The sequence below is a fragment of the Nothobranchius furzeri genome, chromosome 16 (genome assembly GCF_043380555.1).
Source record: "Nothobranchius furzeri strain GRZ-AD chromosome 16, NfurGRZ-RIMD1, whole genome shotgun sequence".
Taxonomy (NCBI): Eukaryota; Metazoa; Chordata; class Actinopteri; order Cyprinodontiformes; family Nothobranchiidae; genus Nothobranchius; species Nothobranchius furzeri.
In genome coordinates this window covers 50,632,845-50,704,933 of record NC_091756.1, presented here as the reverse complement: position 1 = coordinate 50,704,933, position 72,089 = coordinate 50,632,845, and the positions used below count along the sequence as shown (strand labels likewise).

The 72,089-nt window shown below is 41.2% G+C and overlaps 2 protein-coding genes across 3 annotated transcripts in view; both read right to left on the bottom strand.

Annotated features, from left to right (window-relative positions):
- tcerg1l (transcription elongation regulator 1 like) overlaps positions 1 to 33,762 on the bottom strand; it is a 39,080-nt gene extending 5,318 nt beyond the window's left edge. The window contains exons 1-8 of one of the 2 annotated variants that reach the window (XM_015962469.3): positions 33,628 to 33,762; positions 28,333 to 28,544; positions 24,388 to 24,480; positions 24,132 to 24,276; positions 2,913 to 3,031; positions 1,310 to 1,378; positions 1,162 to 1,240; positions 181 to 260 (exon numbers count right to left, since the gene is read on the bottom strand). In XM_015962469.3, the coding sequence (XP_015817955.3) occupies positions 181 to 260; positions 1,162 to 1,240; positions 1,310 to 1,378; positions 2,913 to 3,031; positions 24,132 to 24,276; positions 24,388 to 24,480; positions 28,333 to 28,530 (783 nt within the window). In that variant the 5' untranslated portion in view covers positions 28,531 to 28,544; positions 33,628 to 33,762. Of the gene's footprint in view, positions 1 to 180; positions 261 to 1,161; positions 1,241 to 1,309; positions 1,379 to 2,912; positions 3,032 to 12,239; positions 12,377 to 24,131; positions 24,277 to 24,387; positions 24,481 to 28,332; positions 28,545 to 33,627 lie in introns of those variants that run through there. The other variant, XM_015962470.3, reaches the window with a different exon arrangement.
- Positions 33,763 to 47,643: 13,881 nt separating this feature from the next.
- Positions 47,644 to 71,202, bottom strand: LOC107387480 (zinc metalloproteinase-disintegrin-like protein H4 subunit A). Its single transcript, XM_015962468.3, has 21 exons — positions 71,097 to 71,202; positions 68,389 to 68,495; positions 67,365 to 67,438; positions 67,208 to 67,283; positions 63,712 to 63,788; positions 63,121 to 63,328; positions 62,158 to 62,223; positions 62,016 to 62,078; positions 61,761 to 61,930; positions 61,610 to 61,691; positions 61,376 to 61,518; positions 58,932 to 59,118; positions 58,661 to 58,750; positions 54,367 to 54,565; positions 53,679 to 53,781; positions 53,408 to 53,573; positions 53,171 to 53,251; positions 52,216 to 52,300; positions 49,854 to 49,974; positions 49,518 to 49,782; positions 47,644 to 47,862 (listed from the first exon to the last, which is right to left on the bottom strand). The coding sequence occupies exons 1-21, from the start codon at positions 71,179 to 71,181 to the stop codon at positions 47,728 to 47,730; spliced, it is 2,583 nt and encodes an 860-aa protein (XP_015817954.3). The 5' UTR covers positions 71,182 to 71,202; the 3' UTR covers positions 47,644 to 47,727.
- Positions 71,203 to 72,089: the final 887 nt, after the last annotated feature.

Genomic DNA, 72,089 nt, shown 5'->3' with positions numbered 1-72,089 from the left:
GGAACACCAAGCAGGTAAACTAAAAACTCCTTTTCCTGAGGGGAAGGAAACAGACAAACCAGCAGGTTTAACAACACAGAAACAGGAAAAACTGGGGTAAAACTTCCAAACTCAACAACGACAAACAGATCATGATAGTGATAGAATTGATGTATGTAACAACATGATGTAATAACTCACCTGTCTGTTGTCGGATGTTTCCTCAGCTGTCCTCAGCACTAACGTTCCTCTGCATGAAACTTTTCCTCTCCCTGGCCTTTCTGACAGACACAATGAAAACAACTTTAACTCATGATTTATTTAGTCTGCATGGAGGTCAGGCAGTCATATGAACGCTGACGTTTTTTGTAAACATATTACTGCCTGGTCTGGACGGGTCAGAACCACCAGACAAAGTCTGTGATCAGGTCATCTTGGCCTGGGGTTTATTCTGGTCAGGAGATCACAGACTAGTTTAGTTTCATCACTGATCATAGTTCGATCCTGATTTCTGTGTTCAATAACAACTGTCAGTTTCAGTTCGACCGTGAGAGTAAAGACATGGAGCTGCTGAAAGAGAAAACTGATCAAAAATGACAAATGAACACATTTCCTCCAGCTCAGTTCGATCAGCAGAAGAAAGAACTCATGTTGACACAGGAGGGAATGTAGTCATGTGATTGTGATGTCACAAACCATCAGTCATGAAGAAAAACCTGTGCTCTCTAACAACTAAGAATTCTTTAGCTAACATGTTTCTAGCATTTACATAAAATTATCGATATTTACCCATTTTTCATTTTACCCAATTACTTTTACATTTACCCAACCCTACACAATAAGGACCTAATATATAGTTTACCCTGCATTTACTTAATATCAAACATTTTCTTTACATTAACTTCATAATATCCAAAAACTGTGATAAATTCACTCAAAATTTACTTAACCTTTACCGGTCCCCAGTATCTGAACCACAAGTCCACAGTCTGTGGATGGTGTCATTGAAATCATACGCATGTTGTGTACCTAACTTTTACAAATGTTATAGCTTTGACAAAATGCTAATTACAACCCAAAATTTAGCAGTCAGAGACAACTCAAGACTAACTTAAATGAAGCTGAGGAACAGCTTGTGTTGATATCTGAGAAACTGAGAGACAGAGGAAGAAGAGGTCTCACTGTGTCTGATGCCAGTCAGCAGGCTGAATTTAGTAGAACATCGTGAAGACAGAAAAGAGGGACAGACTTCTTTTATCATCTGGAAAAAGTAAACACAGATTTAAGTAGTTCAATTTTTTAAAAAGGTTATAGAAAGTGAAAGACGTACCTGAAGAGGAAAGATGGACCATTGGTCAATGCAGAGCTGAGAGCGACTGATGGGTCCAAATACACACTTCTGTAACAGAATTGTTCATTTACTTTAAAACACTTTACAAACGTAAATATTAATGTATCTTCCCCTGTCCTCCATCATCCTCTCATAGACAAAGAGGTATTGAATAACAGTTGGACAGATAGACAGATAAGCCTGTCCCCGTTTTAACTGATGAGACTCTGTTCTGGATTATTTATTTCACTGTGACTAAAACTTTTGTCCATTACAGACACACTGAATATGTTGTCAGATATTTGACTAAATCAACTTAAAACGACGGTGTGTATTTCCCCTGGCGATAGGGGGCAGTACATACCTAAAACATTGACGGAAAGCCATTAGTGTCATGGTCTGTGTCGGCGTCTCATCTCATGTGTCTCCTTTTGTCCATTTGTTCTCTAGGTGCTCCTTTTGTGTCCTCTAGCGCCCTCATGTGTCATGTCTGCGTCTCTATATGGTGTTTTCTGTTTGTAGACCTTTTTATCATCCCCTCAGGTCCAGTGTTCATTTAGTTATCCTCTGTGCCACAAGTTGCAGCTCCAGCCTCTTTGTCCCCAACTGTGTGTGGGTGTGTGTCCATTCCCCAGTTCATTGTGTGTGTGTGTGTCCATTCCCCAGTTCAATGTGTGTGTGTGCTTGTCCATTCCCCATTCCTGTTTAGATTAGTGCATTTGTTTCTGTGTGAGGGTGTGATGGTGTGTGTGTGTGTGTTAATTCTTCCCGCAGCCTTTAGGTTTAGTTTGCCCTCCTCTGTTTCTGTTTGCCCATTTTGATTATTAGGTTCACCTGTCTTCCCTCCAGCTCTCACTCCACACACCTGCCGCCATTTTCCCTAATCACTTCTCCCTGTGTATTTAAGCTCTGTCTTGTCTGTGTCTGGTGTCGGTTCATTGTTGTATGTTGTCAGCGTTGCTCGTGCTCTGTTGTGAGCTTTTGCCTTCAGGTCTTCGTGCTCTTGGTTGAGCTTTGTCTCCAGGTTTTTGTGCTCTAAAAAAAAAAAGATTTGGGTGGTCCTGTTCCCCAGGACTTATTGGACTTTGGCTCACTGCCTAGGATTACTTTTTGTTCTTTATCCTCCAAATAAAAGGATTTTTACTTTGAATCTACTTCTGCCTCTTGTCATCTGGGTATCTGCATATTTGGGTCCTAAACATCCTCAGAACGTGACAATTAGGGTCAAAAAACCCTGGGAGTTCAACCTCTAGCAAAATAGCAGGCAGACTCACTTTCATCACTGGCAATGAGTGAAGAGGTAAATGTGTAAAACAGTGTTCATGAATGGTGAAAGTTTTGTAACCCTTTGTTACAAATCAGTAAATGCATTTTGTCCTCATGGGCTCCTGTAGCAGGAAACAAGGCATCTAACATGGCGTTGCCCAGAAACTTAGATCCACTCCCATGTGTTTTAGACCTGATTTTTATGGTTGTATGTAACAAAACCGCCAATATTTTTCAACAACTGGGCATCATTTAATTTATTTTCAACAACACCCAGAGATTAATGGTAAAAACAACCGTTGTCTCTTTAAATAAAAAAAAACTGACTTATCTGTACCTGCATGGGTGCAGCTGGCCTCCTCTTATGGCTGATTATTGGCTGACAAGGTTGGACAGAAGAACAAACCTTGTCATGTTTTGACCTGGGAACCATCTCCGCATCCCATAATGTTGCGCCTGCAAAAAAATAATTGAATAAAAACACAATTTCACAAACTGACTATTCAATCAAAGTTAAAATATCAGACATACACTCAACAAAAATATAAACGCAACACCTTTGTTTCTGCTCCGATTTTTTAAGAGATGGACTTAAAGACCTAAAATTCATTCCATATACACAATATTACCATTTCTCTCAAACATTATTCACAAATCAGTCTAAATCTGTGATAGTGAGCACTTCTGCTTTGCTGAGATAATCCATCCCACCTCACAGGTGTGCCACATCAAGATGCTGATCTGACATCATGAGTAGTACACAGGTGTACCTTAAACTGCCCACAATAAAGGCCAACCTGGAATGTGCAGTTTTTTGCTTTATTGGGGGTTTGGGGACTCAGAATCGGTCAGTATCTGGTGTGACCACCATTTGCCTCATGCAGTGCAACACATCTTCACATAGAGTTTATCAGATTGTCAATTGTGGCCTGTGGAATATTGGTCCACTCCTCTTCAATGGCTGTGCGAAGTTGTTGGACATTAGTGAGAACTGGTACATGCTGTTGTATACGCCGGTCAAGCACATCCCAAATATGCTCAACGGGTGACATGTCCGGTGAGTATGCTGGCCATGCAAGAACTGGGACATTTTCAGCTTCCAAGAATTGTGTACAGATCCTTGCAACATGGGGCCGTGCATTATCTTGCTGAAACATGAGGTGATGTTCATGGATGTACGGCACAACAATGGGCCTCAGGATCTCATCACAGTATCTCTGTGCATTCAAAATGCCATCAGTAAAATGCACCTGTGTTCTTCGTCCATAACAGATGCGTGCCCATACCATAACCCTACCACCACCATGGGCCACTCGATCCACAACATTGACATCAGCAAAGCGCTCACCCACACAACGCCACACACGCTGTCTGCCATCTGCCCTGAACAATGTAAACCGAGATTCATCCGTGAAGGGAACACCTCTCCAACGTGCCAGACGCCATCGAATGTGAGCATTTGCCCACTCAAGTCTGTTACGGCGACAAGCTGGAGTCAAGTCAAGACCCCGATGAGGACGAAGAGCATGCAGTTGATCTTCCCTGAGATGGTTTCTGACAGTTTGTGCAGAAATTGTTTGGTTATGCAAACCAATTGTTTCAGCAGCTGTCTGAGTGGCTGGTCTCAGACGATCGTGGAGGTGAACCTGATGGATGTGGAGGTCCTGGGCTGGTGTGGTTACACATCGTCTGCGGTTGTGAGGCCAGTTGGATGTACTGCCATATTCTCTGAAATGCCTTTGGAGACAGCTTATGGTGGAGAAATGAACATTCAATGCATGGGCAACAGATCTGGTTGACATTCATGCTGTCAGCATGCCAATTGCACACTCCCTCAATGCTTGTGGCACCTGTGACATTTTGCTGTGAGACAAAACTGCACATTCCAGGGTGGCCTTTTATTGTGGGCAGTATAAGGTACACCTGTGCACTACTCATGATGTCGGATCAGCATCATGATGTGGCACACCTGTGAGGTGGGATGGATTATCTCAGCAAAGCAGAAGTGCTCACTATCACACATTTAGACTGATTTGTGAACAATGTTTAAGAAAAATGGTAATATTGTGTATCTGGAAGGAATTTTAGATCTTTAAGTCCATCTCATGAAAAATCGGAGCAGAAACAAAGGTGTTGCATTTACAATTTTGTTGAGTGTATTTGTTTTACAATAAACTTTCAAAGAAACATAGAATTGTGATTTTGGTGTCTGAAAAAATCTGTTGTTTTACATATATATCTATCTATCTATCATCTGTCTATCTATCTATCTATCTATCTATCTATCTATCTATCTATCTATCTATCTATCTATCTATCTATCTATCTATCTATCTATCTATCTATCTATCTATCTATCTATCTATCTATCATCTGTCTATCTATCTATCTATCTATCTATCTATCTATCTATCTATCTATCTATCTATCTATCTATCTATCTATCTATCTATCTATCTATCTATCTATCTATCTATCTATCTATCTATCTATCATCTATCTATCTATCTATCTATCTATCCATCCATCCATTTTCAGCAACTTATCGGGGGTCAGGGTCACGGGGGCAGCAGCCTAAGCAGAGAGGCTTAGACTTCCCTCTCCCCAGTTACTTGGGCCAGTTCCTCCAAGGAATCCTAAGGCGTTCCCTGGCTAGCCGTGAGACATAGTCTCTCCAGCGTGTCCTAGGTCTCCCTTTAGTTCTCCTCCCAGTTGGACGTGCCCGAGCCACCTCATCTGGCTGCTCTCGATGTGGAGGAGCAACGGTTCTACTCTGAGCCTTCACACCCTATCTCTAAGGGAGAGCCTAGTCACTCTGCAGAGAAAACTCATTTCAGTCACTCGTATCCGTGATCTAATTCTTTCAGTCACTAACCAAAGCTCGTGACCATAGGTGAGGGTAGGAACACAGATTGACCAGTAAATAGAGCACTTTGCCTTCTGGTTTAGCTCTCTCTTTACCACGACAGATCGGTACAATGCCCGCTTCACTGCAAACACAGCACCAATCCACCTATTAATCTTGTGCTCCATCTTTTCCTCACTCATGAACAAGACCCCGAGATACTTAACCTCTTCCACTTGAGACAAGACCTCATCCCTGACCTAGAGAAGACATTCTAACCTTTTCAAACTCAAGACCATGGTCTCTGATTTAGAGGAGCTGATTCTCATCCCAGCTGCTTCACACTCGGATGTGAACTACTCCAGCGAAAGCTGGAGATCACGTTATGATGAAGCCAACAATACCACATCATCTGCAAAAACAGAGACCCAATCCTTAGGCCACCAAAACAGATCCCCTCAACACCTTGGCTGTGCCTAGAAATCCTGTCCATAAAAATTATGAACCAAATTGGTGACAAAGGGAAACCTTGGCGAAGTCCAACTCTCATCGGAATCTAGCCCAACTTACAGCCGGTAATGCGGACCAAGGTCTGACACAGTCATACAGGGACCTAATGGGCCATTCCCATCTGTACCGGGTCGGCCCGGGCCGGGTAGCGTAGGTTGTTTACATATCTGGGTGGCCTGGAATTTTCCCGGGCCAACCAAGGCTCATTCTCGGCCCTCTTCCCGAGGGGTACTGCTTCAGGCCGACCAGGGCCAACACGCCCACTGCTGACAGTAAATTCACACCTTCCATTAGAGCAAGCCTCTGATTGGTGGGTAGAATCAGCCCATTCACACCTTCCATTAGAGCAAGCCTCTGATTGGTGGGTAGAATCAGCCCACATGGGCTTAAGGCAAGGATGTGTGGAATCACCCGGGCCAGGCTGGGGCCGACTGGGGCTACCCGGCCCGGGCCGACCCGGTACAGGTGGGAATGGGGCTTAACAGCCCGGATCAGAGGGCCTGGTACCCCATACTCCACAGCCAGGACAAAAACCAAATTGCTCCTCCTGAAACCTGAGATTTCATCAGCTTGCTTTAATACTGTACTATTTTTATGTTTTTCACTTCCAGATGTGGTTAACAGTAAACAAATACACATCATTTACCAGTCAATACCACCATATTTGTTTTCACCATTATTTGATATCTATAATTTTGGGTTTGAATCACTTCTCTCCATGATGTCCTGGTGTTTTATTCTCAGTAACTCAGTCTCAACTGATGTCAGCGCATCTGTTTGTCATTTGGTAATCTCTCCTCTCTGTATAAATAGCCCCCACTCCATTCATCCCACAGTCAGGCCCTCCATTCATGCTCCTCTTGGATTCAATTGTATTTTTGATTATTTTTCCCAGTTTTAATGCCACCTGCTCCGTGTGTGACCCAGTTTTGTAAAATGTTGTTGTTAGATTTTGCTGCTCTTTTATGGCCATGCAGAACTTTCTATTCATTGGTCCTTTCATGAGTTCATAAACATATGCAGGATTTAACCATTGGTATCTGGCCCTGATCCTCTGGAGCCAATACCCTGCATATTTTTGTTGTTTGGCCATTCATCGTTAGAATTTTCTCTTTAGCAAGATGTCAAGCTCAAGCAGACGTGCCAGGGGAGAGAAACGTCTAAAAATATGCAGGGTAGGGGCCCTCAAGGACATGACCGAACAGACCGCAAATCAGCTTCTTGCTGAACCCATCACATTAACCTTTAATTTGAGTTTGTCTGTTTAGTCTAGATTTTCCCTCTTCAAAACGTGAATTCTGCTGAAATGTAATTGTTCACTACTTTATCTCTTGAACACCTGCTACTTAGGTGTGAATCCTTTATTCAAGAGTCAAGAGAGTCAAGAGTCAAGAGTCATTTATTGTCATATTTGTCATTAGTGACCAACTGAAAGTTTTGAGGGTAGGCGAGGTTTAAAAAAGGAGGTGGTTGTTATGCGAGTCTTCATTTCATGGTGAATGATGGATCATTTTCTCCTCCTTTTTCTCTGTTGACATATTTAATCAGTGTTACATTTAAATGCAACACACACAGCAGGCACCATTTGTGGCTCTGCAGCATCTGCAGTTATGACTGAAGCTCTTTAACCGTTTAGTGTCCTTCCTTGTTTGTGATTGTTTCTGAAGCTGGTTTAAGGTTGATATGGTTTTCTCTCTTGAAGTTAACCGTGGCAGACGTCTGCCTAGGTTAACTTCTGCAAACATCCATCCAGGAAGCAGGCTTTAGGGTTGACGGTATTTTTCTGCACATGGTTTTTGCTTTTGTACAGAAGCTTCTGAAATATGTTTGCTTTTAGTTCAACTTTTCATTGTGTGATTTAATGATAAAAAGAACGGACCTGCATTTGTATAGCACTTCAGTCAGAGGACTCCAAAGCACTTTACGCTACAGTGTAGGGATGTGTATTGGTGAAATTCTTGCAATACGATACGCATCACAATATTTACGATACATTCAGTCAGACCTTAGTGATTTTTTTTCTCAGTTCATTGTAGAAATATTCAATAAACTGTTCAAACTTATAAGTAACATGTTTAACATGAGGAATCTGAACCATAATAGAGGGATTAACATTTCACTCATTGCACACTGCTGCCAACTAGCGGCTGGTGTTTGAATTGCACCAAAATAAAAGAAAATACACAAACGTTTGCATGTAAATTCTCCCAAAAATTGGATACACGGCTTTTGAATATCGATGTAATATTGCAGGGCAAAATATCATGATATATTGCCATATAAATATTTTCTTACATACCTACCACAGTGTGTTATTCATCAGTTAACACACACATTCACACAATGGTAGGGAGTTTAGCTGCCCTGAAGCATGATGACAGAGGCAAGGCTGCTGTGCACAGGTGCCACCGGTCCCTCTGACTACCACCAGCAGGCCAGCCAAGGAGAGTGAAGTGTCTTGCCCAAGGACACAACAGACTTAGCAGGGTGTGAACCTGCAACCCTCTGATTACAGTGCAGGAACTTAACTTCTCTGCCACCATCTGTTCTTCAAACCAATGTGATGAGATGTAAATTTACTTTCTTTCTAACAATTCAGCCTTTACAGGCAAAAATTAAAGTTGGTAAATCTTGCTGATTTATTTAGTTTCTTTTGTTTGCAACTAAATCAGGACATTTCAAATAAATCTGTGGTGAAAATGCTTCTCAGCTTATGAGCTAAAAAGTAAAAATGGAACAAGATAACATGAATACATGACTGGAAAGGCACATCACAGGTATAAACTCTGTGCAACAGAGTGTGAGTGGTAGCAGGTGAAGTGGGCATGGCTTCAGCTGACTAGAAACACCAAAAACTATATAAAACCTGAGTTTCCTTCTCACTGGTTCTGAATCAGACCTGCAACAGTTCCTTTTATTTTGGTCTTCTTTCCAAACATCTGAGTATTACAGGAAGTTCTGTCAACTCTGACAGAAGTATGGTGTTGCAGGACTGAGCTCCTTCATTTACTCATCTTCATTTCTTCCAGGATGGGGATGGGGTGCTGCTGTTTGGATCGCTGGCTGTAATGCACATAACACACAAGCTTGCAATATGAAGAAGGACAACACCTGTCCCCCTCCAGCTCGGCTGTGTGACTGCACTAACCTCTCCTGTGGGACCCTCACCATGTGACCCTCATGTCCATGCTGTCTCTGGAGGAGCAGACAGGAAACAAGATCTCCTGTAACCTAAAATGAACCAAAGCTTCCTCCCAGTTTCTCTTTAAGCTGAATTTAACATCAGTTTATCATCATGAAACGAAAGAATAAAGTGGAACAAGAACTTCTATCTTCTATTTCTCTCTCCTTTTAACTTCTCTGTGTCCCTACATAAAAGAGACAGATGATCACGCTGCAGCCGCCATCACTGACCCCGCTCCCTCCCCAAGACCGGACCTCCCGACATCTCAGCACTCGGTCTGACTGAGCTCTTCCAGGAGAAACAATAATTAAATTATGAAAATAATAACGCGTGTTTGGAGGAGCGTCCTCCTCTCTCTCTCTCTCTCTCTCTCTCTCTCTCTCTCTCTCTCTGTCTCGGTCGCTGATCGAGCGGGCAGAGCGCGCAGCGTGACAACCCGCTCAGTTAACATAATTTACGGCCCAAATCCAACAGAACTGGTCCTGCTGATTCGATTCGGGTTCGGTCTCAGGTTACAACTCCAGCGCTCAGCCCTGCAGTACCACATAAAGGCAGATCAAAGTTTCCTACCCGGTAAATGTGGAGAACACCGCTCTGACAGATTTGGATGCTGCGCTGGTGCTGCCGTTAAAATAACAAAACCCCATTCCACTGTAACTGATTACTCTTCTATGATGCAGAATTGTTTACGCCCACATCTGATGCATTAATTATTTGATTATTTTCCTCAGCTCTATCCTACACGTCCCGGTCGGCCGTCGGGGGTGGGGGTGGGGGATGCGCGCAGGGTTTGGGGGCCACAAAGAGAGGGCTCGCGGGCCACGTCCAGCCTGCGAGCCGCCATTTGCGGACCACTGATTTAGAGTCACCAACCTGACATGCATGCTTTTGGTCTGCAGGAGGAAACCTAAGTACCGTTAGAACATGCATACTCCACACAGGAAGGCTACAACAGGGTGTTGAACCTCTGAAGAAACAGTGCTGCCAACCGACCTGTAACTTTATTGACTGAACATGTCTGAGAAGCAACTCGGTCAGCAGAGAATAAGTGCACAGAAATAACATACACATTAGCATTAGATGCTGCAGGTTCTGTAATGTTTTAATCCACCAGAAAGAATGTTTCAGTCAACACACACACACATGCACACACGCACACACACATCATTATGATGAGTCGGAATCACAATAAATTCAATTTATTTTCATCCAGACGTGCAAAACTGCTCAGCTGCAGCACTTGATAAGAAATAGTAGGTTCTATTAACTAAGTGTGTGTGTGTGTGTGTGTGTGTGTGTGTGTGCGTGCGTGCGTGCGTGCGCGTGCGCGCGTGTGTGTGTGTGTGTGCAGGCTGTCATACTGTTCATCTGAGTATCTTTGTGGTAACCCAGGAGTCTGCAAGTCCTGTCCTCGAGGATCACTGGCCTACATCTGTTGGACGTTTTCTCCTGCACCGCGCCTGATTCAGGTAATTTGACCACTTGAATCAGGTGTGTTGAAGCAGTCATATATGTACACTTTGCAGGAAAATTATCACTGAGGCTCATGCACTGGCCACTGATAGCTTTTACCTGCATGACAGTTCTCTGGGGAGTTCCCGTACCGCTGATAGCTCAGACACATACTGTGGTCTACCAGTCAGATCATTCACAGTCCAGGGCAGAAAGGGGGTCTCCACCTGCATCATAATTAGTTTTCTCATTCAGAGCCAGCCTGATGGTGAAGAATCTGCTGAAGAGGTCAAAAGCAAGATTTTCACCATCCAGATGATCTGAGAAAAGAAACATAATAGTCTCCTCCACTCCAATTTAGGGATGGCAATCAAAGTGGAGCTGGGCCAGATGTGGCGGGACTCCAGTTAGTCTCTGGTCCCGGATGATTCACTTTGTAGTCTTTGTGATGTATGAAGAAAATTCATCTATCTCTCTTTTCCTTCCCTCTCTCATCCATTTTCAGTTGGGATATAAAAGGGTGATTCATCAGCTTTTGAATGGAGATTAACTGTGTGTGTGTGCACATCAATGTGTTTAAACACACACACACACACACACACACACGCACACACACACACACACACACACACGCACACACACACACACACACACATATTCCGCAGCTGTTATCTGTTTCATTTAAGGTGTTTCAGCCCAATGTTCAGACATTTAGTTTTATCCATCTTTGTTCCCTGATCCCATTCACTTTCATTATTTTTCACTTTTTTCCATCCCTCCACCCTCTTTGTTTAAGCTGCCTCCTCCAGTTTTCCACAACATTTTTGATGCAATATTTCAGACTAGAAGGATAAACATAGCAGGTCCAGAGGTTACCATGGAAACACAGCTGTCACCGTTAACAGGAACCAATGGTCACCATGTTACAGCTGTAAACTGAAAATGCCTGCTACAGTGCACCCTCTCTGATTTTGGGCACCTCAGGGGATGTTCCTGTTACCATTCCTCCTCGCCCTGAACACCTTGGATTCACATCACCTGGAGAAATACTCCAGTGATTGTGCAGAGGTGTGTAGAAGGAGTATCATGGATGGGTGGACTTTGTGGACTGATCAGCAGGAACCATCTCCTCCTTATTGTAAAATGTAAAAAGGCTAAGGAGATTGTGATCAACTGTAGGAAGAGGAAACACACACACTGACTCATAAAGGTCCCGAGTGAGGAGGTGGTGGGCAGTGTCGCGTTGAGTGGCTACACGTGTAACAAATGATCAATAAGATGTGATAATTCCATATAAATATGAAATATCAATCTGATTGATCTTTAAATGTTTAATCAGAAGATTATAGTAACTTTACTTATTCAGGGACCATAAACACACTTCATATGAATTCAGTTAGAGTCAAGTTTAGTTGATAAACATTAATTTATTTCTATTTCCCTAAACTAATGATTATACAAGACAAGTGCTGGAATGGAATGTATGTAGTAAAATGGGATAGACATGCAGTGATTCAATGTGATGCGTGGAATGATGGACTGGAAGCTAAATGTTTTAGCAAAACCTTTCTTACATGTCTGAGAGAGTTTGTGGAGTGGGTTGTAAAATCGATTTGGCTATATGTTTGTATAAGCTAAACAAAACACCATCCGATGCCAGTGTGCAGAGGTACCTTTGTATGTGTTGCTCCCGGCGGCCCGGAGGAAGGGCAGCCCGAATGGTGTCATCGGAACACGAGACCACAAGAACCCAAAGAGTCGTAGCTCCCCTTGAATTCAGCTTTCACCGGCCATGAGATGCAACCAGGACCTGCAGGTTAGATGTCTATCTGAGGTGTTGAGTGGCTCTTCAAAGAGCCGTTGTGTCTGTAATCCCTCGCAGCGTTGCAGAGAGGCTTTGACTTGATGGTTTCAAAATGCTTTTTCCACTGATTTGGCCAAATCGGAAGTCAGCTAGAAACTGAATTATTCAGGAAGTAATTCCAGTTTTATCATATCACGTTGTTGATTAATTTGGCAAAGTTGAATTTGACAAGTTTGAGGGCATTACCAAAAATACCTCAGAAGTCACTCCTTCCTTCAGATACAAAGATGGTTAACTCTTTGTGTGAAGGAGAGTGTTTAAGCACTTATGTGAAATGGATGTTAAACATTAATAATAACCGTATTATAATATGTATGAGTATACATATTAACTTGTTAAATCAACACATTTGATTATTTCAACCTATAATTTGTAAAGTCACTTAGGAACTTTGAGGTGGGTGCACTTCATTCGGCGTGAGGATGCAGTGATTTCGGCTGCAAGAGGCCTTGACTGAGAATGTTATTTCTCAGGACTGGAGCAGAGTTCTTTGTTGTGGGCCAGACAGATGGTGTTTTTGTGTCTGCAAAAGAAACTTAATTTCTGGTCAATTTGTTGGTGAAAATTTAACCACTGATACATTACAACAGCTATAAATACCTCAGTGTGCACTTGGACAACAGACTGTAAATCAATAAATCTGATCTGATTCACCGGACTGGAGGATCATCAGATGTAAGAGACGAAAAATGAGCTGCTGCTGGTTTCAAACATTGATGTTGACCTGTGCATGCTTCCAGGCATCAATCTGCTGACTGATCTTCTACCAGTCTGGTCGCGAGTGCCATCCTGAATGCTGCGACTTGTTGGAGAAGCAGCACAACCATCAGAGACCAGACACTCAGGCAGGATCAAAAGATGGAATCACAAAGCCAGAAAAGTGATGAGATAAAATCTGGTAACACTGGAAACAGAACAAGACAGGGACAGGTGGTCTCTGATCAAGCTGGTCTCCTTCCTGGGTTTCATGGTCTGCCTGTCTGTCTGTGGGTATTTCTGTCTAATTTAGCTTTTTCTTCTCAAATGGTAACTACAGTTAACTGGAGTCTGTGATTGTGTGTGCGTGCGTGCGTGCGTGTGTGTGTGTGTGTGTGTGGGTGGGTGTGGGTGTGGGTGTGTGTGTGTGTGTGTGTGTGTGTGTGTGTGTGTGTGTGTGTGTGTGTGTGTGTGTGTGTGTGTGTGTGTGTGTGTGTGTGTGTGTGTGTGTGTGTGTGTGTGTCAGAATGTAACGGTTAGAAATGGATGGTGATTGCTGATTTTATTTCAAGGTAAGGTCTGAGCACAAAGTGGCCAGGGCAACACCAACCAATCAGGCTTATTTTAAAAAATACATGCATGAGCCGTATTAGCTTCTACTAGCCGAGACATGCTCTGCTTTCTCCTGGATGCTAAATCAACAACAGCCTTTCCAGTCATGAAACAAAATGGGTGAGTCCATGATTACACATAGATCTGTCTTTTCTAATCCTAGCGTTTCTGTCTGTTTTTAACTGCTAATGCAGGAAATAGGGGTAGAAGACTATTTTCACGTTCAGCCTGTATGTTAAACTCAGGGAGTGATCATAAACCAAAAAGAACATTTAAAAACGTTTTATCAGTGTACTTCCTCTTTAACCGCTGCTGCATCAGTTCTCCCCTTGAACGGTATGTGACTGATGCTATTGCTACTTAACAGCAGGAACAGCAGAAGAGTTTACAGGTGATTGTCATGGTTTGTGCTGAGCTAAACTGGTTTTGTTTTCCTCTGAGTGCTGTCTGCAGGTGGGCATGTCCCGGAGAGCATAGCTGTTGCTGTTCAGCCCATCAGTGGTCAGGGGATTTAAGGAGCGGCGTAACAACTCACCAGTGCAGGATGATATTCAGTCTTGGGTAGTTCTAGCCGCTACCAGTCCTAGCTCTTGTCGTCTCAGAATATATTTTTGTCTTTTTGCATCCTGACTCCACGCTTATCTGATCTGTTCTCCTGACCCATCCAGATTTCCCTCACCTGCAAAGAACATCACACTTCAATAACATTGGATTCACTCAAGCCTTCAGCCATGTCATTCACCTCTGACCACCAGCTCTCCACTGCCCACCTGCTTACCTGGACACACCTGCAGCCAATTCCCTGTGCCCTGTCTTTCGATCTCCCGCTCAGCCAGATCTGACCTGCCTCCCTCCTTGGCTTCTCAACTTCCGGAAGACCGTAAGCCTCCTCTGCCCTTTTGATTATCCTCTGCATCATTATCCAAAGACTAAAATCCATTCTCTCTCCAGAACACCCCGAAACTCCTCAACCCTCTGGATCTCCGTTTTTTTCTCTCCTCCTGTTAAGTTTTATGCTCTGATGAAATGTTGATTTGTATATATGAATTCTTTTATTTGGAAAGGCAGAAAAGACAGGAAATGACATCTAAATGAATGAGCCAATCAGCATGTGATGTAGCAAACTTTGACCTGAGTGTTTTATAATGAAAAATGGCAGCCGCGCCGACCCACAGCGTTCGTCAGTTAGCAGCATTTGTCCGAGTTGTGTGGTCGTGCGTTGATGAGCGAGCCAACGAACCAGCAACCAGTTGTTGTCTATCAAGTTCTTTTACTTTACCAGAGAGAACCAGGATTAAGTGATTGCTTTTAGCCCCAACCTGAGAGCGTCGTTTACCAGCTCCACCAGCTCTGCTCAACAGGTTATGGGCCCAGAGCACGCCCAGGGTGTCCCAGACCGCAGCCAGAGCGTGCCAGGGCGTGTCACTGTGCCACAAGGAGACAGAGTGAACGACGTTTGTATGGGAGATGCAACACAGAGGATCGGCCTAATCAAGGCACCTGAGGACTTTGAGTGAGAAGTAAATGGAACCGACCAACAGCAAGTCTGGTGAGTCCAGCAAAGCTGTGACGTGTGTTGGACAACATGAGTCGGGGGACAGCGGACGCGAGTACCCGCTGGTCGAGACTACTTTTCGACAGAAACGAGGAAAAGTATGAACTTTGGGAGACTAAGTTTCTCGGACATTTGAGATTACAAGGATTAAAAGACGTTATATTGAAACCTAAGGACGATGGGGAAGAGGATGAAGAAGATGAGTCGAAGAACGCGGAAGCGTATGCAGAACTCATTCAGTTCCTTGATGATAAAAGTTTGTCGCTAGTAATGCGAGAGGCAGCTGATGACGGACGTAAAGCGCTGGGTATCCTAAGAGAACATTACGCTAGCAGGAGAAACCCCAGAATTATCAGCCTGTACACTGAACTCACATCTCCACAACAATGAAGAGGTGGGAGCGTGATGGACTATGTGTTGCGAGCGGAGGCAGCCATTACAGCATTGAGAAACGCTTGAGAAACATTGAGTGATGGTTTGCTTTTTGCAATGGTCCTAAAAGGCTTGCCTGACTCTTTTAAACCTTTTATCATTCATACCACGCAGAGTGATGAAGACATGACTTTTACAATGTTTAAATGTAAGCTATGGAGCTATGATAAGACCGAGAAACTGAGAGTAACAACAACTGAGGACAACGTGATGAGGACCCGCATGCAACCCAGAGAGTGTTGTACACGAACGGACATGCGTGAATAAAGCACCGCAGGTGGTAATATGAACTGTTTTAAGTGTGGTCGAGCTGGCCACAGAGCCAGGACCTGCAGACAAAACAAATGGTGTAGCTTCTGCAGAACTTCTACCCACCAAACCGACGTGTGCAGAAAGAAGAACAAACCAGATGGCGTAAGGCAAGCTGAGAAGAAGGACGAGGAAAAGGAATACAGATTCCGAGCACGAGCATCAGATGGAACGACACGTGGAGCCAGAACTGGGAGCCTGATGGTGGAAACACCGGAGCGACTTCACACATCGTCACCGATCTGAGGAGATTCCAGAAATTCGATGAGGACTTCAGAGCTGCGTCACACCACATCGAGTTGGCTGACGGAACACAATGCAAAAGGGTGGCCGAACGAAGAGGAGAAGCTGTGGTGACCTTGGTCGACAGGAACGGAAAACACCACAAGGCTGTGCTCAGGAGAGCCTTATATGTACCTTCGTACCCCCAGGACATCTTCTCAGTGAGAGCAGCAACCACCTGTGGAGCGACTGTTATCTTCAGACGAGGTGGAAATGAACTACGACATCCAGACGGCACAAGATTGCCCATCAAAGAACACAACAGACAGTTTTATCTTCAAACCGTGAGTAACTATGCCAATGACATTTGCAGCAGTTCGTATGATATAAATACGTGGCATAAAATAATGGGACATTGTCATTTTAAGGACATAAAGAACTTACAGAACATAGTAGAAGGGATAAAAATAAGTGATGAACCAGAAAAAGTCTGAAGTGTGCATAAAAGGTAAATTTGTACAAACCAGAAACAGAGAGCCAGATACAAAAGCAGAATCAGTGTTTGAGTTTGTACACACAGATCTAGCTGGACCGATAGGCCCAGAAAGTAGAGAGGGATAAAAGTATGCATTATCATTTACGGACGACTATACAGGTGCAGTTTTTATGTATTTCCTAAAGAGGAAAAAAAACACACTACAAGCAACAGAAAAGTTCCTAGCTGACACAGCATCTTATGGACAAATAAATTGTGAGCATTCAGACAACGGAACAGAGTTTACAGGACAAGAATATGAAAGATTACTCAAAGAAAGAGGTATAAGACATGAAACATCAGCACCTTATTTTCCGCACCAGAATGGAACAGCAGAACGCAATTGGCGTACATTATTCGACATGGCGAGATGTATGTTGATAGAGAGTAACCTACCTAAGACCCTGTGGACTTACGCTGTACAAGAAGCAGCCATTAATAGAAACAGATGTTTCAACAAGCGCTTTAAAGCCACACCTTACCAAATGTGGAGAGGCAGAAGACCTAATCTATCACAAATGCATAAAATTGGCACACCATGTTATGTGTACAAACAGGGTGGAAGTAAGCTTGATACCAGAGGAGAGGAAGGAGTTTTCATAAGACATGATAAAAAATAGTCCTGCATTCCTAATCTATTTTCCTCAAACAGGCAAAGTAGGAAGACATGGATTAATAAAGTTTGGAAAAAGAGAAATAAAACCAGAGCCACAACCGACTGAGGTTTCTGATGAAGAAAGAGATTACCCTCAGAGGAGAAGAGAGAGAAAGGAAAGGGAGAGTGAACAGTCACCAACCCAGCCGGAAGAGGGTAGTAGTCAGTCAGTACAACCAGAAGAAGAAACACCAGAGATGCCCAGATACCCACAAAGAGAAAGAAGAAAACCAAAATATTTGAATGATTACGAAACAAACTACAAAACAGAGAATGATGATGATGATCAAATACTGTGTAACCCAGGTTATTGTTGTAGCCTGATGACTGATATACCTCTGAAACTACCAGATGATAAAAAGACAGTGGGGGGGCAAGTGGAAAGTGTTAAGAAACCATTGCTCCAATGTTACTGATCATCTGGTTTGATGTGCAGTTCTTCAGCCTCACAAACTGTGGTCTGCTTGTCAGGTAGCCTTTAATCCAGGCAATAGTTGAGGCCCCCACCTGTGTCTTCTGGAGTTTCTGGCAAAGTAAATCAGGCTGGACTGTGTTAAATGCACTGGAGAAATCAAAGAACATGACCCTGACAGTGCTGCCTGCTTTGTCCAGATGACAGTGGATTGGTTGAAGCAGCTGGATGATGGCATCTTCAACTCCAACTCTATTGCGATAAGCAAACTGCAGTGTGTCCTGATATGTTCTAGTTTGCTTATTCAGGTGGACCAACAGGAGTCTCTCCAGGACCTTCATGATGTGGGATGTCAGGGCAACCGGTCTGTAGTCGTCACTGACTGATGGGCGAGTTTCCTTTGGAACTGGAACAAGGCAGGATGTCTTCCACAGGACTAGAACATTCTCCTGGGCCAGGCTGAGGTTGAAGAGGTGCTGCAGAATCCCACAGAGCTGCTCTGCACAGGCCTTCAGTACCCTGGGGCTGACACCATCTGGACCTGCAGCCTTGTTCCTGTTCAGTCTCTCAGCTGCCTCTTCACCTGACTTCTAGAGACAGATAGGTGGATGGGGGGAGGTAAATGGGAAAGCAGCATCTCCTGACTTGGTTGAAGACAGATTTATAGAACCAGAAGAGTCCATGACTGGCTTAGAGGACAAAAGAGCTGGTGTGTGACAGGAAAATGTTGGATCAGAGGAGGATGAGATGTCTGGTTGGCTGGGGACAGGCAAGGAGGATTACTGGGTTTGTTCCTGAACTGAACCTATTGAATAACTTGTTCAGTTCATTGGCTGTGTCCAGGCTGCCATCTGTGCAATCCTTCCTCTGCTTGAAGCCTGTGATCTTCTTCATCCCTGACCAGACATCTCTGATATTGTTCCTCTGTAATTTATTCTCCAGCTTCTTCTTGTATGCCTCCTTGCTGTCTCTGATCTTGATCTTCAGTTGCTTCTGTATACTTCTCAATAATTCCCTGTCTCCCTCCTTGAAGGCTCTTTTTTCTCATTTAGCAGATTCTTCAGTTCACTGGTGATCCAGGGTTTGTCATTAGCAAAGCATCTCACTGTTCTGGTGGGTATGATATTGTCCACACAGAAGTTTATATAGTCAATGACACATCCAGTCATGGCATTGATGTCCTCTTCATATCCTTGACAGAGAGTCATCCAATATGTGGTCTCAAAATAACCCTGCAGGGCTTCTTCAGCATCCTGTGACCATTTTCTTACAGTTCTTCTTGTCACAGGTTGCCTCTGAGCAAGTGGTTTGTATTCTGAGCAGAGAAAAACAAGATTGTGATCTGATTGTCCCAGAGGAGGTCTTGTTTTGGACATGTATGCATTATTTACATTTGCATAACACAAATCCAATGTCTTGTTTTCTCTGGTGGAGCAGCTGACAAACTGTTGAAATGTTGGAAGTGTAGCAGAGAGCGAGGCATGATTAAAATCACCAGATATAGCCACAAATGCATTGGGGTGCTGGGTTTGTAGCTTAGCGACAACAGAACTGATGGCATCACATGCATTTTCAGCAATGGCTGAAGGTGGAATATAAACGGTTGCCAAGACAACACTGGTGAACTCTCTTGGCAAATAATACGGGCAACAATTTACTGCCAAGAGTTCAATATCTGGGCTGCAGAGACGACATCTCACTGAAACATGACATGGATGGCACCATCTGTTGTTGACAATCACTGCCACTCCACCTCCTTTTCTTTTCCTGCTCCTCTTCAGATCTCTGTCTGCTCGTACAGTCAGTAATCCTGGCAGAGAGACGCTGGAATCGGGGATATGGTCCTGCAGCCACGTCTCAGTGAAACACACAACACTACACTGCCGATACCCTGGCAGCTTCAGGCCACTGGTGTTCCACAGAGTTAGCTCCGGTTGTAGCTAGGTAGCTACCTCCATTAGCTTAGCTCCCACTTCCGCGTTAGCTTTGGATTAGCTTCAGGTTAGCTTGTAGCTAGTTTGACCGGGTGTCGTCATTTGATCCCAGCCTTACAGCCCCACCCTCAGCTCCACCTCTCTTCCCTTTTGTGGAATTGTCTGGGCTAGACGGAACCTGTGACACGGTCAAAATGGTGGTGGTAGCCACCTCCCATTTCTCTTCAAAAACGTGTTATTGGAGTCTATGGAAACCCATTGTCCACATATGTATATGTCAATGGTTTTAGCTCATTTGGGATTTGTGGCTTCAGTTGAGGTATTATTTCAACCTTCCCAATGGTAATCAGCTGCTCCTGATTGTAAACCAGCTTGTTGCCATGGTTACGCATAATAACAAATGCTCAAAAAGTGAAAAAAAGTGAAAAATTGCAGTAAAAATCCTCCAAGCTTCACAGCACCAGAAACAGAAAAGTAAAATGTCCGAAAAAATACAGTTTTTTTTGAGAAACTAGAAGAAAAAATGTCCAAGAAAAGGCAAAACTTACATATAGACAGAGCTACTCCAACATGCAGCCACCCAGAGCAGCACAGTTCCGGAATCATGTGAGTTCCGGAATCATGTGATTTTGTTGAATCGTTGTTTTTACATCATGAGCACTGATGGTTGTTTGTGATGGTGCAAGTGTGTTCCATTGCTATCGGTTCAGAATGCTGAAAATACTCATGCCTCTGTGGCCAGTTGTCTCCAAACTCTTTGATTAATCACACAGATTGCAATAAAGAAGAAGAAAATGAAAGTTTTTTATATAGGACCTCTCTAGATTAAAAAAAACACAATAATCCAAGGCAGCATGTGGCACAATCTTTGTGTCCATTCATGATACTTTTGATTATGTTTAGAATCATTTTGATAGTTCTGTTCTCAAAGTGTTTCTATAAAATAACAACAACCCCTTTGTCCACCATGTTGGAGGACACACATGCTGATATAGTTGTTTGCTGGGTCAGACAACCATGTCAATATCAAGAGGAAAAGTAGAATGTATTCACTCTGAGAGTTCAGCCTTGTATCATGTAACACAGAACAAGGACCCAAATGTGCAGAATGACATTAATAATAATCTAAGAGTCAGACCATGATGAAAACAAGAAGGCAGGATTGCCCAAAACATCTTATTATAAACACACAGGCACACTAGGAGATCAGGTGACAACAGGAAGTGACCAACAAGCAAGTGAACTGAGACTTATTTATACCGGGATGGGCAGCTAGTGCATGAGAAGCACCTGAAAGGATGAACTGAAACATGGTTGTGATGGTCTGAGAGACCCAGCTGAGCTACGGCAAAAGGAGGAAAAACTGAGGGCATTTTTTAATACGGGATGTTAGGTCCCTGCATGGCCGGTGTCAGAGCTTGGTCTGCATTGCCGGCAGTAGGTCTTCTGTTCATAACTTTTATGGACAGGATTTCTAGGCACAGCCAAGGTGTTGAGGTGTTCCAATCCATTTTGGTGGCCTGTGGATCAGGGCTCTGCTTTTTGCAGATGATATGGTCCTGCTGACTTCACCTAACCGTGATCTCCAGCTTTTGCTGGAGCGGTTCACAGCTGAGTTTGAAGCAGCTGGGATGAGAATCAGCTCCTCTAAATCCGAGACCATGATGGTCTTGAGTCAGAAAAGGGTAGAATGCCTTCTCCAGGTCAAGGATGAGGTCCTGCCTCAAGTGGAGGAGTTTAAGTAACTCAGGGTCTTGTTCACAATTGAGGGAAAGATGGAGCATGAGATTGATAGGAGGATTGGTGCTGCGTCTGCAGTGATGCCCCCAAAACAGATCCCCTCAACACCTTGGCTGTGCATAGAAATCCGGTCCAATAAAGTTATGAACAGAATCGTTGATAAAGGGCAGCCTTGGCAGAGTCCAATTCTCACCGTAAACAAGTTCAACTTACTGCCGGCAATGTGGACCAAGCTCCGACACGGTCATACAGGGACCTAACAGCTCGTATCGGGGGCCCTTTGTGGGGTACTCCATGCTCCCGGAGTACCCCACAAAGGGCCCCCTGAGGGACGCAGTCATACACCTTCTCCAAATCTACAAATCACATGTAGATTGGTTGGGTGAACTCCCACGCACCCTCCAGGATACCCATAAGGGTATAGAGTTGGTCCAGTGTTCCACGGCCAGGACGAAAACCACATTGCTCCTCCTGAATCTGAGGCTCAAAAATCTTTAGGACCCTCCTCTCCAGAACCCCGGAATAGACCGTACCAGGGAGGCTCAGGAGTGTGATCCCCCTGTAGCTGGAACACACCCTGTGGTCCCCCTTTTTACTTCTGCGTTGTTGTGTTAGGCAAACAAAAGTTAAACACATAGCCTCATCGTCTGCATGGTCCCTGATGTCTTTAAGGACATTTACTAAACACCTATGGCTGATGACTGAACAAAGCTCTGTTGATGCTTTTTACAGCAATTATCAGAATAAGATCATGTTCTGCTCTGCTCCACAATTTCAGACACACATCATACCACTCTGTGTTCAGCAGATCTGTGTGCATGCATTTGTGTGTGTGTCCACCTCCACATGTTTGTGCTCATTTCAGGCAACACTGACCTATATGTGTTGGCAGCAGCAACAATAACAGCTGTCTACAGATGCTTCATGAAGAGCGATGCTCTGCTCACGTCTGTTCATCTGAGATCAATCCTACTTTGATATTCTGCTCTTCATGTTCAGTCAGCAGCAGCTGAGGTTATAACACCTTCAGGTTTTTATGGCACGAGCCGCATGTGAAAACAAATTACGAGCGTGGATTCTCTGTCAAATTGTTTGATTTCCAGTTCAATTTTAGCTGAACCGAATTCCACACCAAGATGGTTTCAATTTGTAAGTTTTGTAGTGAAACGCTGAAACAAATCAATCATGACAAACTATAAACTGAGAAACTGTTTCTGCCAGAAAACATCAACAGGACAAACACACATCCCTGTTCACCAAAATGAAACCTAATTTAATCAGTGTTTGTGGGCTCCCTGAAGCCTCCGGCTGCTGCTGAGCATCCTGAAACAAATTAGCACAGAGGCTTTGGAGGGAAAAAGATGATTCAGAAACATCAGTGAGAAATAAGAAGCAGAGAGAATAAAGACAGAGTCGTGTTTAACTGAAGGAAGTTTGAGTGTCAGACCAGCAGAAATATTTCACACTTTGTCATTAATCTTTACAGCAAACTGATTTTTCACCTTTCTTAACCATAACTGATTTTTGGTTATCCATCCATCCATCCATTTTCAGTCACTTATCGGGTCGCGGGGGCAGTGGCATAAGCAGGGAGGCCCAGACTTCCCTCTCCCCAGTCATTTGGGCCAGCTCCTTCAGGGGAATCCCAAGGCATTCCCTTGCCAGCCGTGAGACATAGTCCCTCCAAACTGTCCTGGGTCTCTCTCTAGGTCTCCTTCTCCTTTAGGAGATTTTTGGTTATATCTTTATTAAAGGATTTCCTTTAAAAGCTATTTTTATTGGATTTTACAATAAAACTAAAGTTAGTCAAACTTCCTGGTAAATCCTGCCTCTGGAGTGCTCTGTTTCGGGTCTAGTGCTACTTTGGAGCACTTGGCTATCTCACTGATTCAGATCAAACTTAGTCAGGTGACTGGAAAATAGGTGCTGAACCCCAAAAAGCAAGAAGCAAATGTCTCTCTCCTCCTCTCGACTTAACTCCTTTATTTCATGTAGCACTTTAAAGGCATGTCACCGCCCTCACAGCCATCGGAACCTATCAGCACTTTTACAAACACTTTTATGACCTGCTACCTGCTACAAGGCATAGTTCACCACTACGCTGTATACTGTAGAAAAATATAGACAATTTACCAACAGATTGCTAGAAAATGAAAGGTCACCACAAGAAAGCAATAACGAGTAAGAACTGGAAGCAGTTTTTAGGTTAGAATGCAGAGACAGGTTGACATAAATAGATGTTACAAGAAGAGGAAGAAAGGGTTTTCTGTCAAGATAAAAATCACAAGGTGCTTCAAAAGCACTATGAAAAAGTAATATTTGTGCAATATATATATACAGTATATATATATATATATATATATATATATATATATATATATATATATATATATATATATATATATATATATATATATGTATGTATATATCACTTCAGTTCATCATCATTTTGATGGTGTAATGTCAAACGTGTTTCCGTTCAGAAGAATTTGGTTTTCGCTAAGACATCTGAACTGCCGAGCTGCTGAGTGACATCATCTCCTTAACATCCTAGATCCATTTCAACTCCAATTTATTCAGGATCGCTTTCATGTCTTACCTGAAAACTGAGAAGGTGGCAGCAACAGGTGTCTCAAGGGGGTGTGTCCAGCTGGCTTTACGATGCTTTGACTGGTTAAGAACAAAGCTTTGTCTCTTCTCGGGTGGACACCCACGTCCTCTGGTGAGACCCAGCATTTAGCTACCTGCAGACAGGTTAGCATCATGTTAGTGTGTGTGTGTGTGTGTGTGTGTGTGTGTGTGTGTGTGTGTGTGTGTGTGTGTGTGTGTGTGTGTGTGTGTGTGTGTGTGTGTACCTTAGAGAGAGAGAGAGGATGATGAGAGTGGATAGGAGAAATCTGATAGAATGGTAGAAGAGTAGGAACGATTTCAACTGCTGGACGTTCCCACTGAAACAACAAATGTAAACATTTTAGAGATATTCTCATCCTCTTTGTGAAAGCAGCAGCTCAGGAGTTTGAGCGAGTTGTCCAGTAATCGGAAGGTTGCAGGTTTGATGCCGGCTCTGACCAGAGAACGCTGCTGTTGTGTCCTTGAGCAAGACACTTAACCCCCTTGCCTGCTGGTGGTGGTCGGAGTGTTCAGCAGCCTCGCCTCCGTCAGTGCGCCCCAGAACAGCTGCGGCTACATCATAGCTCATCATCACCAGGGTGTGAATGGATGAATGGCACACTGTAAAGCACTTTGGAGTCCTCTGACTTTGAAAGATGCTATAAAAGTGCAGGTCATTTATGACTTGTTATCACTCTCTGGAGTCATCAGCAAACATTGTCCTCAAATGATTAAAGTCAATGGATCAAAAAATTTGTACAAACATTCTTTTGTTTTGGAGAAAAACATTTTATTTTGGCTTCCTTTATTTAATTTGGGAATCTGGGAGGTGATGTTCAATCTTCTTACTTAGAATTGCTCTTTGACCTGTACAACAGAGCAGGATTAGGAAAGCTGGTTCACTTTTTTCCTGCACCTGTTACCATGGTAACTTATACTAGACACAAAATCTGCTATGGATGAACTGATGTCCTTAAAAATAAAAGATGTCTAACAGCTGGCACAGAATCACGTTAGACTTTCACTGAGCAGCGTCTTCATGAGATACCTGATGTTTATGGAGCCTAAAGTGGAAACTGATCACTCTAGCTGAAGATGATTGCTCTAAAAATTATTTTACTTTTCTATTTAATTAGTTTTATCATACAAAATGAGGACATCTGAGCCTCATATTCACCAAAATGTCATTTCCACAGAGAGCAAAAAAATTTGACAGACTGATTAAAATCACAAGCTAATGAACAGATTTAATTATAGAGGCTGGATGACAGAAAATTAACATGTTTATTACGGTCCTGCTCACTGAACAAAACGTTTCCTCATTTGGTGCAGAAGGCTTTAAAACTACTGGAATTTTTTTTTGATAGAATAAAGTAAAAACCAGCAACAAGGCTTCATAAAAACGGTAGCTGCAGAACAATAATTTAATTTGGTCATGATGATGATGATGATGATGATGATGATGATGAAAATCTTGATCACGATAATGTGATGATGATGATGATGATGATGATGATGACGACGATGATGATCATAATGATGTGACGACGATGATGATGATGATGATGATGATGATGATGATGATGATAATGATGTGACGATGATGATGATGATGATGATCATAATGATGTGATGATGATGATGATGATCATGATGATGATGATGATGATGTGATGATGATCATTGTTACGTGCAAAGCGCTTTTGCTGGCAGTTTCTATAGCTGTTTTCTTTTCCAGGTTCAAGTTGCCTGCTACACTGAGGTGAACCTTCCCTTTTTGTCAGTGATTGGCTGCTGTGTACCTGGTTGCCCAATCAGCTGTGGAGCCTGCCTTTAAATAGCCTACACCTAGTGGACACGGCTGCCATTTTGTTCTGATCCTGCCTTTGAGCCCAGAGCTTTTTTGTCCCTGCTCTTTAGTTGTGAAGTTGAAGCAGAAGTCCTTTTAAAGCTGGTTGCCAGGTCTGTGGTGGGAAGGTTGTGGACCAGGTAAAATGGGGTACCCTTTACATCTGCACACGTAGTATCTGGATGTCTAAAAACACTAGGTAAGCGTGGGTAGTACCTCCCTTGTACTGGTTTTAGAACGCCATTTTTGTAGATAAGTAAGTTAGGAGTTTCTTTCTCTTTTTTAAATCATGAAAACCATGATCAAGAAGATAATGATGATGATGATGATCACAATGATGTGATGATGATGATGATGATGATGACGATGATGATGACGATGATGATGATGATAATCACGATGATGATGATGATGATGATGATGATGATGATGATAATGATGATGACGATGATGATGATCACGATGTGATGATGATGATAATAATCACGATGATGATGATGATGACGATGACGATCACGATGTGATGATGATGATGATGATAATCACGATGATGATGATGACGATGATCACGATGATGTGATGATGATGATGATGATGATGATGTTCGCAATGATGATGATGATGGTGGTGATGATGATCGCAATGATGATGATGATGATGATGATGGTGATGATGATCGCAATGATGATGATGATGATGATGATGATGTTGATGGTGATGATGATGACGATGATGATGACGATGATGAAAATCATGATGGTGATGATGATGATCACAATGACTTTATGGTGAAGATGATGATGTTGATGCTCGCGATGATGATGATCATGATGATGATGATGATGATGACGTTGATGATGATCATGATGATGATGATGATGATGATGATGACCAATGAAAAAATGAAAAACTGAACCCAGTTCATATTTATATAGATGGTATTGTGTAGTTATACTGAATTTCTACAATTTTACTGCCAAGTCTGGCCAATCCCTTTAAGAAGCAGTAATAAGTCAGTGGAACATTTTCCTTCACGCTTGTCAGGTCATCCTCCACTTTCAGAAACGTTCTCATTAAAACGAGATTCATATCACCTTGTAATGACAGTTTAATGTTTTAACGAGAACGTTTCCTGTTAAAATGAGATTTATATTATGTTAAAATCAGAAACTTTCTTTTTATTGCAAGATACTGATCCTTTATTCTTTCCCACTGACAGCAATACACTGCCATATTTTTAGCCTCATTGTGAAATAAAGCCTTTGGTGTTTTCAAATGATTTTATAGTACAAAAAATATTATTTTAAAATAAATGTAACCATTGATGATAGAAAATGTTTGCTTTCTGGTATTTCTTTATAAGATTTTCTGATATTTTTGACATATTTAAGCCAAGAAATCATCATTCTCAGAGCCAATTTCTACCTCTTCACGTTTTTTGTCTGTCAGCTCAAGAAATGTATGTCTGAATTTGTTTCAGTTGACCCAAAATAGAAATGAAAGTCAGAACTAAATCCTGCTCTTCTGAAAATTTGCATCATGTATCCAAAAAACAACATGATAAATGGGTTTTCTGAGATGAATTCAGTGTAGAAATGCTGATGGGAAGTTCAGATATCTGAGCAGGATTATGCTTTTTTAAAGCAACAGGATGAGAGTTTAATCTTTCATTTTGGGAATTCTGTGGACTGTATTTGGTCAACAAAAACACATTATACAGAGAAAACATGTAAGACAGCTATCTGATATGATAAAATCTGATACTGCGGTTTACACAGAAAAAATGAAAGAAGAGCTGCATGAGATAATTAACAGACAATTATTCACTTTGCCTCGGGTATCATTAAAGTTTTATTTTATCTAGAGTCTGCATAACTCTTAAAGACACTTTGGATCAGAATGAGGAAGTGACACAAGGACAAAAGCACTGAAATGAACCAGCACAAAGAGTGTCTTTTGTTCTCTCTGTGTCTCTCCAGTAGACTGGACACCTGTCCAGGTGTGACCCTGCCTCTCACCTGATGGCCTTCTGGTGATTGTCACCAGCTCTTCACGACACAAGAACATGAGAATAAAGAAAATTAGAATGATTTTCTTTTTTTGCATTTTAAGTATTTTTGTTTCCAACCACTAACTAATTAGATCTAAATTCATTGAGGGGCGGGGCTTAAGCTTGTAATGAAACCAACCAATAGGGTTGTTTAGTTTTTAAGCAGCTTTAATTTGACGTGCTGCCAAAGTTGTGGTGCTCAACTCGAATCTCAGCACATTGTGTATAAAATGTGCTATATGAATAAAGCTCATTGCCTATTTCCAGGTGTGTATCTATAAGGTGTGTTACCTGTAACAGGTGAGTGTGATCAGGTATCCAAACAGCTGGGAGGTAGAACCTTGGCAGACATGCAGCCTGGAATGTTGAGGCTGACCAACTGGCCAACCAAAACCACGGGGGGGCAGGGTCACTGCTGATGGACAGCCAGGGTGTGGTGGGAACCATGCTTACTGGCTGACCTTTGAACCTGGATATTGGCAGCATCATGATGACATCATAACCTGAGAAAGATGGACACCAAATGGTATTGATCTTGTGCTCACTGGAAGATTCAGACAGATCAGAACTCTGAGATACACATTTCTGCATGAGGTCAAAGCACCAGGCGAAATACCTGGAAGCTACCGGATCACAGCTGATCAGCTTGGATGTTGGGTCAAACATTCTGGTGGTTTTTTTGTTTGTCTAATTTGGAAAGTTGCGTTTTGTGTCATTGTTTGTGATTTCTTTTAATCATTGTAGTTTTTTTTTATTAATTACTGTTTACCCAGTGACCTTTGGAAAATTCATCAGTACCATCAGGATCTGGGTGGTAGAAGATTCGCACCACAGAATTTAAAGGTGCAATATATAAAAAGGATAAGAATGACATCCTGTGGTCAAATTTGGTTACTGCAGTCTATTTTTCTAAGCAAAAGATTACTTTCTCACTGCCATTTCACAAGTTACCGGGCTGTTGCCAGTTACGAATCAGTGCCAGAAGATTCTAGATGGCAAGCAAAGATGAGTCATGCACTGTAAGTCGATAAGTAGATAAATACATTGGGTGTGTCCGAATCCACAGGAAGGATGCTTATGAGTATGGGTCCTCGCCGGTCTAGCAAGGCCGGGTCCTTGAAGACCGCAAAAACCGGAAGTCAGCGACTCTGAATTCGGACAGTCTAGCCTTCACCTCTACGGTGGCCCGTAGGTCCCGTCACAGCCGTGGCAGCAGCTACACGCAAAGGAAAAATGCTAAAGCTAGCGGTAATTGAGCAGGAACATTAAGGAGCTACAGCAGCTTCATGTCCATCAGCAGCGTTTGTTCACAAAAGTTTTCAGGTAAATTCATTTTGTTTATTCTAGAAGCTTTCAGGACTTACATGTTAACGTTAGATGGTTTCATGTATGTTTTAAGCTACAGAATGAACTGGTTAAACGTACACATTTCTACAGAGTATTATCATGTAGGTAATTAATATAAACCAAATGCATTATAAATGCATTTGGTTTATATATAAATTCAGTAGGATGTTTTCTAATGTAAATTGGTCCTTAGAACTTATTTTGCATCAAATGGGGGTAAAAAGTTTTTTAAAAAACAGGCTTTTAAATAAAATAGCATTGAAGTGTTTTCAATGTGCATTTGTTTATTCAACTTAAGCCTAATAATGATTAGATCTGTCTTAAAAATGTAAATTCTCTGTAGTTTTTATTTAACTATTCCCTGCTGCTTTTCTTTAAACTGATCAGAACCAGTGTACTGCAGGTTATATGTTTGTTTTACATTTTTCTATAAAAGAAAACTCTTTTTTAATCTACTACAGGTCAGCATGCACTGTGCTGCACATCTGCCTCTGTGCTGGTGAAGTTGTGGGTCTGGAGGATGAGTCTGAGGAAGATAAGTGTGGAGAAGGTCAGTAGTGCTCTGTCCTGGAGGAGGTACCAGCAAACCACCACTATTGTTAACAGGCAAGTCATTCACAGTAATGTAACAGCCATCGTCTGAGCCAGCCCAGCAGTCCCTGTAGATGGACGATGGAGTGGACAGTGAGAGGAAGCGTCCCAAAGCTCTCTGCAGACCGTCTTGTACGATGTTCCTCTGTCCAGAAACGTCCAGCCACGGGTCTGCTCCAGCCCTCCATCCACATCTGGATCCTCCTGCAGCAGATCCAGCTGCACTATTAGACTTCCTGCTCACTCACTTTAAATAAATGATCCAGGAAGAGTCACTCAGGTTAATCCTGCTTTAACTGTACATAACTGGTCCATACTGGTTTTGATCTGTAAATAAGTGTAACCTATTATAAATAATCTTGTCTCCTTACCATCTTTTCATTTTCTGTTCATGTAACATGTTCAAAAAACATCTGTAATAATAAAATTGGTGACAAAATCAATGACCAGAAAGAGTTATTAGTATTTGTTTTAATAAATGTGTTCAAATATCAAACAGCTAAATAACATTAACATGATGACAATAGAAGGCCTCTCTCCCAGGAGGACCACCAGGTAAAGCCTCTCCTGACCCTGGACACCTCCCGTCCTACAGAGAAAATCAGAGACCACAGGTGACAAAAAGGCAATAAACACATTTTTACATTTATCCACATGAGAAGATAAAAATTATATTCTTCACACAAACTTTTTACTTCATTAAAACGTGTCAGCTGTGTAAATCCCTGAATGTAAAACTACTTTTCACAGAAGAACTTATGTGGCTGTGTGTGTAAACAGCTTCACTCTTCACCTCTAAGCTTAATAAAAACGCTTCTTTGCTCCGTTGTCCTTAAAACAAATGAAAAGTTTAATTCACCACACACACACACACACACACACACACACACACACACACACACACACACACACACACACACACTCACACACACGGAATTAACTGGGACCCACGAAACAAACACGTTCTGGCTGATTTCTGCCTAAACTGTAATTTAAAAAACAAATATACAAATGAAAAATGTCTATAAACTGAACCGCTTTAAGCTTTTTAGGTTTGTACGGCTAGTTTTTAACAAACTTACGTTTAAAACTTCGTAGCTCTCCCCATTTTCTCTTCCTGTTGAAAATCCACAGCCGGCGCGCAAAGCATGCTGGGATAGCCTTGTTCTGTGAGGATACAACAGACCCATCCTCGAAATGTGGGCAGAGTGAGGACGCGTTTGAGGACGCGAGAATGAGTATTCTTGGAATTCGGACAGTACTCGTCGCTGCGCTGTGACGTCAACGCACTCTAACAAGCATCCTTCCCGTGGATTCGGACACACCCATTGTCCTATCCGGTGTTAGCACTTTGGGGTATTTTACGATAAGCAGCACTTACTACACTTATTATGGTAAAATTTGTCCGACATTATATGAAGTGTGTTTGTTTGCCATCTTGCTGTTAGCTTGCTGTTATAGTTCAAAACGACTAATTAAATGAAGTAGAACCCTACAATGGCTCATTATTCACTTCACACATGTATTTCACTGTAATATTAAGTTGTTGGTGGGTAAAAAAGTAGCCTGAGATATTTTTAGAGCCAACTTTTTGTTTCTAATTCACCATTAGCATTGTTAGCTCAATGTTAGCCTCTAGCCTTCTGCACCTGATATTAAAGTAAAACAAAAGGATGTGGCTTCTTAGGGGTGCAAGAAATGACTTCTGGGTTGCTCCTCACAAACTTCACAAACCTACAGATTGTATAAACGTCCCTGTAGGAAAAAGAAGGAGAAAAACTGACAAGAAAAACTGACAGAAGAAAGCTTGACAATCTCCAAGCCAGCTGTGAACAAAATCTGTTTTATTGTAACATTCCTTCCAACATGACTGAGAAATTAGACTGCTTAGTGATTATTTCACTGTAGAATTCTTACACATTGCTCCTTTAAACTCAGCATGGAGTTTTAATATTCTGCTGATTTTTTGCTTTGGAAATTAAATTAACTGGAAGGAACAAAGATCAGGGTTCACGCCAAAGTCGTGTCTGGCAAACGCAGATAAACAGTCTATTTCAGCATCATCATCTGAAGTCTGGACATTATAAGGGGTGTTTGGCCTGTTAAAGAGAACATTATGAAAGTGCACCAGAGAATATGTCTGATGGGTTTTTTCCTCTGGCGACAGCCCTCGCTGAGGTCTATAGCTGTAAAGACACTGATAGAAAGCTATAAATCATGCAACAAAGACAAAGGGATTGTTCTCCAAACCATCAGAAGTCAAAGCTCCGTTCCAATCATCATCTTTTATTCCCTCACACCAGGAGCTGAACCCAAGTTTCTCTCTTTTCACTGAGCATCCACATGAATGTTGGAGCTGAACTCGGCAGAAACAGATCTGTTTCCAAAGTGAAATGATTGCTGCTGAATGTTAACAACATCCAAGAAAACAGCAACAGTAATTCAGCAAAACACGAACAGAGCCACAATTTTTGTGCCATCCAGAATATATTCTTTAAAATGTAGCCACTCATGTGGGATGTGTTGTTGGAGGATTACGTTCCTCAAAAACACGCTGGGTCAAATCCGCCTTTTCAAGTAATAAAGCTCTTTAGATGAGGATTGAAACGTTGTCGGAAAGAATAAAGGCGTCTATGTGTCTTTATAATCCTCCTGGGATTACTGAGCGCTGGATGAGCAAAATTATATATGAGAGGTCAAGGGTTAGGTGTGCTTTTCCTATACGGTGGAATCTTGTCAAGAATATGACTGGACATGTTGTTTTGAGAATGTTTGACTTCTTATTTAAAAGTGAAAATGGCATTTCAGCAAACAGAGAATAATGGGTTTGACGTGCATAATAGCTCACATTAAACAAATCTGGCTACAGCTGAAGAGCTTTGTAATCAGACTTTATTCAGACTGAAAGCTCCTCAGATGAGAAGTGATGAGAAATCTTAAAATAATAAAGGAGTTCATTTGTCTTTGTTCCTGAATGACAGCACCTTCAACAGCACACCAGTCTCTTGTCTAGAAGAAACAGATCTGGTCATGTTTCTCTTAGTTCAGCCAACCACCAAACAAATCCTAAAAAATACTTCCAAATTATTCTGCAAATCATCAGCTGTGGTGCTAAATGAGTCCGTTTACCTTAGTTTGGCTCACACGGGTGTAAATGTAGAATCTAAACTGGAAGTTATTCAAACTTTTCAGCTTTTTATATTTTGGCCTAAATTGGTTTATAACCAACTTTATTACGGAATAAACTTTTTTCAATAACACCCACAGAGTGAAAATGTCATTACTGCAGCAATAAAACAAGCCAGGAAACCAAAAACGGAACCAAATCTCATTTATGAGATAAGATCAGGGAAAGTCAGGGAACTCGAGTGTTAACCCATTAGGCACTTTAACATCTACACACTCCTAAAGTATCAGGAATGTCCAACACGCACGAGCACGCGCACGTTCCCTGTCACATCGATGGTCACATCACACGAGACGGAATGTCTCACATTCATCAAAAATACCAGAGTTCTGTCTCAATCAGTCACTCCACGGCTAGTTCTTGTCGACAGAACTGGACCGGACCGGACCCGACACGCTGAGGCAGAGCCTCGGTTCACCGGAATGATCCGTCTGATCAAAGAATGGATCCGATCACAGTACCTGCACCGACCTGCTGCTCCCGAGCCCGGCGGGATCCGCGCTCAGTCACGTCCGGACCGTCTGCTTGGTCCTCCGGTTGCAGCTCAGGTGGTCACGGGGGTCCGTGAACCAGAGGTGACGCTCACATCCCGAGTCCCGACAGGCAGCCAGTATCACGTGAGAGGATGATGATGATGATGATGATGATGATGATGATCGAAGAAAAAAGTGGGGCTCCACTGTTCGTCTCTCCCTCCGGTAAAAACCGATTAAATCGGTGGTAAACGGAGCCGTGTGTGTGTGTGTGTGTGTGTGTGTGTGTGTGTGTGTGTGTGCGTGCGTGCGCGCGCGCGTGCGTGTGAGTGTGCGTGAATGGCATTCAAACTGCAGAGGCAACAAACACCTGAAAAATAAGTGAGTGACAACAGAGTTTGAACCCAGTTAGAACAACTAACTCATTCATTCATTCATTCATTCATTCATGCATTCATTTTCACATGCATTTATTAACAACTTAACCCAGACTTGAAAGCCACAGAACCTGTGGCTTTGATCTGTGGCTTTGAACCAAAACGAGCCTGATTTTAGTCTTGACTACTGATCTCCCTCAGTTGGAAGACAGGCTCAGCCTGAGGAGCTCCATCATCCAGGGACAGGCCAGTGCAGAGCTGCTCCCCCTGTGAGTAAAACTGGTGATTCAGGAAGCTGACCGTGCTGGAGATAGTGGTGATCCTGATCTTTAACACTACAACTCCCAGGATTTTCTGACCCCCTCAGCACTACCAGAGCCAAGTCAAGAGGCTGCTTGGTTTTAAAATAATAACTCGGTCAGTTTTGAGAATCAGGTTTAGTGTTTTATTAATTCAGAAAACCTGTTATGGCCACATTTACAAAACAAAGACCAGCAGCAAGTGTTTAAGGATCCTAAATAAAACAACCAAGTCAAGTGGCTGTTCTCTGGGTGTTAAATCTGACCTGTAAAATGTTACATGTGAAAACATTGATTTTCTACTTTTTCCAGAAGAAAAATGTTATTTAAAATATCATGAAAAATCCTCTTTCAGGTCATTTATCATGTGTTAGAATAAAACTAATGTGTAAAGCACTTATTTATCACAGCAAGTTTAGCCAGAAAATGGACCCCAGTTCATAAAATTATGTCTTTAACCAACATTAAAATCTGTCTGAAGCTCAGTGAGAGCCATGACTTTAAAAATGAACTGAATCAGTTAGATAACTCCAGAGTTATCCACTTTCTCAGCTTCAGCATCCAAACTAAACAAGGGATGAAGTGAACCAGACCATATTATTTACAGGTAGATGAAGAAATCTTCCGCTGTTTCTTAAACTAACAGAGACAGAAGAAAATTCTTCTTCATAGTTTCTGCTTCAGCCCAACAGAGAGGCTTGTGGAGGTTTAATCATCTGGATCGCTCTGTGAGGTTCCTCCTTGTCCTTTCCTGCAGCCTGATGATCTTCCCTGATCTTACCTGGGACGTCCTGGAGAGGATAGATGTCACACCTGGAATGACCCGAGGCCTTCCAGGTGAGCTGGAGACACCTGAGAGCGGGTGGCAGGCTGTTACATAAGGGTCAGGAGAAAGACAGATGAATGGATAATTTTTTTGCCCGTTTTCAACCAGGATGTTATCCTAGATTAAAATTCTAAAGATTAAAACCTTCAGATTATTTGAGTGTTCTCCATTTTTTACAGGCTCTTTAAACATGATGTGCTTCAGGCTGTGTGACTCCTTTACAGTTCACATGATCATTTGATTGTTTTATTAAAGACTTCCTGCACAGAAAATATTTTTGCTTTAATCAGTGACTGACAGGCGCCTCTCAACATGTGAACACTTCTGCAGGATCTTTTCTAAATGGTTCATAAAGAAACCAGGAGTGTGAAACTGATATAAATCATTGTTTTTCTCATTTCTGCTCTCTTTGGCAGTTTGTCATGGTGTTAAACGACTGCTGTGGTCTCGTGCCCTATAACACACACACACACACACACACACACACAGTGTTAGTGAGGGGTGAAATTGAGTTGTTTCAGTCTGCAGACTGAGAGTAAAGAATAATAAAAGGGGGAGGATGGGAGCGAGTGAGCTTTCACAGGGAAATATTTCAAACCTTCTATTTTCCTCTATTATCTGCCATCTCTCCTTCTGTTGTCATGTTGTGATGATGAAAGCTGTTTAATGAGCTGCAGTCAGGGTGAAAACACCACAACATTCCCATTACCCCCACTCCTGGCTGTCAGCCAGCTGATTGGTTAAAGTGGTTTAGAAAACAATTGTTTCCTTTCCTCCTGTCTTCCTCTTCTCTCCCTCTCTTTCTTTTATATTCATCCTCATTTGGACACGTCCAACACTGTTGTCGTCACCTTGAAGTAAATAGTTTCTCTCATCCGCCACCAGGACTGATGATCTCACCTGAGCTCTTTAGATCCTTGTTCAAAAGAAGCGTGTTGCCACCATCTGCTGTCTCCTACCTGCTTCCTCGTGCTTTCACGTGTTCCTGAGTCTTCCTGTTGAGTTAGATTTTGAGATTCCTTATCATCCTTTTTTGGTTTTATTAAGGTATTTTGTTATTTAGGTTTTTTGAGTTCTCCTTCCATCGTTTATGTTGAGAAAATCCATCTGCAGCAAACATGAGTCCTGATTTTTTACACATGCTCAACAGTCTGTTCCTTTTTTGTCGATTCTGCAGCACTACTTTAACAAAGGCATGATCTTAAATTTATCTGCTGTGTTTTTTGTCTGTATCATCTCTACAGCACAACCGTAGCAGGAACAATCTGTTTTGCAGCAGCTGAACAGTGTCTTGGCTTTAGCTACAAGCAAAGACTAAGTATGAGGCTTTAGATGATGTTATAGAGGCTTTCTGTTTTGAGTTGATCTGATTTAAGCAAATTTCCTCCTAAAGCCTCGTACAACATGCATGTTTTTTCCTTAGATGGAGCTGCAGATGTGCATGCTTCAGCTCACGGTTCCTTGCAGAAGAAAAACAGAAAACCCTGGATGTGGGACGACTGGTGGGCATAAACACCATTCCCTTTTTGATTGCTCAAATTTTTGCTTTCTATGACACTTGTTCATCTGTGCTTCTGCTGTCCAAAGCTGCCGACAGCTGTTGACTGAGATGTGACTGTGACATGAGTCCAGTTGGGTCAATCTAATTAAATACACAAATTATTTAAGAATCGGATAAAAGGCAATGTTAAAGACTGTCACGTTTCGGTGTTGGTAGGACCCAAAATGCAGGAACCCAAGATGACACGAGGCAGGAGATGATATAAAGTAAAATCCTTTTATTAGGATGAATGAAACAAAATATATCCAAATGGGCTGGAGCCAAAAACCAATATACCGTATCCAAAAGAGCTGAGCAGGAGATCAAAACACTCGAGACTAAGAGACATTGGAAGCCAGGAGAACACAACAACACGAGAAGACTGACAGAATCACCACAATGGACCGACACCAAACAGAGACAAGACAGGGCTTAAATACACAGGGAGAACAATTAAGGAAACAGGAAGCAGGTGTGTGGAGTGAGGGCTGGAGGGAAGGCAGGTGACACAAATGATCTAAATGGGGGAAACAGAACCAATAGAGGGCAGATAAACCTGAACATAAAACTAAACCTAAGACTGAGGGAAGGACTCACACAAACACATACACACATACAATGAACTGGGGCAGGACATGCACACACACACACTGACACAAATAAACTCACACACACTAACACACACATACACTAAGCTGGGGAACAAGAGGCTGGAGCTACAACTGGAGGGGCAGAGGATAACTAAATGAACACCGGACCTGAGGGAATGATAAAAAGGCCTACAAACAGAAGACACAATATTGAGACGCACACAAAGGACACATGAGGGCGCTATGAGACACAGAAGGAAATCTAGAGAGGGATGGAGAACACCAGGAGGCAAATGAAGGAGGGGGCAGACGCAGACCATGACAAAGACTGAGCAGTTACAGTGAAGACTGTGCAGCATAAAAAAAAGTCATTCAAAGGCTGATGAATACATGAAGGCTTTAAATTTTGGTTTAAAAGTTACCAGAGTTGGGACACATCTGAGGTGATGAGGAAGCTGATTCCATCTGTGAGCAGTATAGTAGCTAAAAGCAGCTTCACCCTGTTTGGTTCTGACCCGAGGTTCTACCAGCATAAGGATCTCAGAGCCCTGCTGGGCATTTATACAGGAAGGAGATCCAACATGTATTCTCGTCCCATGCCATAGATTGATTTATAAACTAGTAGAAGCACTTTGAAATAGATTCAGTAGTTTACTGGTGACCAGTGTAGAGATTTAAGAACAGGAGTGGTGTGCTCGGTTCTCTTGGTTCTTGTTAAGACTCCAGCAGCAGCATTCTGAATGAGCTGCAGTTGCTTCACAGCTTTTTTGACCAGTCAAAAGACCACTGCAATAGCCCAGCCTGCTGTAGATGAACGCATGAATGAGTTTCTCTAGGTCCTCTCTGGATATGAGACCTGTCTGAATAGAATCAGTGCTATTTTTTAACAGACTTATATTTGGCATTAAAGTTACATTTATCCTCTGAATGTCCTTTTGACAACCCGTGCTTTAGAGATGAAGATTTGCAGCAGCAGTTAAAGTCAGATAATTTTTAATCAACTTCTCAGATAATAAACAGAATCAGGCAATATGAGATGGATTCCACAGAAGCACTGTTAGAACAAACAAATCATCATCCCAACATGTTTTCTATGTTTTGTAACCGGTTGCAAACTGAGCCGGTCTGAGGCTGAAAATGACTCCCTCGCCAGCCCAGTGTGTGGCTGTATGAAGCATAAACAGCCTGTGTGCAGCTAATCTCTGGACCGTTCCTTCTCTGTGGGGGAAGGATTTCTGCAGAATATGGTGCAAAAGTCCATTAATGTCAGTAATTCCACTTAAAAGGTGACACTAATGTATGAGATAGACTCATTCCATGCAAAGTCAGTAATTTCAAGCTTTTATTTCTTATAACTGTGATGATAATGGCTTACAACTTGTGATCATTAATGATGCTTTAAGAAGCCTTTAGCCCTTCATTAACCAAACCACTACTGAACAGAAAGCATTCAACTGAATAGAAACTATTAGCGGAGTCTTTTCCTTGTTTAGTTTTAAAATAAGATCTTAATGAGTAACTTAGCCCTGAAGAATGATTTTATCAAGGCAGAAAGAAATCAGCCAGTGAGGTGAAATAACGTTCCTCACGGCACTTTGTTTCAGAACACAGATTAAAGGTGGATAGTGGTTTGTTTTACCATAAAAAGATGTTTGTGTTTAGACTTATCTTGAGGCTTTTGTTTACGCCCGACAGGATTTACAATTTAATTTTAATTACCTTATCTACAGGAAATTAAAACCAAAGATGGTATTTGGATTAGCTGAGGCTAATTGCAGTGGAGGGTTTTTAAACCAAACACTTTTCAGATGCACAAAAAACACCTTTCTGTAGATTATCTAAACAAAGAAAACCTCTAATAACTTTAGTGGTATCAGATGAGAGGATAAATGATGCTAAAAAGTGACTGAATATCATTACTATAATCAGGGTGAAGGGAAATCAGTTGACTGAAAAAGGTTTGTGAAGAGAGCAGAATCTCACGGGTCATCTTGGTTCAGCAGAAATTTGCATATAAACCATCAAAAGTTTGCAGAAATAAGAATAAACATTAGCAGGCGCTTTGCAGAGACATCGCCTGACTTTTATGTGAGCTGAAAGGCCTCCAGAAGCAGCATCAGGTCAGGTTGTAAAAAGCAGCGTACATGACCCTCTTCTGCAAAATAAAACAAATAACCTAACGGCATCATGACCCTTCAGTCTCTACAGCAGGAATAAAATGTTTTCATTCATTCTGGGCTGTAAGAATATAATTCCATTTAAATTATTTAAAATGAATAATATTCATATTAATGTTGAAGTTATGCAAGGCAATAATGCTTACTTTGTTTAGTAGTTGTGTGATCGTTTTGTCTTTTTGCTTTTCAATTAAGTTGGACTACCAAATTGCTGAAGTGAGACTCAAGAACAGGTCAAAGGTTAGAGGTCATGAGCCTCACAGCCTGAGGGGGAAAGCTTGGAGGCTGCTCAGTCTTCTGTCTGAAGGACAGAGGGAGAGACCGTGCGTGCTTGTTTGTCAGTTCCTCAGATAGGTTTTGGTCGACCACACTACTGCTGATGTGTGTAACTGTTAATAAGATGTTAAAGATGAGATGCTGAGCAGCTGCCAACAGCTCTGTGCTAATTACCAGACATACATTATCAGACCGTTGGGAATAAATTCTATTATTTTGTGTTTTCAGGCAGTAAACTGGCTCGGATATCCAGTGGATACAATTTTGTCAGACCACACACACACACACATGCACTCACGCACGCACACACACACACACACACACACACACACACACACACACACACACACACACACCGATGCATGATCAAGGTTCAAATTAAGATTTAATTCAGTTCAGTTGCAGGAACAGAAGAACATTATTGAGATGTTTTAGTTTTAAATGTTGTTGGAAGAGTTTTGATTTGGGATGTCAGCTATAATACATTGCCAGGGATGTGCTGCCATGGCAACTCAGTTGCTATGGTTACTCCACATCTAGCAGAAAAGAAAGCAAAACTTAAACCTGTGTGTGTGTGTTTTCTTCTTCCCTATGATGCTGGAGTAAAATCTATGCTTTTCTAATCAGGTTTGGACAGTTTTAACACTTCCATAACAAATTTGATCCAGACGTCTGAGGCTGTTTTATGTTGCTGAGCAGCTCCCCCAACCCCACTCCCCCAGAGCAGCAGTGTCCTGTGATGGTCCTCCAAGACCATGAAGGTGCAAATTTTTGAGGTTTCTCTGCTCCAACACGACTGGTTTGAACAGTTATTCAACCATTGAATCAGGAGTGTTTGAGCAGGGAACCAATTACAACATGCTGGATAAGGGCCCTTGAGGACCAGGGTTAGACAAGGACACCCCTGCTTCAGAATATTTATTCCTGAGAAAACAAATATATCATGATTATTTTTAGACACACAGTCCAGTGTATTTATAACTATCTCTTTGAGAATTTTTGTATTTAATCAAATTAGAGCCATTACTCTGCAGCTTGATGTTGCTGTTTCAGCTAGGACCCCAAAACACTCATGATGTTGCCATGAAGATTAAAATAAATGACCTCCAATGATGAGCCAAATCAGATATTTTTTTCAAAGTTAAACCCAGAAAAAATACAATATTAACACATATTCTGTTATAATCTTCCTTTAATTTAAAAATAAAACTTGAGTTTTTACAGATCAGTTTCAGTGAGAGTAGAAGTACCTTCTCTTGTCATTCTCTGTTTCAAACCGATCTGATCATTTATGTCAGATTGAAAGTAAGAAATACACATCTGCTGCTAAATTTCAAAATTAAGTCTTTTAATAAATGGCTATTCAAAAAAGACTATTTTTAAAATATAATATAGCCTATGGGAACTTTCTTCTTGACTGCTGTGACATTAAAATGTGAACAGTTTTTTTATATTTGTGTTTTTTCTAAAAGAATGCGACCAAAGTTTAAAAATAAAAACTATCATTTAATGTACCTCAGTGGGGAAGCAGATAATCTACTGGGTTTTTCCCCCCTCCATTTCCGACCAATTCCGACGTAAATACGAACCGGAAATTGACTTTTACTTTGAAAGCGTCTCGGAAGCCATGCGACTGCCTACGCACAACAATACCACTAGGGGGCGGGCTTGACCTCAGGATGATCCTGATAGAGTCAGAGAAGAGCTTACTGGGAGTTTTTAGTCTTTCTTTTCCCGTTTATTGGGATCACACCGCTAGAATTGACTTCTTTCATGGACTCCTGGAGGAGGATCTTAGTAATAGTTCTTGTTTTTGCTGTTAGGATATAAAAGCCTCAAAGGAACCACAAGTAAACTTGCCTTCTGAAAGCAAATTTCTCTATTGGAAAAATCTAGAACAAAAAGATCCTAACTTTTAAAAATTGAGCTTTTGTCTTAGAGCTTTATGGGTGTGAAGTAAAAATTTTAAGTTAGATTCTTGATCTTAGAGAAAGTTAATGAAATGATGAAAAAAAAAGATCTATCTCATCTGGTTCAGGATAGTATACAATGCCACAGTTGCCACCTCCAAAATATTAGTGTTTTCTTTTCCTTAAAAGAAAAAAACGTACATTTCGCATGTTTTCACCTGTAATACCGTCCTTTATTCAGATCCAGGTCATGGGGTAGGCCTAGCAGCCTCCACCAGCTCCACAGGTGAGGCCCCTACCAGTTCCAGCCTGAAGATATAATCCCTCTAGCAAGAAATGAAGGTCAAGGTTTTGTAGCTAAGAGGACCCAATCATCTTCAAAAAGCACAGAGATCCTTCGGTCAGCAAAACACGTTTTATGCGTTAATGTAACACATAAAGTTCATGTGGTTTTTGTTCCAAAACACACGGAAAAACTACAAGTATTTATCGTTACCATGTCACGTTTTCACTTGACTTTCACATGTGAGTTTTATGTTTATGTACTTTTTCTGCAAACTTTGATATGTTTCAAAATAACTGGAACAAAATCATTTCTGTATTATATATATATATATATATATATATATATATATATATATATATATATATATATATATATATATATATATATATATATATACATATATATCCCATCCACTTCATATATAGGCCAGAGAAAGAAATGACACCCAGAATGGTTACAAGTTAGACGTTAAGGGCCAATTCCAAATTATCTGAGCAAATTAAAAGTAATAGAGTACTCAGTTTTCCCACTATTTCTGATAAACTTGCAAATTATAAACCTGGAAGTGAAACCTTCCCCACAAAAGCTCTGTTAAAACTAGCACAATGTAGGGCTTTCTGATTGTGTTTGGACTTGGAGAAGTTTTTATTTTTGATTGCTGTTTGGAATGGTGCATTCATGGACCAAAGAAAAAAAGAAAAATGTCTTTTAGTTTTCGATTGGCAGATCACTGAGTAAACCAGTCACAGTGAGACCTGACTAAAGTCGATCTTTGTTCTGTGTGAAAATCTTCCATAAATGGGGCAAACTGGGACAGCAGTAGCTCAGGACGTATAGCGGGTTGTCCAGTAATCGGAAGGTTGCAGGTTCATCCCAGCTCCTGACAGGGAATTCTGCTGTTGTGTCCACTTAACCCACCTGGCCTGCTGGTGGTGGTCAGAGGAATCAATGGCGCCTGTGCTCGGCAGCCATGCCTCTGTCAATGCACCCCAGGACAGCTGTGGGCACATCATAGCTCATCATCACCAGGGTGTGAATGTGTGTGTGAATGGATGAATGACACACTGTACTGTAAAGTGCTTTGGACTCCCCTGACTCTGAAAGGCGCTATACAAGCATGAGTCATTTATCATTTAAAATTCCCTTTGGGAATTTTCCTGTTGATCCCACTTGGTCTTTCTGAGCCTGTCTCCTGTCGTGTTTTCTTCTACTAATTTCAGAAGCTTTAAATTGTGAAAGAAGCAGATTGCATCAATATCTTTCAAAGACATTTTTGAGGACATGTTAGATGAAGCTTGTAGCGTCATGAATGGCCTCTAATTTGTGACAAAGGTCACATTTTCCCAGCTGGGTCAAGCTGTAACTTTGCCCCACAGATTAACCTGCCAGGAGCCATGATGTCTGCTGAAACACCATCTTTATCTGCTGCTGTTCCGTCCCAAGATGAAGGACACTTCAAGATTTTACAATAATAATTTTAAATGATGGTTTTAATAAACTCTCGACTTTATTACTGTTTATTACAACCACCATAAATAATCTCTTGGTTCAGTATAAATGTATTTAATTACTGAAATGACTTATTATGCTTTGGGGAATAATATAATTATTTATGATGATCCGTAATGTGTGTTCAGTAAACCAGAAGGTCATTTGCACGTTTAACCACCTCACGCAGAGAGTATCCAGGGTAAAGTTAAAACCACCTCACATGTCTTTATTTCATGACCTAGCTTTCTGACGCTGAGAGGGTGTGTTCTGAGGGTTTTGTTAAAACTAAATCCCGCAGCTGTAAGTCCAGTTCTTGAACCAAACCGAGACGAGGGATGGCCACCCAAATCTCTACTAAGCATTCTGTCACGCCGATAGACTTGCTTCGAACAGACACACCTGTAACCAGCTGACGTAAAACTCCTTCAGAGTTATTGATTTTGAGACGCAACCAGTTTCATCAGTCGTGTGACCCACGGAGACATCTCAGGACCGATTTGGTCGCACTAAGGTCTTTCTACCAACCTCGTGCCCGGAGGACATCATCTCCACCTGACATCTCAGATCCAGACGAGGGTCTCCTGATCTGGGTGAGGTAGACACTTTTGACAGATTGCGTCTGTATGCTGTTCTAAGAAACGACTCCATTAGCTGCAAAACCAACTTTTCACCCAGAACGCTTCTCTCTCTGAAAGAAACCTTCTGAGATTCATTCACGCATCCAAAAACCTCGCATTTCATTTAGTTTCCATTCAGTCACAGGTTTGCTTTTTAAAATAAGTTTTAATATCAAATTGTCAGTTAAAAATAGTCTTTTCTACATTGTCATTTTTTAAACGTGTTAGTAATAAATTCTTAACTTTAAAAACCTGACTCTTCTTTGAAATGAAACACAGAATGGTGTATATATATTTGGTTATTGAATAAGCAAAGATTCCTAACTTCTGATTCAATAAATGAACTTTTGCTATTAAATTTTATTATCTTAAATTAAACATTAATCTTTGGATTAAAATATAGATGAGACAGTTAGTGTATGAACTTGTATCAATTGCATGAATATCCTAGATATTGGTGCATAATATAAGTTTATATGCTAAACGTCCGATCTTTTCTTCAGAATCTAACAAAGCTGACAGCAAACAGCGTGAATTCTAGTATGTAGTTAAACACGCTACAAGCTTCTGCCATGTTTTTGTTCCTACTTATCTAAGCAGACTCAGTCTCACTTAAAGAGGAAGGAAAAATCCTGTGAATGCCTAGATGAGTTCCTGTTTTGTTTGTTTTTACTTCATGATGAGTGTAAGTGGTTTTTAGAGTTTGTCCTGGGAATAAAAATGTGGAAACGATTGAGATGTGACTCAACAAGCAGCTGGGCCTCAGATCTGAGGGTCTCGTTTGCTTTTCACCCTGTTCGAGACACATCTGTAGGGTTTCCTGGCTCGGTGCAGGGTCCAGCCAGGCGCTGTTTCAGGAAATGATCCGTCAGGAGGAACGCCACGCCAGAACATTTCTGTTTTACCCTGGAAAGTCACAGATACTATCTCAATCTTTGTGCATTTGCACACATTGAAATATTTTCAAGTAATGGTCTGTCATCAGAGGCATTCCTAATGTTGCACTTGTGAGTTTTCTGTTTCACTAGAAAGTCTTAAAACTGTCTGTAAAACTGGAGTTTAACATAAATAAATCACATTAATTCTGTTTTTTCTTCTGTTGAGGAATGCCGTCCTCGTGTGTTCACTAGCAGGCTGAGACAAGTCGTTACACTAAAACAAGCTCTGTGCTGTTTTATGGTTATCTGGTCGGTCTGAGTCCATGGAGGTGTTGAGAAACCAGGTTCATCTCCCAACAGAGCTGGAAATCTGACTTTCACCTTTACAGATTTAATCATCAGAGGTCGGGTCTATGGGATTCAGGAGATTTAAGGCACTCTAAACAGATTTCTTTGATCCCGTGTGTGTTTAACGGCTCTAACAAGAGAGCTGCGGTTATGAATCGGGTTGTAAATCAAATACATAGAGATGGGTCTTCATTTAAAAGGGACTGCATCTGATGGATCTGCTGTTTTCAAGTAAATTTTAAATAACAAGAACAGGACCCGGGTCTCTCTTCAGGTCTTGTCAGGTATGAAATGTGAATCTGAAAAATTCTAATCTGAGTTTAATGATTGATTTATTTCCCAGAATATGATATGAAAATAATTTCTAAAATTATTCAAAAACAAACTTACAAAGGTTGTCGTGTTTTTTTTTTTTGTTACACCAAACATTGGTTCCTAACCCTAAAAAACTTCATCCTTTACACTGAAGTGTTAAACCAAACAGGAGGAGAATTACCTGAATCGGACGCAGCTGGCTGAGACACCTGAGGAACATAAAGCTCAGAAAAAAACCTGAGATTTTTCTTCATCATAAATTATATAGCAATGATCAAATGTGGTCACACGGTTAAAGTGCACTTTATTTGTTGCAATACACCAACTTATTACATTCTCAGTCACAAATAACATTTAAAGCTGGTTTCCAAATAGGTTTGCATTTTAGGAGCAAGAAAATATAATTACATGAGTCACTTAAAGGACAAAAATATCCCATTAAAGCTGTTGAACACTGAAACACAATTTTTAATGATTATTTCTAATTATAATCACTTTGAGCGTTTCATGCAGGCTCCTACATCTGTCTCCTGCATTAGCTTCTGATAGAAAATAGACGGTGAAACTCTAGGATTAGAAAACCCTTACAGATCTACGTCACACTGTCACTTAACATTCATGGACTCACCCATCTTGACTCACGACGGGGAAGGCTGTTCTTGGTTTAGCGTCCAGGAAACAGCGGACGTCTCGGCTAGTAGAAGCTAACTCCACCACACAGCAGAACTCCTCTAGGCTTGAGTTATTTGTGGAGATAAAACATCAGTGTTGCAGAGTAAACGGAGTCAGTGGTAGGGTTGCGTTGCTGTTAGCCAATCAGAGGTGAGACGTCCAAATATCAAGAAATAAGGCTCCAAATCCTGCCGTCCGAAGCTACTTTGTCTTCCAGCTGAAATCTTCGTGCTAAAACAGGTGCTTCTGCCCCCCACCCCAACTTACAATAGGGACCACTGCAAATGTATTAATTAATTTCCCTCTGGGATTAATAAAGTATTTTTTAATCAAAGAAGTGTTCAACACCTTTAAATGTCTAGAAACACCAGTGCCGTAAACAGAAATGGAAAGCTCCTTTAAAATGACAATTTGGTTCTCTGAGGTGTGCAAAGGTTTTGATAATAAATGTACCTTTTAAAGTTTTCAAGTAAAACGTTATTTAAAAAAAAAAAACATTATTTGGAGGACATCATTAGGCATTGGTATGTCCAAAACCAAATTCAACATAAAGTTATAATCTAAAAATAAATACAATTTTTCTTTAATTATGTTTGAAAAAGAAACCATTTTCTTTTTGCTGTCCAAGTCAGGCATCACAGGAATCCAGCTTTAGACAGAGCAACGAATCAGAAACGCCCACCATTTCTTTTTTAAAGATGTGAAACAGTTTGGTCTAACCAACAGTGTGCTCGTGTCTGCTCTTTTCACCAGGACACTCATGTGTCTGAAGCTGTTATTAGGAGAAATAGTCATAATTTAAACTGAAACTTGTAATTTTGACACAGTACTTTTTTCTTTTAAGAAGCAACGGGCTTCCACACTGACCAATAAATGGTGACATTTGATGTTAAAAGTCAATCTGCTGGATTTCCTTAATAATTCTGTCAGAATAATCATGAAATATAAACCCTATGCTTATGTAAAGGTTCAAAAATAGCATTTGCACCAACAGATGTGACATTTTTGACTGGCCCCATTGTGACTATTTGGTAACTTGGCTGTTTGATCTGAACTGATCTCTGTTTCTCCAAACTGAGGCCAAAACATGTGTTAGCTACACTTGAAACTGGAGTCCAGTTTGTTTACTAAAGTTTGATCTACTTTTGTTCTCTGAATGGCCTCCTCCACCAAAGGAACTTGCACGTCATTCAACTTCACGCTGTTTTAAAAACAATAGAACAATAAAAAAAACGGCTCATGAGAGAACATTGAATACATTACACCCTATGAAACTGCAGCTCAACATTTCAGTTGTCACACTGAATTTATCAGAAAGGATAAAAATAAACCTAAAGTCTCTTCTACAGCAGCTGTGCAGATGTTGGTCTCTGTTCCAGAAACCAGTTCCACTCACCAAAGCTTCAGTCCGACATTTAATCTGTGTTGATTCCACAGATAGACAGACTCCTTACATCCTCCTTCACCGAGCCATTAGATGAGAATTTCACATGAGTCTATGGAGTTGAGGCTTCGCCGGGGGCCGAGGAGGAGCAGGAGGACTCGGTTTGATTCTAGGAATCAGCAGAGGGCTGGGTTTCACTGGTGGGACTGGTGGAAGACTCGGTTTGGATTCTTTACTCTGAAAAAGAAAAACAAGGTTTTTAAACATTAATTCAGGGGGATCAGGTCTGAATTCCCACTGAGAGGTGATCAAGTTAAAATATCAGCAGAAACTGAGTTTTTGTTCTAAGCAAACTTTATTTAAAAATGAGCTTTTATTCAATGTATTTGGGCGGCAAATAATCACTTTTCCTCAAATCACATTTTAAAGCCATTGAACACTCATTCAATCCATTAATTTGCAATGATCTCCAGTAGGATTGTTGAATGCCTTGTACGTCATACTCGGGGAAGGGGGGTAGCCCAGAAGCGCCTCTTTCTGCATGGAAACTTCAGCTAGAGGAGAAAGTAGCTTCAGACGACAGGATTTGGAGTCTTACTTCCTGATGTTTGGACATCTCACCACTGATTGGCTGACAGCTACAAGACTCTACCACTGACTCTGCAACACTGATCTTTTATCTCCATAAATAACACAAGCCTGAAGGAGTTCTGCTGTGTGGTGGAGTTGCTAATGCTAACAGTTAGCTCCAACTACTCGAGACGTTCTCTGCCATTTCCAGGACGCTAAACCAACAACAGCCTTCCCTGTCATGAGTCCAGGTGGGTGAGTCCATTAAGTGACAGTGTGATGCAGATCTGTCAGGATTTTCTAATCCTAGAGTTTCACCGTCTATTTCCTATCAGACGCTAATGCAGGAGATAGGTGTAGGAGACTATTTTTAATCTAATTGTAATCAAAAATAATAATTTTAAAAAAGGGCTTTTCAGTTATCCACACCTTTAAAATATTCATACCTTTTCATTATTTTCTAACAAATTTAAACTTAAGAAAACTGAAAGGTGATTTTATGGGCTGTAACTGCAAATATTTTATGTTGTGAGACCAGAGCTGATGAACCCTAATAAGAAGCATTTCTATCATGAGGCTCTAAAACACCAGATGTATATTATTCTTCTGTTGATGAACAAACAAAATAATTAATGACATTTAATTTTATCCATACAATATGAGGGTTCCTGACACGCAATGACTCTGAGTTTACCTAAAGAAAACTAAACATGTCACAACATTTAGAAAACGCAGAGAGAATCAGAAACACAAGAGAGGGGGTCAGACACTCACAGAGGAAACAGAAAACCATCATAAACATTATATTTAGACATTTTGGAAACTTCATACATTTTTTTTTTTTGTAAATTATCATCATCAGCTGCAGCCCAGTGAAATTCTGGGTTATCTACTGATAATATCAATTAATTACTTCATCTGAAAATAAAGCCTTTGTTTCCTAATTATTTCTTCTCAATAACATGAAAAATCGAATTAGTAGCTCTTCTTTATTACAATTTGTGTTAAAGTTTTTTTTTTTTTTTTGATGAAGGCAGATAAAGGAACTCGAGGCATCATAAGCTGACAAAGTGATGATGGGTTTGTGACCATGGTCAGTTGTTGAATACATGAATAAATCTCACTGACCAACAATCTTTCTCTTTCTTATTCCAAAGTGAGTAAAAAGTCATTTGGAAACCAAAGCTTCCATGTTTTATTCAATTGGACTTTTTGGACGTCTGAGGAGATAATTATGAGGCTGAGGATCAGAATTAGAGCTGAGACTCTAAATCTGATCCTCAGTTTAAATTATACATGAAGATTAAAAGCAGATATCTTACCGACTCGGATTCGCAGGTGGATGCTAATGAAGTTGGTTTCCGAGGAGGCTGAAGAAGAACGATGTCCTGTTTTTGGTGTTTTGTAACTAACGGTGACCCAGTCTGAGGTGGAGCAGGTCTGCTGGGCACCACAGGGAGAACCAGAGGGCTGTTGATCAGAGACACTGTGGACTCCACCAGAGTGGGCTGGCCGATCTCAGGTCTTTCTTTGACACACGTTGCCTGGAACTTTGGGTTCAGCTTCCTGGGAGCAGATTTCTTTTTCCTGTTAACACATCTTTAATTAGCTCAGCGGTGAAAGACGAATATAACACCATCCAAACAGAGAAACCAAACCTTCTGGAGATGTAGCCCTTGATGTTGTTCTTTTTGCAGTACAGCAGCCCAACTATCAGCAGGAGGATCACCAGGAGGGTGGAGACAGCTGCACACACTCCAGCTACGTTCATACTCCGACCTGCAAACACACACAGGAAAAACATTCACACTCGAGAATTAAATTAAACACAAAACTGCATTCCTAGGGCAGCTCAGAGGAGGCTAACCGAACACAAGCATCAGTTCATGTGATGGCAGACGGAGCTCTTTTTATTTACACTCACAGATGGATTTAGATTGGACTTATAGGTCATTTTAAGCTACACTAACAACTGAGTCCCTGGAATATTGTAGTTGCTAAGATCATGTCTCTCTTTTTAATGCTACGTGATTTTTCATCATGACTAATCCGAACAATTAAAATCTTTTAATGATTTTAGAAGCCCTCTAAATGTTGTTGTCTGCTTAAATGAAACATTTAGATATAGTTCCATGCACAAATGTTGGTTTGTGCCTCAGAAAATCCTAAATGTTGCTTTACACGAAGCAACTATCTATATAGAGAGGGATTTTTATCGTACGACAAGATAAGGCTGAAAATGAATGAATGAACAAATGAAAATGACGATAAGAAAAGATTTTTCTCAGGCCTATGCATAGGCGTCATTTTAACCGGGGACGCATGTCCCCGGCAAAATTTGTGATTGGCAGCTGTGTCCCCCCCACTTTCAAAACGCCTGCATGTGCGTGCGTGCGTGTGTGTGTGTGTGTGTGTGTGTGTGTGTGTGTGTGTGTGTGTGTGTGTGTGTGTGTGTGTGTGTGTGTGTTTTCCACTTCAAACACTGGTCTAACCAACCAGACCAGTGTGTCCAGTAACACATTAATGTTACAATTAAACAGTTTCACTTCATGTAGGCTAGGAACGTTTCACCTGCCGTGGCCCAACCGCTTCTGCTCCACATAAACTTTGTGCGTGATCAAATGTCTCTACGCGTCATGCGTCTCCATATTAGAGACGGGAACAAGCGCTGTTCAGCCAAAGTTTCATAATTTCATAAAAAGAACATTTTTCCAAGTGACACATCCCTCAGAGAGACCGGGTTTCCAGACTGTTTCAGTGGGAGGAAATCTTATCGCATGCACCGTGGTTCTGCACTGCGAACCCCAGATCTTCAGCTCACTGTCCACCGTGGGCGCTCCGAGCCGCGCTGAACACAGTGTCCAGTATAAAGCTCTGATGTTCTGATGGGAATATTTTACCTCCGCGATGTGCGTATTAAAATGTCAGCTCATCCATGCGCATCAGTGTGCGTCGGGGTAATTCTTTCAAACCAAGCAACATCCTTGAGTTCATCTGTCAAAATAAACAGTCAAATGGAAATATATGTAACCTGCCGTTTAACTGTTTTGCCTTCCTGTGAAGATTGTTGCAAAGAGAAACAATTAAACTTGATTAACCCCAGAGCCACGCAGAGAACCAGTGCGCATGCGGGAAGATTCCTCCCACTGAAGCGAGTGTTTTCCAAACCCTGTCTCTCAGAGAGACTTGTCACTTAGAAAATGTTCCCTGATTATGAAACTTTGGCTGAATAGTGCTTGTTCCTGTCTCCAATGTGGCGACACATCCAGGAGCCGTCTGAGGAGAATCCCAGAATCTCACATCCTCTTCAGCTCAGAAGCGCCTATGATTACGCACAAGCGTGACCCGTCAACCCGGTCTCACAGTAAGACCGGGTTGGACCTGTTCAGGTTTACGCAGACAATCTTTACATTTAGAATTGGCATACAGGTGTAAAATTAATGCAGTAAAATATAAAGCATTTTATTTAAATATCCATTCATTATTTTACAAGCACAGAGAGCCGCATCAGATGGATGGAAGAGCCGCATGTGGCTCCAGAGCCGCGAATTGCAGACCCCTGTGCTAGCCTACTTTATTGTCCCCAGCAATTTTTAAACCCCACTCAAGTTTATGGTTATTGTCCCCAGCAATTCTGAAAACAAACTGACGCCCTTGGGCCCATGTTAAAACAACAGATGTCATCAGATTTTAGATGACGGTGATCTCACAACTTTCTCTTTTGCAAATGCCAGTAAGTGAAATTAAAGCTTCTGGTTCCTCTTCAGGTGTTTGTTTCTGGGAGGAGAAAAGTTACACAATCGCAAAGCAAACTCAGGTTAGTGTGTGAGTTAAAGTTTAAACCCTTATTGCTGTGAGACATCTTTGATCTGAGTCATTAATGCGTTGGAGAAATGATTCATGTGACACGTTTCCGTCTCTGCTGATCAATACAGATGTTAGAGTCGACCCAAACAGCTGCTAAAACTAGTCAAAACTGCAATCAAATGGTTGTTTTTTATTAAAATGAGTTTTCTGTACCTTTATGTAAATCAGCATATTTGATTTCACAGTAAGGTGGAGCCCAGCCCGGATCACAGTGGCATTGATTCTTGTGATTACACACCTAAAGAAAAAACAAAACAAAACTGATTCGGCAGAAAGGCCTGAGAGTTCAGTAACAGCTTTAGCTTGAACAAAATAAAGCCTACTGCACACTGGAAGCATCAGCATTGCGGAACGTCACTGCTTCAAACAGAATGCATTAGAGTCTATGGGACTGATTCAAACCAGCTGCAACGCAGCAATTTTCAGGTGCGTACCAGAAGGGGCACACTGCGCCTCTAAAGATAGGATCGGGTTGTATTTCTGCTGCGTGCCGCTTCTGGGACGCATCAATTTTTGCAACTAACATAGGCCTAGACAGGAAATCACACACGGTTTTCGTGTAAAATCACCAGCAATTTTCAAAATAAAAGTCTACTGCAGCGATGCGATTTCTTATCTATGTAGATTACATCAATACAAGTGAACTAACAGCTTATTTACTCCCAGTATTGTTTCAGAAGTACAGCAGAGTGTTTTTCACAGCTTTAATCCTGGCAGTGGAGAGGAACTACATCATTTATGACATCAAACAGTGAAATTAAGCGGGAATGTTCTTCTTTCTGGTTTAATGGCGGATGGCAAAAACGCAAGGCATTTTGTGATATTGAAAGTTAAGCGAGGAGGATGGCAGAAGTCTCAAGGAATTTTGTGATCTCGCGATTCGAGCGAGAAGCACAGCGGAGACGTCGCTCCACGGCTGAGACTGTCCCAGTGTGCACTGGAGTGCAGCGATTGTTAAGAGTAAACCTTTCCCTCGCCGTTCCGCGCTGCTGATGCTTCCAGTGTGCAGTAGGGGTATGAAGCTGGATTATATGAAAACATTAAAAAACCCTTTTAAAAGTAAACTTCCTGTTACAAATAAATTCATTTAACCTTAAAATGATCTCACCCCATTGTTGTTGCATTTCTTTGCACATTCTTCCTTCTTACCAAAAACTGAAACATCCACACATCTGTTGCCAAGACAAACCTGCACAAATGTTTTGTCCACAGCAAAAATAAATAAATAAATAAATAAATAAATAAATAAATAAATAAATACATAAATAAATACATAAATACATAAATAATGAAACATTACTTTAGGTTTTACAACAGCAAGGTGCCTCAGTTATGAGGATTTTACCTTATTTGTTCCACATACAGTTCCTGATGGTACCATGTCGATGTTTCTGCTCTTATCATCCTCCACAGCCACTTTGCATTCCACACCAAACATGGTATATCCTGCACGTTTACCAGTTATCGACTCACCTCCTCCTGTGCAAAATATGGACCCACACTTCAGATTCCTGCAACAAAAAATGTAAACTTGTTGGTATTTCACAGCGTCCCTCTGTGCTGGTTATTTATAGACTAAGGTGTCTGTTGGGTTCAGTGTAAAAGCTGAAACATACGAGGAAGAACAGGGAATGAAGCGGGATTTGTTTCCACCACAGTTGGTTCCTTCCATACCCTGTCTGTTCAGGTTGAAACAAAAATCAGGCCCAATTTTGGCTCCTGTGAAATAAAATACAGAAAAGTTTCAATAGATCTTCTTTTTGTTGTAATTAGTCCATTATTGAAATAGTTCACTCATTAAATTAGCTGAATTTTTATTTTTAATGCCTTTTCCTAATTAACTGTACTGAACAAGATGATAAATAATAATGTAAATCTTGTCCATGGTTTGTTTGTAGTAGATCTGTATGAGTTACCATAACTACAAGTGAAATTTTCAATAAATCTGAGGGCTCAATTGGGGGCTCGTCCAGGATGCAAGTGTGATCTTTGGTAATATTTGGACAAAGCCAGCAATAAATGAACAAATAACTGACACATCAGATAAGTTATTTAAATAATCTGCTTTTTTCTTCTTTGGTTTAATCTTGGATAAAATGTTTCCTGCATACTTGATGAAGATTTGGCAGAATTAACTAAAAAAAATAAATAAAAATAAACCTACAGGTCAATTGAAGGGAAAACACCGGACATAACTTTGGCTGTTAAACAGTCAGTTTCTTCTGTTTTTGTCATCATATTTAGACTGAGTTTGTATTACAGTAAACATTTTTTAGCAGACTGATAGCAGAGAATTTAACATACCGTCTCCAAACAGCCTCCAGCAGTGCTGATGCAGGCTGGGACATTGGCCGTCGTAGCAGAAACCTGACATGTGGTTGTAACAGCCTTTGCCGTTCATCTCAAAACTATCTTCTGGACAGTCCTGTGATTCTCCGGTGCAGTACTCAGGCAAGTCACAGTCCCCTGCAGAACCCCTGCACACTGTGCCCGAAGCTTTAAGCTGTTGGTGTAAGTCCAGTTCAAGATTTAAAGACAAACCTGGAAGTTTGACTCATTTTAATTTCCAGGAACAACATGGAGTACATAGGATGGTTTAGTGCAGGGGTATTCAATTCTGGGCCTGGAGGGCCGGTATCCTGCATGTTTTAGTTTTAACTCTGTTTCAACACACCTGATTTCAACAAGCAGGTAACTAACAGGCTTCTGCAGAGCTTGATGAGCTGCTGCACAGGTGACTGAACCACTGAATCAAGTGTGTTGCAACAGAGAAACCACTAAAACATGCTGAATACCAGCCCTCCAGGCCTAGAATTGAGTACCCTAGGTTTAGTGTATTAAAATGGATGTGTCCAATCTTTGAAGCTGAAGAAGGATGTAATAAACTACATCCTTCCTGGGATGATGGTAGCTTCTGTTTCCTGTTAATAAATGTCTGGTTTGAATAATGATGTTCAGACCCACAGGTTTGTTACATTAAGGTGGTTTTGCTGTCCAGGCTTGACAGTGCCATTTAACAAAATGTCTTCTGTAAAAGGTTTAGGTCCTCAATTTAGTTTGCACTCACTGACATTTAAAGAGTCAGTCACCCCCTACCAGAGTCTTACTCCACCCACATTTCCTTTGAAAAATGCACCACAAGGAGGCATTGGCAGACTGAAAGGGCGAATCTGCAGCAGTGAGTGACACAGACTGCTACAATTTAAAATAGTGTAAAAATAATATTTCTGTTGAAAAGATTAAAAAAAGACTAATAAGCTAATGGCTTGTCCATGTGCAGCCAAGACATAAGTGTTGTTGACAGCTGAGATCTTCTTTCACAGGGGGTCATGTAACATTACAGGGTTGGGTAATATGATCATATTAGTACATGGAGGATTGGAGTGACTGGTTCCACTCAGACCATTTTAGATATCACACACTCTGAGCTTCAAGTGTGTTTATGAAGGAATGCCAATGGGCTTTTCTTTGATAATTAGCTCTACCCATCACTAGTTTCAAATTAATGTGAACTTGATAGTGAAAAAATTGTGAATTCACCAAAAAAAATCATGATATGGTATTTTTGATACATCACCCACCATTAAATGACTTTATAAACTTTTACACTATTTTCTGTTTCAAATTACACAGTAATTTACATGTAAATCTGTGTTTACAAGAATACATAGCAGCAGCAAATAAATGTGACACCTCTGGTGCATCCAGAGGTCAGGTCCAGCAGGAATTGCTTAATATCTCTGATGTAATGTGGCGCTTATGGTGCTGGTAAGGTTTGGAAAATAACATTTCAGTGAACCGCAAATAGACATTTTGCTGATAGGAGCTGTTTTAGGATGGGAGAACTTTAGTCTTTACTGCACTTGAGAGACTAGTCCTGAAGATGTAAACTCGTAATTCTCTAAACAGAGGAAGTTCGGTTTGGTAAGACAGGAAGTATTTGTAATTTTTACAAAGAAGAAACTTTTTTATAGCGCCTCTAAAAATAAAAATCACGAGGCGCTTCACAAGAACAAAAAAGATTTTAAAATAGTGTAATAAAAAATGGGGGAAAAACAAAAAAATTAAGATTAAAAAATGAGAAGGAAGACAAAAATGAATAATAAAAAAGTTATCACAGGATCCAGAGAAAGGCAGAATTGGTAGAAACAGCAGCATGAAGAGAAGGTAGTGATGAAGGTCATACAAAAACCAGACTGAACAGGTGAGTTTTCAGCTGCTTTTTAAAGGAGACCACTGAGTCCACTGATCTCAGGCTCAGGGGGAGAGAGTTCCAGAGTCTGGGGGCCACAGCAGCAAATGATCTGTCACCTTTGGTCTTTAGCCTGGTGCTGCACAACCAGTAGGCTTTGATCACTGGACCTCAGGGACCTGCTGGGGCTATAAGGAATGAGAAGATCACCAATGTATGATGGTGCTTGTCCATGTAGGGCCCTAAAGACCAGGGGTCTCATTTATCAAACATTGCGTAGAATCCTTACTAAAACCGTACTTAAGCTCAGCAAAAAAAATGTACTTACACCAAGTAGGTTTGTGATCTATCAAACATGGAGTACGCACAGCTGCACGCAATCTCCGCTTCATAAATCAGAAACTATCTAGAAAGGTTCTCAGCTGCTTTTTAGTCACATCCCGCCCTCAACACGCCCACTTTCTGCCGTAAATGGTCAATGCAAAGTGCCTTGTGGATCTCATGCATATACATAAGCCGGCTTGTTGCAGCATTTCGATCACGACCACAGATCAAGGAAGCACTATTTCACAAGCAGAAATTGAGGTACCTGTGGGTGAGGTGGAGAAATGAAAGGAAGTGCTTTTGCAAAACAAATAAGAGAAAATCCACGGAGTGGCACAACGTTGCTGAGGCCGTCAATGCTGAGTTCTTCAGAGAGATCTGTGGCGGATATAAAAAAATGATCCGATCAGGATTCAATCCCCAGACTCCCGGGTGAGTCACTGTGAGGGATTTATCTCCTCACTAATAGTTTTGTCTCTTGTTTAATCCTGTATTTCTGTGTGTGTGTGTTTAGGTCAAATAAGCTTGGTGATCTAAAAATTACTTTAAGTTAAATTGATTTATTGGTGATCATCACTCCTTTCCTTCTGAGGTCATTTGTTTAAGTGTTGCCATGGAAGCGCACCTATAGGCAGCCATGAGGGAGAAGCTAACTGACTGAAGGGGTGGGGGGTGGGGGGGGGGAGGAGGAGGTTATCTTGTGTTTGTTTAAGTGTAGTTGTTGTTGTTGTTTTTGTTCTTTTGAGTAAAGGTCGGAGGTAAATATGTAAATAGATTGTTTGGAATATTTTGTTGAGATGTACTTTATTGATTGCAGGATTTCAAGCTAATTGTTTCCCCTGCCCATGTCATAATGGTTGGTTCTAAGTTAGCTTTAAAAGGGTGGATTTGGCACTGTTGTTGGTTGTTTGATTGCTTCTTAAGGGGAATCCATGCCCCAATGTCATGGATTGTTTGCATTAAAAAAAAAAAGATAAAAAGTCAGAGCTCTGCAACATCCTGGACTCTTGCTTTTTCTTCTGTTGACAAACAGCTGGTAACATCCTGAGTGAGTGACAAGGCAGAGGTTCTGTCTGGGCCAAAACCTTACAGTCACGCACGCTAACCAGTCAGCCAAGCAGAGATCTCCCTTGTTCAAGTAGCCAGGGTGCATGATCAATCGGGTCACAGTGACAGGACACACACACTGTCACAGACGCATGACATTGTGTCTCAATCTGTCCCCCCGCTGATATTCTGCATTCCATATTCTGCACTTCAGGCTGTGTGTGTGTGTGTGTGTGTGTGTGTGTGTGTGTGTGTGTGTGTGTGTGTGTGTGTGTGTGTGTGTGTGTGTGTGTGTGTGTGTGTGTGTGTGTGTGTGTGTGTGTCCACGCATGTGTGTGTGCGCGCACGCGTGTGTGTGCATGTGGGGGTCTTGTTCTGTGTGCGCACGAAGCAGTACAAGTGATAATGCTGCAGGATTTCATAATTGTATCCTTCTCAGCAGCAGCACTGGATTTGCTCTCCATGTCCAAAATGTGCGTAAGCCAGGTCCTTAGTCAACTTAAAGTTGCGCACATTTTTCCGCTAAGTTTTCTTTCATAAATCCCAAAGTTTGCGTGGAAAGTTGCTTACGCAGTTTTCCGACCCCGTTTTGTGCGTAAGCAAGCTTGATAAGTGAGGCCCCTGAACCAGGATCTTGAAAGTAACCCTGAAGTGGACTGGCAGCCAGTGGAGGAGAAGCGGGGTGATGTGGGTGTGTTTGGAGGACTTGGTCAGAAGACGAGCACAGGCATTCTGAACCACCTGTAGACGGTTCACGGAGGTTCTGCTCAGACACGTGAAGAGAGTTGCAGTTTAGCAGCTGTTTGTCGGGACTCTGGTCTGGATCGGCTCTCTTAGAGTGAAATTTTCATTTAGTTAAGAATGTGAGTCGGAGGATTTTACAGCTGCAATTCTAGAAATAAAACAAGTGAAAACTAAAGACTGCAGAAATCTGATGATCTAGTCAGTTTCATCAAATCCTTCATGAAATTGTTTCTGATGTTTTATGATTTGGATGCTTTTTATAAACTGATGAATAAAAGATGGCTAACTAACCTTGCACTGCTCACAGCACTGTCCATGAGCACACTCAGATCCTTCAGTTAGGCGACATGTTGACGCATCACAACATGGATTGTCACATTCCTAAAAAAATAATAATTTTTTGTCAGATTAGAACAGATTTAAATGTCCTCGTTTCCCTGACAGACTTAGTCAGCCAAGAATTCCTTCTCACTGAAGAGACATGAGCAAACAAGAAAACTATTTTAACTCTTTTTGTATTTTAACAAGCAGAAACTGCATCAGGTCCTGAAGTAGGTCTTGCCTGCTCTGTGCCACAGTCACACTCCTCTCTGGGATCCAGCAGGCCGTTCCCGCAGAGGGGGCCCGCAGCGATGGTTCTGACCAGGATGGGTTGGTGGAGGCAGCTGGGCTGAGCTCGGGCCATGAATTCAGAGAGCTGCTGCAAGCTGCAGTTGCTAAAAAACTCAGGAAATGCTTGATTTGCTGTTCTGAACAGGAGAAAGGTCAGAACGCACGAATAAGTGGTTAATGGGTAAAGTGATACAGAAACAGGAAAAGTTTTGAACAATCCAGCTGCTGCCTTCAAATGTTGACTCATGAATTTTACTTTAAAAGGTGTGGGAAACTCGATTAATCAACACATTTGCAGTGGTCTCAGGTAGGAATGAATACCTTGCAAGCCATACTTGGGGCAAAAAAATAAATAAAAGCCCATAGACGCCTGCATCAGCACGGACAAGTCTGCCACATTCAAGCAGAGCTTCACGCCCAGAACACACCAGATGCGGAAGCGATTCGATGTGCCACGAAGCGTCGTGGAACGATGAGAGCTTCTAATTGGCATCCTTGTTCACCTACACTCTGCAAAGCGCCGCGATGCACCATGAAGGCTTGCGCCAAGCAGCAATCGTTTTGGAGAGAGCTCAAATTTTTTCGTGTCCCGAGTCAATTCTGGCAGGAAGCCAAACCAAAACAGAAGAGGCAGACCGGTAAATTTAACAAAATAAAGAGAATTTTCTAAATAAAACACAGCGATTGATAAATGTCCTCATTTCTGTGTATCTAAATAGACTAGGGAGATGAAAACACACACACACACACTCCTGTGGAGAAACATGGAATTTCCATGATTTTAAATGCTGTTTTTATAGCAAAAGATGGATTTGATGAATGTGAATACGTTTAATACAAAGGTAAATATACTACAGCATTGTATGCAACCACAAACACTAGTTACCTACTTAACCATTTAGAAAGGAACTGGTCCACAAAACTGCAGCAGGATTAGCAAAGTTTCTGATATCAACAAGCAGGGCAAACTGGTCACACACACACACACACACACACACACACACACACACACACAGCAAGGGCACGGAAGTGGGGGGGGACAGTAGGCATGAGTGGAAGCACTCGTCGAAAAATTCTCGCCTGATGTGAACAGAGGGAGAGCGGGCAGCGCGCAAATTTCGTGAGAGATCTGCTTCGCAGCACTTCGCAGCTGGTGTGTTATGGGCTCGACACACGGGAGGCGACATCGCCTCTCCTCCATTCATTTTCAATGAGACATGCGCGACAAAGCGATAATCGCGGGTCTCCCTCCTGCCAAGCGAAACGCGAAAAACGTGCGTGTGAAATTTTGCGCTCGTGCACGTGTCATGCGCAGGTGACCCAGTGACGCGATCCCAGAAAGTTGAAACATTTTCAACTTTTCGTCGCTGTCGCTCGGACGAGGACCAATCAACGGAGGTTTCATTCACTGACCAATGAGCGGACAGAATGCTTCTTACACGAGCAAACATGGGGGAGAAGTTGATTATTATTATGTTTTATACAGTAAAATCAGAAGTAAGATTTCACATAACTCTAGCAGCACCTTGTGAAACATCATATCTACCACTTTATTAACTCTGAACCGCTTAAATAACCTTAATTCCCTCCAACCTGACACAGCCAAACAAAACAACGGAAGTTTCGATTTCGCCATGGAACAGAACGCGTAGATGGCTTTGCCGCTGCCGCGGATCGCCTCCCGTGTGTCAGGTAATAAAAGCGACAGCGACAAATTTCGCTGATCGCTGTCATTTGTCGCCTCCCGTGTGTCAGGTAATAAAAGCGACAGCGACAAATTTAGCTGATCGCGGTCGTTTGTCGCCTCCCGTGTGTCGAGCCCATAACACGGCAGTCTTATTTGCTGATATTTGGACATCTTGCCATGGGTCAGAAAACAGCAATGCGACTCTACCACTGGCTCCATTTGCTCTGCAGTTGATGTTCTATCTCTACAAATAACAAGCTGGAGGAGCTTCTGCCATGTGGCTGAGTTGCTAATGCTAACAGTTAGCTTCTGCTAGTCGAGACGTTCTCTGCTTATTCTGGATGCTAAAACAACGGCCTTCCTTGTTGCAAACCAGTATGGGTGAGCCCAAGCAACTGCTTGACGTAGATCTGTCAGGCTTTTCTAATCCTAGAGTTTCACGTCTATTTTCTATCAGAAGTGAATGCAGGAGATAGGTGTAGGGACTATTTTCATGTTCAGAAATGTACGAAATAATTCGGAGAGACCAATTATAATTATAAGTAATCATTTAAAAATATTTTTTCAGTGAACCACACCTTTAATGTTTAACTGATTTTTTTTACTTTTTTAAACTAAACTTCAGCAACATGAAAAAAAAAACTACAACTACCAGAAGCAAGCAGTCAAACTGAAAACAAATAAAGCATGAACAGGTGTGGTCTTACTCGAGCTTTTCAGTCATCACACAATTTGTGCTGCTTTGGAACGGACCACACACACAGCCTGCGGAGTCATGGGATAAACCAAAGTTGTGTCCCATCTCATGGGCAATGGTGGAGGCAAGGCCCAGAGGGTTGCTCATGTGGTCCTGGAGGAGAGGAAGAGTCTTGGTGACTGCAATGCAAAAATACAAAGCAGTAAAACTCTTCAAACCAAGCTGCATGCGTGTGCACACACACCTGACTGACTCCAGCTGAGTTTTCTGTGCACATGGCAAACTTATTTGCTAGTCCAACTGTGCCATTGGCAAATTTTTTACCCCTGTGGAGGAGAGGCCAGCATGAGATCAAACCTCACTGCAGCTAACCAGCTACCGTCACAGATCCTCACGTCACAAACTGAGCGTTGTCGTGCTTCATCCTCGGCAGGAGCTCAGCTTTACGCCACAACAGGAAATTATCCAAGGTGGTTTCTGGCTTTTCATCCACATGGATGTAATCTTTGTACGACCAGATGTCCAGACCCACCAGCACTATGTGGATGTTCAGGGGGCGGTAAAGCTGCAGGTGGAGAGAAAAGGAGGCGGGTGTCAAGAGTCAATGTCAACATTAAAGTTTAAACTGTCACAGGTCAAAGCTCATTTACCTTATCCATGTGATTCACAACTCCAAGGATACGAGACTTAGTCTCTTTCCCATAAAGTTTGTACTGCCGAAGAAGCATCATCAGTTAAAAGCTGTAACTTTAGACAAAAGCATCCAAATGCATAGACAATTTCGACGTTCACCTCGGTGTTGTCCACCACCACAACCAGCTCAACAAACCTCTCAGGACCCGGCAGAGGTTTAGTATTCTAAAAGAGAAGATTAAGCATCTTAGCCTTCAAAGGTTTTACATTTCTATGCCAAAACAAAAACACATATGGGAAACATCCTTTAAAAGTGGAGAAACTTTCCATTAAAAGTTAAAGGTTATGGCAGGACAGTTAGAAAAAGACCGAACATGTCTGGCTTCTCTGGAATTTTCCCTCTGAAAACAAAACAGCCACTCAGTTTAGGTTTGTAAAGTTTAATCTGAACGAACCACAAGACTTCTGGAACAATCACACAGAAGAGGAGATGTTTACCCAGAATGCACAGCAGCACATTGGGAGGAACCCAAACAGCTCATCTCCTAGCAGTCATGTGAGGTTTAAAAAGGTTTAAGGGGAAGAAAACATCAAGCCAGAGAATTAAAACATTAGAACTACAGATGTGTTGGTATTGTATTGTTGAAGAACATCAGGCTCAGTAGTGGGTTTCTGGGTCATAATAGTGGTTCACTTTGCACCTGGGCCTGTCACCATGGAAACATATCAGCATCACTTTGAAGAAAATGCCTGAGCACAGGAAAGTGGGGAGGAAATTTGAAACAAAGCAAATAGCAAACCTCCTAGTGGCTGGCTGCAGTGTACGTTCTAAGCTCCGCCCCTTCCATGTCAACAAATGGTACACTGTTCTGATTAATAAAAATAAACCTCAGATAAACTGGATATTATGAGTTCACTTTTCAAAATCATGTGGCTCGTTGTTACAATTGATGATGGATCAAACTCATCAGGTCCAAAATAGATCACATAAAAATTCTGTTGTTCCCGTATAAAAGTCGATGTTCGTTACGGATCTTTGACTGCAGATCAGACTTACTGGTGATCAATAACTGGATCATTAAACTGATTCCTGTCAGCAGAAACCCTGGTGCTACTGCATACCCATGATCTGGACGTGAAGAGGCCAGCATGCTGAGGGGCCCGGTCCTGGTTGTGGTTCTGGTTCTGGTCATACAGCAAGGAGGAGGGGCCACAGCCAAGCTGGCCGCCGACCTTCAGATGCTCCCATCGATAAACTGCATGATCTTCATCATCAGTTCGTCCCAGAGGTTCTATCATGTAAACCTGCTGCTGGACTCTCAGGAAGCCTCTTAGCACCAACACAGAGAGGAAGTGGATTTATTCTTACAGCAACAATTATAACAACTAAAAGCTGCTTCAGCCACAAATATCTCCTCCCATCAACCAAAACAAATTCAGGTGGTTTGATGTTAAAATTATTTTGTTTATTTTCCATCCATTTAATAGTATTTTCATTGTTGAAAGCCAATAGAAAGATGAAAAATATACATATATAACTACATCTATAGACTGCAAGAATAAGAATGATTCTGTTTAAAAGCTTCCTTTTTTAACCCAAAGCTGATTACTAAATACCATGAAGCAACATTTTCCTCCTGAACACTGTTGAGTTTGGTTGTGCAACAAGCTAAAACAAAAACAGGAAGTGTTCTTTTCTTTCTCGTTTTTTACCTGATGCCTGAACAGATCCCCACACTGACGGAGGAGTTCACCTGGTCTTGGACGTGCCCATGGTAGAAACAGTGTTCCTGCAGGGAAACAGTTCAGACTGCGTCACAAAGAGCGTCTTTGATTCAGCATCCATAAAACCATGGAATCCAGCATTTATCACAATCGGGACGTTTGTGGGAAATCTGAAGGACAAATGCACACATCTGCAAGTTTTACTTTACTAAGAGGAACATATAGGGTAGGGCTGGGCAATAAATCAAAAATTTATCGACATCGAAATTTTTGACTCTTATCGAGATGATTTTTCCCATGTCAATAAAATAGATAATAAAAAATGAAAAAGTGTGTAGGTTGGCAACATTCATGTGCCTTTAAGAAGCGGTACCACCTTGAATCACGTAAAATTGTGACTCAACGTAATACATGTGACAGCCCCATCTAGTGGACAACTTTTGTTTCTGCGCATACCTCTAGTTATCGTCCATTTATCGTTATCAAGGTTAAATCCTCAATATATTGTGATATTGATTTTAGGCCATATCGCACAGCCCTAATACAGTGTGATTTTTAAAATAATAATAATAATAATAATAATAATAATAATCATAATCATCATCATCATCATCATCATCATAATAATAATAACATTTATTCAAGTTTATGAAGATTTTAAATTAATATTGATGCTGTTGTTTGTAGATAAAGCTACAAAGCTGTAATGTCCAGCAATGGTCAGTTTTTAGGTACAGTTTTACCATTCAACATCTGGTCAAAATGGAGACACGAGACTGTCTGAATTTGACAGGTAACCAGTGGAGTTTGTTCAGGACAGGGTTGATATGGTGAAATGAGGGAGTTTGGGTGACTACCCGGGCAGCAGAGTTCTGGACCAGTTGTAAGCGGTTGATGGATTTCAGGGGGAGGCCAAATAGTAGGGAGTTGCAATAATCAGGACGGCTTATGACTAGGCTATGAACCAAGGTGGCAGCAGTCTGATGAGAGAGGGAGGGAGGGAGACAGTTAATATTTCTTAGATGAAAGTAAGCAGCTCTAATGGTATTGTTGATGTGTTGCTGAAATGAAAGTATGCTGTCCAAAATGACACCCAGGCTTTTTACCAAGAGGGAGGGTGAAACTGAAGAGTTATCAATGGTAAAGGAAAAATTGTTAGTTATAGAAAGGTGGATTTGGAGCCAACTAAAAGGATTTCGGTCTTATTGCAGTTTAATTTTAGGAAATTTGAGGAAGGCCAGGAACTAATGTCAGAGATACAGTCAGTGAGGGAGGATGGAGGATGTGTACTGGAAGGCTTGGTGACAAGATAGAGTTGAGTGCCATCAGCATAACAATGAAATTGAACATTATGTTTGCGAAAAATTCCGCCAATGGGAAGTAGATAGATGATAAAAAGGAGGGGGCCGAGAACAGATCCTTGTGGAACACCGGAAGTCACAGGAGAAGGGCGAGATTGAAAAGTGTGAAGTTGTATAAACTGGGTGTGTGATGAAAGATAAGATTTGAACCAAGCCATAGGGGTATCGGTAATGCCGATTGCAGACAGTCATTTGAGTAAGATGGGGTGGGAAATGGAGTCAAAAGCAGCACTTAAATCAAGCAGAATGAGAATGGAGAGAAGACCGGTATCGGCAGCCAACAGAAGATCATTTGTAATTTTGATAAGAGCAGACTCAGTACTATGATGGGAGCGGAATCCTGACTGAAAAGTTTCATAAAGAGAATTATGAGATAAATGAGAGTGTAGTTGAACAGCGACCACTTTTTCAAGAATTTTGGATAGAAATGGAAAGTTAGAGATTGGACGGAGGTTATTGTATGCCGTTTGGATCAGCACCTTGCTTTTTTAAGATGGGAGTGACAGCAGGCATCTTAAACAGAGCGGGGAAAGAACCAGTGGTAAAAGATGACTCTATAATGTTGATAATGAGGGGTAAAAGGGACGGGAGACAGGCTTTAACTAAGGCGGTGGGAAGAAGATCTAGAAGACAGGTTGAAGGTTTAGATTTATGGATGAGTGATGAAATAGTGGAGGCGTTTGGAATAGAGAAACTGGACAGAGGTGAGGAATAACTAAACACATCAGGGGGAGGATGGAGGGTTGAAACTGTAGAAAGGTGTTGGTGAATTTTCTCGATTTTAGTTAAGTTAAACGCATGACACATAGATAGCCCTTTACCCCAGATCAGAGCATCCGGATCAAGGAAGGCGTGTTTCTGAGTTGTCTTGGTAATATTCCTCAACTTGTCAACCTCTGGTTGGCTACACAAATCATAACATGAGAATATTAAAACCGGATCACTCTGGTGATTCATCAGTTCTTGAGAAAGCTTCAGGCTGGCCATCTGAAGCAAAACCTCGTTAACCCATCAAAGATTTTGACACGTTGTCAAAATCTTTTTGCACCTGCGAAGCTGATACAGCAAACAGTTCCTGCAGAGCAAGCTGATATTGTTTCGACTCCTTAAGAGTCCGCCAGACGCGCGGTTCCATCCGTCTGTTGTGACCTGGAGACAACTCTAAGACCGGTCTAGTAGTGCCGCAGTTTCTTCTACGGACCTCGGTGCCTGGAAGTCCGAGGACTTCGACATTCTGGATCTATAACGAGGGTCTTCGAGTGGGTATGTAGACATGACAGACTGCGTCTGATGTGTTTTTGATCAATCAATCAACTTCATAGCTTAACGTAAACCAAATTATTTTATATCCAGAACTCAGCTCTCCTAGATACGGAAGTTCTGATAACACCGCATTCACACATAGGTTTCATACATCACATCTAGTTCCATCCATCACAGTAAATGTTAGTTAACCTGTCATGTTTTAATTGTTTGCTAAATTAATTCTTACTTTTATAAACCTGACTCTTTTCTGAATCAAAACGAAGTGTGTACAATACCTTAATAAAACAAAGAATCCTAGAATCTTCTGGTTAAACAACATAAAGACCAAGCAGGTTGATATTCTACATTTAGATAAGAGTATCACAGTTTATTGGTCATAAGTAGAGGTAATATATATTGAGCTCTTAAAGCACTCGATTTCCCAAACCCTACAAAGCTATAGATTGAACAATTACTGATAAAAAATATGAACTATTCAATATAATAAAAAGTATGTTCAGAGAAATTATTCCATCATAAATTCATAGAACTTATTTACTTGAATCAGCATGTAAATTACATCTGTGGAAGTTGAGATCAGTTTGAGAACGAAAAAATAAGATGGACAGTTTAAAGAAAAAACTGCATAAAAAACATCAAAACATCTCAGATTTCTTACAAAATGTCTTTCATTATTTTAGTCATTAACAGAACTACATTAACAGGCCTCTGCATGGTATGATATCAGAGAATAATCTTCATGAATTATATTATTACATCTTAATTTTAGACACAGCATATTATTATTTCTTATTCTTTTATATGTAAATGTATGTTTTACACAACAATTTAAAACACAAAATAGATTAAATTCTCACCTGACTTGGCGATCCTGTCATCCTTTTACCATCTTCAGAATAAACTGTTTCTATGTAGCGTTCCCCTATTAGATTCCTGTAATAAAACACATTTAAATTAATATATTATATATCAAATTTTTTAAGTAATCTTTAAAGGTAGAAATGTGAATTGTACCTGTTTTTTTCCAGGTTAATGGTGTGGTTTCTCCCTTCGATTTTCAAGTCGTACTGAACTTTCTCGGGATAAAGCTAAAGGAAATTGAATCATTACTGACCCCGAGGCCAAACTCACATCCTTTATTAGAGTAAAATATCAGCTAAAGAGTAGCTGTAGGTAGGAGATGTGGGAAAATGCTTCTAATATACTAAAGAAAAAAAATGTGTGTGTGTGTCTCATCTATTTTCTCAAACCCCCCAGTGAGACCACTTCAAATTTAGAACAAACTACCAGAGTCCCAAAAAATTAAACACCATTTGAAGTCATAGACAACAAACAACGTTTGGACCTAGACAATGGTAATCGGTGTTTGCCACTCACATGTGCTCTCTGGCAATATAGGTTTCCGGTTCCAGTGGACGTGGATCCACGGAACATACCCGAGAGGAGGGGTAAGTGTTCCATGACCGTGTTTGCTTTAAAAACCTAACTTGTTTGCAGATTCGCTAGAACAGCTTTAAAGGGGTGTTTTCCTCTCTACTGTCGCTGCATACTTGCTTAGTATGGGGATTGCTGTAAAGTCTCTGACATTTAGTGTTAGTGACTTGATGCAATTAGTTAACTTGCATAAAGAACTGAACTCAGTGCATCGATAAGTACGTTCAGTTGAATTGTTTACTTTCTGAAGTGCCTTAAGTCAAGTCTTTTTGTGATTTGATGCTACATAAATAAACTGAATTGAATATATATAAATATATTGTGTGTGTGTGTGTGTGTGTGTGTGTGTGTGTGTGTGTGTGTGTGTGTGTGTGTGTGTGTGTGTGTGTGTGTGTGTGTGTGTGTGTGTGTGTGTGTGTGTGTGTGTGTGAACTCTATATGATGAAAGGTAATACTTTTAAATGACAGATGCTCTCATATTTGTAAATAAAACTGCCCAATGTAGTCTACACCCCATAGATTTGATGCCCAGATGAGACATTCCAGTTCTGGGGTTGAACATGATTATAAGAATTTCCTGAATCTGCTCTGGCGTCCTCCTCACCTGGTCCTTCAGAAGACTCCTGGTTCGTCTCTCTTGATGTCTTTGAGGTCGAACAACCTCATATTGTTGCACATGAGACAACAGGCCTGAAGTCTGTGCGAAACAAACTGCACACAAAAAATAATAATCTCAAGATTTCGCAGATAAAAATGCAAAACACTACTACTTCATTCTTTCACATTTCATTAATTGTGATTAATATATTGCACAAAAGTCTAACCCTCTTCAACTCTTTTGAGAATGTTTCAGTTCAGTTCAGTTCAGTTGCCCATAAACTGCGTTCATTGTGTTTCAAAAGAACCAGAAATAAAACAAAGTGAAGACTAAAGATTTCTAAAAACACACAATTCCCACATCAGTCTCTGACAGTTATCTTTAGCTAGTTATTAATGGGGGGAAATGTTGTTTTACATCTAGAACAGTTAAACTAGGTTTGGCCATCGACAAAGTGCCTACAGGTCCTTCTCAAAAAATTTGCATACAGTGATAAAGTTAATTATTTTCTGTAATGTACTGATAAACATTAGACTTTCATATGTATTAGATTCATTACACACAACTGAAGTAGTTCAAGCCTTTTATTGTTTCTAATATTGATGATTTTGGCATGCAGCTCATGTAAACCCAAAATTCCTATCTCAAAAAATTAGCATTTCATGACGAGGTTCTCTAAATGAGCTATTAGCCTAATCATCTGAATCAACTAATTAACTCTAAACACCTGCAAAAGATTCCTGCCTGCAGGCTGGGAGTTTTTAAAAGCCTCAAAATCGCAATCATGGGTAAGACTGCCGAACTGACTGCTGTCCAGAAGGCCATCACTGACACCCTCAAGCAAGAGGGTAAGGCACAGAAAGAAATTTCTGAACGAATAGGCTGTTCCCAGAGTGTTGTATCAAGGCACCTCAGTGGGAAGTATGTGGGAAGGAAAAAATGTGGCAGAAAACGCTGTACAACGAGAAGAGGTGACTGGACCCTGAGGAAGATTGTGGAGAAGGACCGATTCCAGACCTTGGGGGACCTGCGGAGGCAGTGGACTGAGTCTGGAGTAGAAACATCCAGAGCCACCGTGTACAGGCGTGTGCAGGAAATGGGCTACAGGTGCCGCATTCCCCAGGTCAAGCCACTTTTCAACCAGAAACAGCGGCAGAAGCGCCTGACCTGGGCTACAGAGAAGCAGCACTGGACTGTTGTTCAGTGGTCCAAAGTACTTTTTTTTTTTCAGATGAAAGCATGTCATTCGGAAATCAAGGTGCCAGAGTCTGGAGGAAGACTGGGCAGAGGGAAATGCCAAAATGCCTGAAGTCCAGTGTCAAGTACCCACAGTCAGTGATGGTCTGGGGTGCCATGTCAGCTGCTGGTGTTGGTCCACTTTGTTTTATCAAGAGCAGGGTCAATGCAGCTAGCTATCAGGAGATTTTGGAGCACTTCATGCTTCCATCTGCTGAAAAGCTTTATGGAGATGAAGATTTCATTTTTCAGCACGACCTGGGACCTGCTCACAGTGCCAAAACCACTGGTAAATGATTTACTGACCATGGTATTACTGTGCTCAATTGGCCTGTCAACTCTCCTGACCTGAACCCCATAGAGAATCTGTGGGATATTGTTAAGAGAAAGTTGAGAAACGCAAGACCCAACACTCTGGATGAGCTTAAGGCAGCTATCGAAGCATCCTGAGCCTCCATACCACCTCAGCAGTGTCACAGGCTGATTGCCTCCATGCCACGCCGCATTGAAGCAGTCATTTCTGCAAAAGGATTCCCGACCAAGTATTGAGTGCATAACTGAACAAAATTATTTAAAGGTTGACTTTTTTTTGTATTAAAAACACTTTTCTTTTATTGATCGGATGAAATATGCTAATTTTTTTAGATAGGAATTTTGGGTTTTCATGAGCTGTATGCCAAAATCATCAATATTAGAAACAGTAAAAGGCTTGAACTACTTCAGTTGTGTGTAATTAATCTAATATATATGAAAGTCTAATGTGTATCAGTACATTAGACAATAATGAACTTTATCACAATATGCAAATTTTTTGAGAAGGACCTGTAAATATTCATAAATATTTATTTGTTTTGAAGGATGGATGGCTAAAGAGTTTTGCAGTGAATTCAATAGAGGATGAAAAAATGACTAAGCTATTTATTTCTATATGAAAAGTCATGATATACTAAGTATGAGAGGAAGCTTGTGTCCAGTATCATTTAGTGTTGTTTCTCATAATAAAGCTGCATGCGTTTGCTGATTAATCTGACCTTCTGTTATGCACATTTCTGTCTTTCAAAACCCACTAAAACTAGTACTCAATATAATCATCACATTTTCTGTCTCAACTTAAACAATTATAACGTTGAACAAACGACTGAAAGAGGGGAAAGCCTTTGTTTTAAAACTGCTGCATTAAGTGGTTTTAAATGTGTTATTAACGCACATGATAACAAATGCGATAACACCGCACCAGTAAATGTGTTATAAACAAATATGGGGGGGGGGGGGAGATAAAAATATTTAAAACATTCACGTAATAAAGCTCCCGGATGCTTTCAAATAGTTGCACAGCCAGTATGAATCCTAAATAACTTTGTGGTTTATAAAAGTCGGATGTCCCATTTTCATCTCTGCTAAACTTTTTCGGCTGATCTGGGACCAGTTACTGCCTGCCGTAAGATTGTCTGATGATAATAAACAGAAGAAAAACTTACCCCAGACCAGCCACGGGAACATGTTCACCGTGAGCTCGTCGTGTCCGGTCTCCTGTCCCGTTACCGTTACTGTGCCGTGAATCATCGCTGAGGCCCCACCCGGGGGGGGGGGGGGGGGGGGGGGGGGTGACTATCACCGACTCACATATTTACCGGAAAAACAACACTTCCGGCATCTGACATTTCAAAATAAAACCTAACCGGTTTCGTAAGGCTAATAATAAATGTATGACTCACTTTTATCTTAACATTAGTTAGTGTTATTTTAGTTATTCTCACACAAATTTACACAAAGTCACAAATTGCATCATAATTGTATAAAAAACAATTTCTTTATTTAACAGAATTTTCCTAAGCCTCAATTCAAGAGAAATCCACAATGAATTAAATGAATCGTAACTGAACAATGTCCTTCCTGCAGTTGCAATTAAGAAACAATTGATAAGAAAAACTATCCACAATTTCTGCTGAAATAACATTGAAAAGCATTTTGTTTTGTTAAAGAATATATATCTACAATCATGGTTATGGACCTAAAGAGGTTTTGCTTGAGTCAGAGGTGAAGCAAGTCAAGGCAGTTTTATTTATATAGAACATTTCATACACAGCAGCAATTTTATGTGCTTTCCAGGTGCAAATAAGCAACCTAAAACATTGAAATCAATGTGACAACAATAAAGAGTATATTCTAAAATGAAAGTTAAAAATACACTAATAAATTTCAAAGTAAGAAATAAAATTATAGACAAAGTTAAAGACTTAACAGTGCTGAAGGTGCAGCACAAGAAATAAATCTGTCAAAAGCTGGTGAATACATGAAGGTTTTCAATTTTGGTTTGAAAGTTACTAGAGTTGGGGTACGAGGTCATCAGGAAGCTGATTCCAACTGTGAGCAGCATAGTAGCTAAAAGCAGCTTCACCGCGTTTGGTTCTGACCCGAGGTTCTACCAGCTGACTACTTAAGGATCTCAGAGTCCTGCTGGGCATATAAAC

Bases quoted from the DNA above. Each gene is read 5' to 3' on its own strand.
- LOC107387480 (XM_015962468.3), bottom strand. From the start codon at position 71,181: ATGATTCACGGCACAGTAACGGTAACGGGACAGGAGACCGGACACGAC. The intron at 67,439-68,388 runs GTGAGGAGGACG...AATTTCCTTTAG, and splicing joins GGAGTCTTCTGAAGGACCAG to CTTTATCCCGAGAAAGTTCA. The intron at 61,692-61,760 runs GTGAGGATCTGT...TCTCCTCCACAG, and splicing joins GACAACGCTCAGTTTGTGAC to GGGTAAAAAATTTGCCAATG.